The sequence below is a fragment of the Xiphias gladius genome, chromosome 16 (genome assembly GCF_016859285.1).
Source record: "Xiphias gladius isolate SHS-SW01 ecotype Sanya breed wild chromosome 16, ASM1685928v1, whole genome shotgun sequence".
Classification (NCBI taxonomy): domain Eukaryota; kingdom Metazoa; phylum Chordata; class Actinopteri; order Istiophoriformes; family Xiphiidae; genus Xiphias; species Xiphias gladius.
In genome coordinates, this window is record NC_053415.1 from 7,311,592 (window position 1) to 7,371,993 (window position 60,402).

The 60,402-nt window shown below is 38.8% G+C and overlaps 1 protein-coding gene across 2 annotated transcripts; it reads right to left on the reverse strand.

The window, feature by feature from the left end:
• Window positions 1-13,740: 13,740 nt before the first annotated feature.
• pth2ra (parathyroid hormone 2 receptor a) lies at window positions 13,741-53,760 on the reverse strand. 2 transcript variants are annotated; one of them, XM_040149503.1, is made up of 13 exons: window positions 53,147-53,760; window positions 47,929-48,004; window positions 46,981-47,091; window positions 46,273-46,394; window positions 44,225-44,322; window positions 42,127-42,310; window positions 37,207-37,360; window positions 32,919-32,979; window positions 29,549-29,615; window positions 23,474-23,568; window positions 20,715-20,853; window positions 16,324-16,365; window positions 13,741-15,086 (listed from the first exon to the last, which is right to left on the reverse strand). In XM_040149503.1, exons 1-13 carry the CDS (start codon window positions 53,231-53,233, stop codon window positions 14,730-14,732), a joined length of 1,593 nt encoding a protein of 530 aa, XP_040005437.1. In that variant the 5' UTR covers window positions 53,234-53,760; the 3' UTR covers window positions 13,741-14,729. The 2 variants fall into 2 exon arrangements, with proteins under 2 accessions (XP_040005437.1, XP_040005436.1); XM_040149502.1 differs by having other exon boundaries at window positions 13,742-15,086; window positions 47,929-48,034; window positions 53,147-53,759.
• Between the last annotated feature and the right edge of the window lie 6,642 nt (window positions 53,761-60,402).

The window sequence follows — 60,402 nt, forward strand, 5'->3', positions numbered from 1 at the left end:
AAGTCTACTAGTATTAAAAAGCGAGCTTTGGCTTCATGAAAATCTTAAGGATTATATCTTATGTCTTATTTTATGGATCTCTTCATTCTTTCAAAATTCCTTTCATAAGGTTGTCAGATACGTACAGTATGTAAAATATAGATGTAAGTGACATCTGCCTGTTACAGCATGGTTAATATTGTTTAGACACTATATAAGGGTCAACAGCTTTAATTTCACTTTACTTTTGTAGACATTAGGGGGAGCTATTTAAGCCACCAGCTACAGGTAAATGTTCGTAATGGGTCCAATGTGTAATCTGGTGCAGACACACTGAACCCATGTGGCATCCTTACCTGAACAGTCTATTGAGAAAAAAAGGGGTTGAAAAGGAAAAAAAAGCCATTTTGTCACTGTTGTTTGATATACACGGTATTTCCAAAAGTATGTGCACACCACGACATTACAACCATATGTGATTGCTCAACATGTCATTCTAACATCGAGGGTATTAATCTGTTGCTATAACAACCACTCATCCCAGGGATTTTCTCTCTCTCAGCCACAAGGGCACTACTGAGGTGAGGTCAGGCACGGACAGTTATAGTCACACAGTTTATCCGAGAGTCGAAAGATGGGGCTGATTGAGGTCAGGGCTCTGTGCAGTCCAGTCAGGTTCCACCACACAAAACTCTGAAAACCCTACCTTAATGGACCTCGCTTTGTGCCTGGGGCCATCGTCATGCTGAAATCTTTGCCAGATGGAAGCACACTACAAAGAAAAATATACTCGCATGCTGTAGCATACAATAATATATAGTAAGTACTTTTATTGTAATATTGTCCCTAAGAATTCCCTAGACTATATAAAAAATTAAAAAAAAACTCTCTGGATCATTATTCCTTCTTGATTGTTCGTACACATAATAAAAATAGCCGTGTAACAAATGAAAAAAAAATTATTTTTTTGTTTGTTGCAGCTCCTCAAATAGGGCCCCTATGGCTGTGATATGTACCAGACCTTTGTCATCGTGGTTACAATGATAAACATGCAGAATGTACCAGCAACGGCCTTCCAGACCTTCATTGTAATGGTTACAGTAATAAGCTTATGGGGTGGTCACGGTTTGGTTAGGTTTAGAGAAAGATAGGGGTTTGGGTTAAAACAAGTACTTCATTAAGGTTAAAGATGTAGAACAGTCATGATTAAAAGAAACAATGATGACTACAGGTTTCAAATAGGAAACGTTCAACGGTCTCCTGTTTTTTTTTCAACCAATCCATCCACCCTAACATCCTCCTCCTCCAGACTTTATCATCTATAATATTTAGAAGATGTGTCCATATACTTTTGCAGGTAAATGTATTGCTAACCAGATTCTCCCTCTTTTATATTGTTACTTGAGTCAGACTTCTCTGTAATTGAAAGATATCTGCCTCTTGAGATCAGCGAGCATAGGAATTAAAGGTCATAAAAGGTCACATATGTCAGTCACCCAAACTGACAGGGAGAGTAGCTTTGTGTCTCTTTCATATTTGTTTCTGTGGCACAGCAGAGGCAGGAACACTGAGATAGCAATTGGAAGTGGACTGATACCATGAATGCTCCAGAAATTACTCAGTGGACGCCTTCTCTCCGATAATATGTTTGACACCAAGAAAAAGCAGGCAGTGTCCTGTCTCCTTCTGCTATTCCTGGTAAGTATTTTACCCCCTTTCCTCCTCCAACAACTAATCTCCTTTCTGTTCCTCCAAACTATGTCCATCAACACCTTCATTCACTGGAATGGGAAGAGTGTACATGACTGCGTGACTCCTCCTGTTGTAAAGAAAAAACACAATGTGTAGTATCAAAGGCCAGACTAGTGGACTTTTTGATTTTTTTCTCTGAGGCTGTCGAGATTATTGTTTTACACCTCACAAACAACCCTACAAAATACATTTGCCGTATATTCAATTAATTTGATTAGCCAATGTAGTTGCTGCCTGGATTCTGTTCACTGGCATCATTTCTTTCCAATTCAAGAGTTTGTGACATCCTTGAAATGCACAGACGTCACAGGGGCGGATGAGGCAGATGATTTGGTGAAAAGCACGTGACTTTGACACCAACCTTAACCGTAGGCTGCCTTGGTAGGGAATGAAGATGAAGACTAAAGTAATAGGATTAAGTTTCAACAACAGAAAATAATGAAAGTTGTTAGTGTGGATAATTGTGTTGTGAGTCTTAAGTAGAAAATCTTCCACAACAACACTGAGGACTTTATTAACCTTATTAATTATTAAGAGCTCCATGAATCAAATTGCACTTATCTCCATTGTACTAGGGGAGGCACAAGTCTCAGCAACTGCTATGTTGAGATGAGACAAAAGCCTAAAAAAAGTGGAGACTTATTTTGGAAATCGCACAGAGATGCTATACTGGTCACATCACAAGACATTTTTTTTTCCCAAACTGTTGTCATCTTGGTGTGATGGTGCATAAACTGATCTCAGATGAGGTGTAGCAAGTACAGTCCTGGTTGAAATTATTGGCACCCCTGACTTTTAAGTACAGAATTTAGAATATCTTCAGAAATAAATGCAAACTAACCAATTTTATATAATCAAGATATTTTGATAAAAAATCCAAGGTGAACAAAGGAAAATGAAAACAAAACTTGCATAATAGTGAAAAAATACAAACACAAAAGGTACCACAGACATAATTATTGGCAGCATTCACTAACATTTGGTTGCAGAACCTTTGGCAACAATTACAGCCTCTAAACGTTTCTTGTAAACTGAAGCACTGTATCCCCAAAGAGCTCTACTTTGTTTTCATCTTTGCCCATGGAGCCCTACTTGGTTTAGCGTGCGGCGTATGGCACAGGCTGAAACCACCACTCCAGATTGCTCCAGGTCAGCCTGAAGCTCTTCAGATATGTTGCGTGGTGTTTTTTTCCACAATCCGCCTCAACCTTCGCAGACTTCTCTCACTGAGTTTCCTCTTAGCGCCATGTCCTGGAAACATCTTAACAGTTTTATGAATGTGAAACTTGCCTTTGGAATTGTTATGTTTCCTGATAACAGCATTTCTGATGCTCTCAGGCAGCTCTCTTGTCCTCACCATTGTGAAAAAGAAACTGGAAACAATCAGCGCTTTTTAATTCAGTAAAACCAACATTCATTGGTTATTCAGGTCATGTGAACACTGAAAATTAAACACTGGTGAGTCTCAATTGCTTTTTTTAAATTTTGTTTTAGGAACTAATTTAAATTAATCAGAAGGGTACCAGTAATTGTGTCAAGTGTACATTTTTTGTTTATTTTTAATTTCACTACATGAAAGTATTTTTTTGTTTTTGTTCTTCAGTAAGTTAAGGGCATTTTATTAAATATTTTGATTATAAGAAATATATATTTGAATTTATTTCTGAAGATATTCTAAATTCTGTACTTAAAATTCTGGGAGCCAATAATTTCAACCAGAATTGTATGTGTTGCATTTTCAATTGACTTTCCATCTAGTTTTTATTTGTTATTATCCACCTCTTGTAGTACTATGACTTTATACCAAGCTTTAAGTGCTAATGGTTATTTTCTCTCTCTCTGTCTCACCCTCTTGCTCAGCACCAGTCGTTGAGTTCATAGCTGCCTGTTTCGCAGCTTGAGCTTGGTCTTGTTGACTGGATAAATTCTTAATGCATAAAATCTCTGTTGTTCATTTAATCATTTTTAAGTATCAGTGTTGAAATAAAATTGTCTATCGCAGCCTCAAACTGGAAAATTAATGGCATTAACTTGATTTTCCTGTATCAGATAAGGCCTCCTGGAATCAAAGGTGATATGCCATGATCAGCAATCTGCCCCACCAAAATTTTAGTCACATAAACACCACAACTTAGAATGCGGGCTCAAACGTAGTTACACAGTCCCTCTAGAAAGCTCAAATAATCTGTTATGCTCACAAATCTGTCCTCCCTGGTGCACAAATCTAATGGTGCTCTTACCGATACATGCCAGGGCACTTTCAAAGGCTGACTTGCATCAGTATCTGCATCACTAGACAGCATTTAGTGGGTAAGTGGGATCATGTTGGATTTTTTTATTTGATTGGGGGAACTGACCCATTATTGTCTAAAGCAAGCCAGCTGTCCCTGTCCTGATGGCAGACTAAAACTATCATTCGTCATGATTAATGTTGATTTAAGTTGATTTAAGATGTTTATTATTTGTTGCATATTTTTTTTAACCCCAGCATCCCTCACAGGGTCTAAATGTAAGCTCCCAGAGGGGAATATTATTATTGCCACTCTCCACTCTCTGCTCTTCTAAGCTTGGTGCCTCCTTGTGCGGAGTGAGTCAGAGCCTATAGACATCAGAGATCAACGCTGTACATATTCAGCATTCATATAATAATCCACTCCATGTGAGTTAGCCGACTGTAGAAGAGAGGTCACCTCTCAGTGAAACTACCCTGATTAAATACAGGTACAAATAGATAATACAATAATTACTATATGGTTATTTTATGTATGAGCCATTTGTTAACTGACATTCCTTGTAAGTGTAGTGCCCTACAAAAGGCAGAGTGAGGTAACTAGTGAAGCAGTGACGTTGAGAAAAAAAAGGTTTAAAGTTTTCAGGCCGGATGGCAGACTGTAAAACACATAGAACAGTTGTGAAGCTTTATTTTAAATGCCTTTTTAGACTGATTACCTTACACAAAAATCATTTGCATAGAACTCACATAATAAATGCAGACACTGCTCTGGATAATCTTCACAGAATGCAGGAAAGCAGCATCGGCCATCAAAAACTGTTCTTCCAACTTTCTTGTCCATTGTCCATTAACAATTGGTTAACGATTGTTAAACAAAAAAAAAACAAAACAAAAAAAAACAAAGTAAGAAGAAAAATGTATTTGAATTATTTACCGGCCATTGCTTATAGAAATTAAATGTATATCTGTTTTGCTAGGTGTCTGTCTATACTACTGTATTAATATCTACAGTACATTTAAATTAATATAAAACATTTATTAAAAATGCAATACATTTTGGTATGCGATTTAAAGGTAGCTTCTCCAAACCAAATCAGATGAAATTCAATATCAAAACCTATGATGGAACATTGTAACTCTGCTAAATATGTTAGCATTTTACTCTCCAACAAGGTTGCATTTAATTACTGCCAACGGCAAAATGAGTAGTCCATATCATCTACCCTTATTTTCAGCTATGACTGGGACCAGAGAAAGCAAACGGCAGGTGTGTGAGGTGTTCATTATCCCTCTGTGCCAGTCACTGTGGTCATAGATCGAAGGCCACCAGCAAAGTTTTTAAAGTATCTTTAAAGGTCACAGTGGAGCTTAAGGAGTGAAATGCTATTTCAGCTTCTTTGTCTTGATATCTCTTCTGTAAAGTTCATTCTTGCACGTCTTTGAATGTAATATCCAACTGCCTTCATGCTCCACCATCTGTTTCAGTTTTTTTTTTTTTTCCTGTCTCTCGCTTCCACTGTCACAGTATTTGCTGATATTACTGTATAGAATTGAACAGTTACTACACAATGTCGCTATCTCTGCCTCTGTCACATACCTCACAGAACATACATCTCTTGTATTTCCTTTTCTCTGTCTAATCCTGTGTTTGGTCATGTACGTTTCCAGCAGGAGGCAGGGAAATCATCAAAATTAGCTGGAGCAGTTTGAACTGGTTATGTGGGAAAGAAAGGACAATCAACCCAATTGTTGTTTTGAATACAAGTGTGCAGTCTGTTACGGTCTCTGTCGATTTTCATGTCATTCAATGCACAGACACAAACGATGAGGATGAAAGTAAGAAAACAAAAGATTGTGCCATTGCATTTATTTAGGAAGGTATTTGATCTTGCCTTTTCGGCAAAGAAAAGCTCAATTACCAATAATGCATAATGCTTCTTGTAATGCATGTAGTCAGGTTCAGTGATATATGCGTCACTTCCAAAACAGCTTTCCCCAAACACGTGACTGGCTATTTGGCCTAACTGCAGTCGCTGATGCAAGAAAATGACACCTAATGGACTTTGGTGGAAAAAGTAAGTACACCCTCGGCCTCAGAAGCTATTATTTACCCAATTTAGCAGAAATAACTTCTTGTAGGCGTTTTGCATAATTGTGCACAAGTCTCGGCTTGCTGAAAATTTTGGACAACTCTTGCATTCCTTCAGTTGCAAGAAGTTTTCCTGCATGTACAGCCCATTGAAAAAACTGTTACTGTGTCTAAACATCTCTATTTTTGATTGTCTGTCAAAAGCACATTATTCCAAAAGGCCTGGTCTTTGCCTATATGTTCATTGGCAGCTTGAAACCTACACCATTTGTAAATGATTTTTTCCCTTAGAGTGGAATGATTTATTCTAATTAACTTGGCGATCTTTTTGAATCCCTGGCCAGACTAACAGGCATCCACAACCTTCTTTTTTTAAGGCATTAGAGAGCAATTTAGATCTTGGCATGATGACACAACACACTCCAATAGGAGGGGGGAACACCAGACCCTAGAGGTTTAAATGAGACAGGTTCCACCCTACACTGCCTAAGGAGGTTCTTATTGGCACCTAATCTGGAACCCCTGATTCTAATTGTATGGATTTGAAGGGGTGATACATGTAAGAGTGTACTTACTACTTACTATAGACTGTAAATTTTGTGTGTCGCTTGTTTGAGTATATCACCTTTATTAATAGGCACTGTTTCGAATAGGATCAAATATCTGCTTGTTCAACTATGTTGAAAAATCAACAATTTCCATGGGGTGTACCTAATTTTTTCACATGGCTGTAGTCAGTAGGCAAAACCTAATCTAAAAAGACAGTTTCTGATGATATGAACCATTATCACATCTAATGAACTGACTAGACCTGTTGTGCTCTATGTGTAGGTTGAATAACTGTTGATTCTGATAACGTGTATATATATAATGTATATATACATTACTGGACTTACCTAGAAATCACTAGCTTCCTTGCAAATGCACAGGAAAGCCGCTGCTCTTATCTTGAATATTAAGAGTGTATTTGCTGTAATAGCTAGTGCTATCTCAATGTAATTTTCAGTTCAAGGCAAATCTTACTTCTCCAAGGAGAGTAGCCCATTTTTGGCCTGTAATTTCAGGAAGCTGTCAAGAGGTCAGGCTGACATGCTGCATTGTTGACTGATCGATAACAGGCTACAGTCTACTACAGGCTGTTAAAGTTGATCAGAAATAGCATAACAGAGAAGAGTGAACCAGAGCAGAGAAAAAAGGCGTGAAATACCTCTCTCCAGTAAATGTTTTTAGGCTTCTTGCCAGTTGGCCTAGGCCCTGGATAGTTGTAAAAATGGAAATAACCATTTACAAGAAGATCAATGGAGGAACCACAAACAAAACACAACAGGAGGCAGGTGACAAAGGAATTGTCAGATCTGATGTAAAGGAGGCATGAACGATCAGATAATCTAAACCACCTAAGACATGGTCTGAGATACATCAGGCAACAGCTGCTTTTTTTTATGCCTGTCAATAGTGTGATTCTCTTCTTTAGTGATCCACGTACATTATTATTTACTTTGTTAAAAGTATTGTTGACATTAAATCTCTAACCTACTAGTGAGGTTCAACAAGATGACACAGCCCGTGTAGTGTGAGCAGCACGTTAAAAACAGCAGGAGCTTCAGTCCCTTGTCGGTGTCTAACAGGATGCATACAGTCTTGATTGTAGGTCACACGTTTTGGCAGGTCACCAACCCCATCGCAACAGCCAATCACCGTAGTTGCTTGCAAAAAACAGAGGAAAATAGACTTGAAGTGTAAAAATACGCCTTGGTTCGTGGTTACGCGCCTATGGCGCGAGTGAAATGCCAAATGTTATAGAGACTGTGTGAGATGTATTGCTTAAAGCAGGGATGTATCGGTTCCGTCAGACAGGCATGAGATGGACGACTGAAGAATGTGGTAGAGAGAAGCTTTGCTGCAGGGATGCTGCATATTGTCTGTGCAACAACGTTACACTACATGCAAGTCCAAATGTTGGGAGGCCAAAGTGACGCAGTATAAGCAAATCATTTGTGAAGAGCATTTTGAGAAATACATGCTATAAAGTGTTAGTTTTATTGGCAAGGGGCAAAAATATCAACACATTTCTTCTGTTTTCAGTTTAATGACATCTAATGCAAATCATTTTTTATATTGGGAGGGTATGTGTAGAATGTTCCCATTAAAGATATGATCTTGTACGAGTAAAAAAGTGACTAACATGGGTCGCCCCTTAACCCTTGTTGTATTTTCTGCAATTTTGTCTGTGTCACGCTTATGCTGTGACGTTTCTGAAATGCAGGGTAGAAAGTAGGTGAAGGAGTGTAGGACATTCATCACCCAGTACCAAGTGGCATAAAGAAATCAAGCACAAGGCTGTTGTTTGATCTTACAGCAAAAGCCCAGTGAAAGTTCATTAGGAAAGAAAAAAAGCTTTTCAGAGCTTTTCAGTTGTGTAGGTCATCAATAGGGAATGAAATGGCGGCAGGAAAACAGCTTCAGAGTTGACTAAAGAGGTGGAGTGAAAATGATGTATTAAAAGGAAAGCGAGCCACATAATCACTGGTTCATAGCTCCTTTGACCCAGAGTGAAACTCTGACGTCAAAGAGAGGACAGTGGCACAAAGAGGGACGTTTAGCCATGCACCGGTGTGGGTTTGTCTGTCCCACGCTGCACACGACTGCATGAAGACTCGAACTTGAATTTGCGGGCACTCAAGTTGTTGGAGCCTTGGAGCCTGTGGAGAGGAAAATTACTATCCTCCTGGTGATCTTTCCTGGGCAGCTGTTGTCATGGGGAGTTGAAGGTTGCCCGTCCCTGTCTTTCATTCCCCAGGTGATGAAGAGACGCCCCTGCTGTAAATCACTGCAGCTCTACTGCTGGGTCTGAATGACGATGTAGTTTCCTGCCTCTCATGCCTCTTCACAACTGTGACCAACAAACCTTACTGCAGATTAAGAAACGCGTTCCCGTCGCTGCTTCTCAAAAAGCTTTCTGGCGACACAAACAAAAAGAAATGGTGTTGTCTGTTTTTACCTGCACACACCAGCCAGCATCTCACTTCCAAGAAGTTACAACATCTTCAGACACAGTCAGACGCAAACTGACTATCACCTATCCAGGGCAAACGTTAACATTGTAAAACGAGAGCTAAAGACTTTTTGAGTATCTATGTGGGCGAATTCAGTCAAAAAATAAAAAATAAAATCCTTAGATTTGTGTAGAGTTATCATGCACTGCTTTCCTGGTGGCAGATCGCTGGCGATCTGCCATTCATCCTGGACCTCCATCCTGCCATACGTACTGCTTTTGTTCACACAGACTCAAATGAAACTTACCTTTAAAAACCAATAAATCTATAACACAACACTGAAGTACTCAGACACTGTGTAGGTGATGTGTTCTCTCAGTGGGCCAGTCTCCACAAAGAGGAAAGCTTGTGACAGGAGTCTTGAGACTAGTGGTTGCACTACTTATGCACTTGTTTTTTGGGAAATGTGCCTGCAAAACAGCCTCAAGACAAACCAGCGACACTTGCACGCTTGAAACCACCTCAGCGTTGCCACATTTGGCAACTTTGAACACCCCCGTGGCAACTTACTACCACAAATGTAGCAACCTGTTGGACACTGACTACTTTCCAGTCGATCGATAATGCTACAATGCAGAGAGCAGGTCAGAGAGAGCAGCACCGTCATCCAACTGCACAGCAGCCAGGCTTAAATGTTGACTGACGGCAGTGTGTACAGTGTATGTGAAATGATTTATACATTTGTCAGCTGGTTCACGGCTAAATTTTCACTATCATCCCGTTCCCCTTATTTTCTCCACTTGGTGGTTGAATTATTTAAGCTGTAATTATTCTCTATCTTTCATATAGCCGGGATCCTGACTATTTCAAACAGCAACTGTCCCTTTCTGTCCCTCTGTCTCTCTCATTCTTTGCTTTTCTCCCCTCCCTCTATCATGGTGAGCACAATGTTTTTTGCACTTCCCATCTCTAAACTTGTTTATTTTCTTCCTCTTTTTCACATTCATGAATATGGAGTGTTTGTATACAAATGCTTTGCTTCTCAGTGTGTGGGTGCGTCATGTATTTTTACCCACTCTATGTTCTGCGCGTGTCACGTTCAGTCCCAGGGCACAAATGAAAATGTCTCTCAGCGGGAATCAGAAGGGCTCTGTCCCCACATTTAAAGTCCCCTCCCTGCAAAAAAATCACACATCAAAAATCCTGTTAGGCATGTCTAATAACTGCTGTGAATACTTCCTTCAGTGGCGGGTGAATCACCATGGCTGACACATATAGTAAGAACTGAATGGACTTTGTTCCAGCACTGCACACTTCCATCGTTGGTATAATTATACAATATAATATACACTACAGAAAAAATATGGAGTATTATTGTTTCTCATTTTAGTGCCAATAGGCATTTAAATAACATTTGGTTGAGTGCGTGTGATGCTGTCTATATGTAATATTACTTTATTGGTGGAAATTAAGACCTGTCACCGATCAACATGTCATATTTTACATGTAAAACTAATTTTAGGCAAAAATAACTTAATCCTCTTCTTATAAATAAATAGCTGCATTCATAAGCAACAAAATGTACTCTTTTTCAATACAATTGAGCAACGTAATATACTGAGGGGTTTTCAACATCACTCTTTGATCATGGTGGATCAGTGTGCATTCAAAGTCCGGATTCGGAGCACGGAATTCTTTTCAGTTTAGCTGGAATTGATTCATCACTCCATCTGCGCCAAGAGGAGACAAAACATCAGCTAAACTGAAAACAGGGCCATTGGAAAAAAAAACAACAAATTACCAGACAGGGTCCATAAAGGCAGCAATCAGAAGCTTCTGATTGAAGGACTGCACACAATGTGGATATTCAAGCCCAGTGAAGGGCTTGTTTTTTTGTTGAACACCAGCCACACTGCCTTTGAGAATATGCCAATTTTTATACTAATTTTTTTATACTGCCACTTTAGGCTGTTTTGTGAACACAGCTTCCAATATATAGTGTTTGTCTTATTTATACATCGAGCCCAACAAGTCCTCCAACCTAAACGACCATACAGGTCGTTTGTTACTACACTCTGATATGACTTACAGCAGCATGTCCTGAAATAGCGCCCCTATGGCGGGAGGTGTACCAGACCTTCGTCATCATCTTCATTTTCATGGTTACAATAATCAATGCGTGATTAAAAGTTCGGATAACACCATTTACTCAGTCTTACTTCATTCTCTCATCTCTGTATCTCACATATATCAGCTCATTTATTTACACACTCATGATTCATTTTTATCAAAGCAGCAGTAGGAAATGTTTTAGAAATGAAAGTAAAGTTCAGGTGTGGGGGCACAGTGAATTAATTCCTAACACTCTTACATGGTCACAACTGAGCCGTATCCCTCCACCCTCGGGTTCACATCATGTCATAGCAAGACAAGCACAGGTGTAATTGATAACTTTAAAAAAAAAAAAAGTTCATTAGTTCAGCTAGCTCCAGGGTCCTGCTCCTGTGCATGCTGGCTCACTGGCCTGCTTACCGGGACTGCCGTGCCTTCTTGCACAGCTCTTCTTATTTTGAACATCAGCTCTCTGCAATAGTAGACTGTTCATCCTCTTCCTTTGTCGTTTTCTTCCTTCTACTTTGTTTCTGTATGTGACCATTACCACGAGGATGAGGCTCCACCCACCTCAGCAGCATAATTTAGCAGAATAAGCCCACCAGTCAGGCCCAACGTCAGGGGTCAAGGGTCATCATAGAGCATCGCAGGAGTATCAACTGTAACCAAGTAGGGCACGATCACACGTGTTATATGAGGCTGCGGTTTTCATTTTTTATTTGAACAAACTCGGAACAATGTCAGCACACATTTCTCACCCTGTGCATATCCCGGTGCCATTGCCCAGTATAGATTCATGATTAATATGTAAGTCAGGCGTCGTGTCTGTCGGCATGGTTTTAACTTTGATAAAGATGCAGGCTGTATCACATCATTATCTTGACAGTGCAGAATAGTAGTGTTAATTAGCTGTAGCCTTTTGTGAAGCAAAGCTGATGGGAACACAGCAGCCTACTGTAATTACTAATCATCTGCATTACTTACATGTAGGTTCATATCAATGCTGCCAACGCACATACGACCGTAGAATATTTTTTTTCAAGCCGGACACAACACATAATGTGCACATAAGCTTCAGATAAAAAGCAAAACGATTAATGATAACACATAAAATTTTTCGATATAAACCTACAAGCGTATTACCCTTTTGCGTTGAATTGCTATATCACATACTGAAGAGAAGTTACACTGATTTAGTGATAAGTAAACCTGAAGTCGCCGTAGTAACTTAACTACAATTAATGTAAACAAAGAATTTCAGTATTTCCATCAACTTTATCGAGTATCAAATTTTGGCTAAACGATGTAAATCATTGTATCATTTAACCTTAAGGTTTTAGTATAAATGTTTAATAAATTCGCTTGGTTTTCGTTTGTCATCATGGGGTATTGAGTGTAGGTTGATGAGGGATAAAATGAATTTAAATTATTTTAGCATGAGGCTGCAACATAACAAAATGCAAAAAAAGTGAAGGGGTCTGAATATTCTCTGAATGCACTGTATCCTTGACCCTGCTACAATCCCATACAGTGTACAGTAATTGTTATCCAGGTAAAACACTATTTGTCTAGCGCATCCTATCAATTCCCAGCTAGAATATACGTCAACAGGTATTTGTGGAAAAAATTAAACATAAGCAGATAACAGAGAAGAAGGTAGGGAGGATAGATGGGGGAAGAAGGGAAAGAAAGGAGAAAAAGACATAAATATATCACACGGTAAAACAACCAACTGCATTTAGCACATGAACAGACAAGATTAAAAAGAATCCTTTCAAGTCCGTTTTTTAAAGCTTCTGCTGGAGCAGGAGACGCACATGAACAATACAGATTAATTGACAAACATGCATCCACAAAGCCGCTAAAACCCCTAAACAGCCACCAAATGTAGTCCTTCACAGTGAGCACAGTAGTTGATTGTCAAAAATAGAAAAATCATGATTTTTAATGCCGTCTCACTGTCAAATTTGATGTCCCATAAAAACTGTTTGTTCTACTGTGTGATAATTTTGGTGGCTTTACTTACAAGTGGTAAACGTAGCAACAGACGTCAGCAGTTCAAGGTAATACATGTAAAAATTCTCTGTGCACAAGTGTACATCAGTACTTCTGTTGAAAAGTGAACAATTTTTGCATTTCATTTCAACTTGATTTTAAAGTCTCGGAAGTTAGTTAGTTACATTAGGAGTTGTCAGTAGCACCTTTTATCTTGCACGATACTCCACAAAGTGGGCTGACGACCGACAAGCAATCATATTACATTAGTTCACCAAGACACCGCATTTGTCAAAAAAAACTAAAAGGATTCATCATTAGGATGTATTCTCCTCTTACTCGACAGATAATCCCAATTCCAGAGGATGGCAGTAAGACAACAGGATGTTTAGAAACTCCAGTAAATGGCTGAAAATTACATTATGTTCCATATGGCGCTTCGGCCTGTGTGGAGAAAATGACATACAGTAATCTATAGTATGTTCAACTTCACTGAACACTTGAATTTGTTGAACTAGTTGAACACTTGTTCAACAAATCTCCACGTTCCAGGAGATGATTCCTATTCTACAGCTCTCGTGCCTTTGGTGCTGCCACTGTTTTTTTTAACAGCTCTCTCTTATCACCTATATTTTGTGTATATTTCTGTTGCACGTTTCTGTGTGTGCTTTCTTCCTACTGTGGCTTATCACTATCCTCGGGTGTCGTACCTATGTTAAACACAGTCAAGGTAATAGAGGGAAAAGTACACTTTACTGGAAATGCAGAGATAAATCAGACCACCACAGCTACATGTGTATGCAACAGCATATTTTCCAGCCTGTCGAGTGGCCTCCAGGGGACACTGGATAATAGAGGGCACTATGGTGTTGCCCTGCCTGAGAAAAACAGGGTTTAGTCGATAATTTTGCTTCTTTTTGAATTTACAGACACCTGCAGAAGCTTCTGATCTCTGTGTCATGCCTAATCTTCTGAAGGTGATAAGCTATCGTCCTCAGTAAGAGGGTCGGTCCAAGCCAACAGCTGGCTTAAACTACCTACCAACACACCTGCTCATGCTGAAACATGAGGTGGCACCTTGCACCCCCGTCTCCTACAAAAAATATACACATACAAAAAATTTGCATTTGCAATCAAGAACATTGAGCGCCAGTGCAGGCAGTACGGTATAAAGTCAACACCTGCAGCTCAGGCTCACAGACTGTGTCAGACAATCACTCAACATTTATAATTTTTATTTTTTCACCATGACCAGTATGGTTTGTTAAAGCCTCTGTATGTACAATTTGAAAAAAATTCAGAATTTGGTGGTGGCAAGTAGTATCAAGTATCAAGACACTGTGGCTGCTAACTAGCATTCAACTTCATAACTTATTCGGTTTGTACTTTAAGTTCTGTTTTCTAAAAGGAGTTCAAGACATTTTTCCATTTCCTGTACATACACTCAAACATTTTGTTTGCCTTTGATTCCCTCTTCACAGTTCAAGTTACATTAGGCTGTAATGTGTTGGCACAGCTCCACCTGCAAAATTTTCCACAAGTCGCTACAGCCTCTTCTGACATTAGACAGCTGCTACAGTGTTTCCTCCTCATCCTCAGCTGTTGCACTCATATTTAGAGCTGGCAGATTTTCCTTCAGTGAGATATCGTCCACCTGCTTGGGGCCACTGTCCTCAGGTTCTTCAGGTATGGATGGGTCTGAATGACTGATCACGTAACCTGGGAGAGTGGCGTGCATGCTGATCACGGGGGGACCCGTGGTGGAGCGTGTGGGAGGCCCACCCCCAGCCAGGTGGGACTGACTGCTGGTGCTATGGTTGTTGAGGCCAACAACCTCGGATCCGTAACGGTAGCAGCCGCAGACCACTGGGCCCTCCCACTCAAAGGCCAGGTTCCAGCGTGTCCATGTTTTCTTTATCTCTGTCTGGACCTGTGGGGGTGGGAAGGATAAAATTATCCCAGAGTGCAGAATAGGCATCTTATTTTGAGGTATTCATTGAAAATATCTAAGTGATCCTGATTTAATAGAATCATTTTCAAAGGGCAGTTCTTTTCTTCATTTTAGCTTTTTGCAAATGCTGTTCAACCTGGTTCCTTTGTTTTCATTTCTTTCATATCAGTTTAGACTGTTGAACTCGCTTGACTTCATTATGTATGAAACTGCCAATCAGATTTATGTAGGACTACTCATTAATCGAAGGAGTCAGAATGCTGTTCCAGATCGTTCCGGCCCACTTTAACCTCTGAGTACAAGCAAGCAAACACAGAGCAACAAAGGCATCCCACTGGAGTCATGTTTTGGCCATGTTAATCATCTAAGTCTAATAGTCACTCTCCCTTTAGCTCTGTTTTGGTCTCTACCCCCTCCTGAGAAAATTATCATGGTAGATGTTAGTCTTCCCTGGCATGATGTTTATTTTCTGTCCCTGCCACTTAATGCTATGGCAGGAACACTCAGAAACACTCAGCTTTCCAGAGCTTGTTTGCTTGACACAGCCCTCTACAGTTTTGTAATGGCAGGCTTGTGAAAGGGCAAAATTCAGCTATAACCACAATTTGTGAATTGTATGGCTAAAACAGTGCTTTAAAAGCAGTTTACCGAGCTGTGTAGAGCTAGAGGGTAGAGTGTTAATTCTAAGTTTTTTGCTGTGACCCCTCCACATTACATGAGTCATTTGATTGAGTGTTAATAACAAAGTATGCTTTATGGGGCTCTGATTCAACAGAAAATAAAAATACTCTGTTTAATTTTGAGTTGTTTGAAATGCAGTCATGCGGAAAACGTCTTCGAGAATGAGATGAGTGCTCCACAGGATACAATGATGTTCAGAAAAGGCAAGAGAAATGGCAGAAATGACAATTCTGACTGTCAATTGAGAATGCTAAGTACAAAGTGCATGAGACAGTTGAGGGAGACAGAGAGAGAATGACTAATGTCATTACGACATTTCATTTTAGAGGGCGAGAAACAGATGGATGGAAAAAATTACAAATACGTCACCAATGTCAAGTTTTTACTTCATCAGCCAGAACCATGATTATATGAGTAATTTTTTTAGTGGTTATTTCAATGTGAAACCATACTAAAGTTTATTTTACAAAGTTTTTATTTATGGCAGTGTTCGAGCTTATTCTTTGTGATATAAAAAAAAAAAGTATCCACTCACCTCACCATTGCAATAGCAATAGATAATGGACACAAAGAAACCCTGAAAAGAAGAGGTTGACATACAAGTTGTGATCTCAGATTACAGTGGAAGTCAAGTGAGAACAAATATGCAGTAGGTATAGGATGATCACAATCATTTGTCAAGTGTTATTCTTATCTGAGTATAATACAAACACTGTCTTAGCGAATAAAGATGATAGGGATGTTCCAGGTCACTAACTATCCCCTCTTTGCCTCCAATACTTTTTATCTAGTACAAACATCTCTCTGACTGCTTCTGTTTCCGACCTGCTTTGTCCTGTGGTCCTGCTTCCCGTTGAAGGCCAGACTTAGTGTCTTTGTGAAAGTGATGGATTATGAGAAGATGGGAAAATCTGTATCTTTGTACATGTATGTGTGTCTGTGTGCGCATGTGCGTGTTTGAGTGCCTTGTTGCGCATCTTTGCTGGTGAGAGAGACAACCAGGCAGCTGTTGTACTCTGGAAAGAAGAGCAGCTGCCAGAGAATTTCATCCTCACGGTCATTTGATAGGAATGTATTCAGCAAGCAGAGAAAAACAGCCACACTAAGAGCTTCTCTATTACAGTTCAATCCTTCTTTAAGGCCCTGACCGATCCTTTTTTTAAATTTATATTCACATGAAAGGAGTGATGGAAAACAAGTAGTCTTAAAAAAGGTAAGATTTTTGGTGAATTCATCATTCTTGAGAAAGCCTGCAAAGATTCATGATATTGAAGTATGTAGTTAAAAACAGTGAAGTGGTGTACATTTTTAGATGTGTGAAGACCTGTGACTGAAATTGCTGCACACACACGCACACACAAAAAAACTGAAAGCACAAATACCTTGTTGCCGAGGCTGTATTACTAGCATGTGCAGCTGCCTAAAGGCCCCAGAACGCCAGGGTCCCTTAAGTTTCCAGCTTACTGTGCCAATTGGTTGGTGGTAATTTAATAGAAAATGGGCCTCATCCTAGAACATTTCCATTAGAAGTTTTTTCTGTGAGGCTTCCTTGTACCAGTATTCCAAGTCAGATTCACCAAACCTCCTTAATTGGACAGCGTGGTCGTAAATCCCTGGTTTCAGCCTTATGAATGAACGTGTCATTAGACCAGCATGTGCTGTGACAGGCATAACGATGGAGTAAAACTCTTTTCATTTGTTTCTAGTTGGGCTTTAACCTTCAGCTTTTTTTGTAAATACTGTATTTCAAGAACACAACACCTATTGTTTTAACATTAATAAGAAGTTGCCTCCAAGGAATCAAAAATGTATTTTGAATCCTCAGTCTGAGCAGATATGTGCAAATGTGAGTCGCTGCCTTCATAGTAATCGTTTCATGAACCTGCATACGGTAATAATCTCTAGGTGCTTTGCAGGTGTTGGGTAAGAGATGTCAAATAAATAACTGAATACAACGGACTGATGAGGAGGGATCTAGTTCATAAGATCGGCTACGCTGAATGGTGCATATGAATATGTGAAGCAATATAGTGACAGAAATTCCAATCATTGTAACTAATTTTGTTTAATAAATATTATATACTGTTAAGATCTAGGGTATGTTTAATCTGTTATTTTCGTACAGGTGCAAAGCCATTCTCATCAGGCATTTCCCATGTTTTCCAAGCTTCAAACAAATCTGCTCATGCTGAGGTGGGTGGAGTGATATAGAGTAGCTGAAGGTTGTTTTGGCACATCTACTCGACCTGAAATTGTGCTTTTGTTGTGTCCCTGGCCACCATCACAAATGCAAGCACAGAGAGTCATTTTTTGGCTTTAGTTGGCGCACACAGCCCTCTCACAAAAACCCCTTTACATACTTTATATTTGCCTTAAAATTGATGTGATTTTATTGCTTGAGGAAAGAATAAGTTCAATCCTTTTGCTTGATTATATACCTGCAGCTGTCAGATTTCAGCAGGAATTATGTGCATTTCATCTGCAGTCTCTAGTTGAAGGAAATTGTTGTACATAATTATGCATGGGGCACACATTTTGTGTAAACTTATTAATACAGTATATCTTCGATAAATCTCGGTACGTGACCTTTTTGTGGTTTCTACACAGGATACACTATTACAAACCGGAGTCTCTGCCTCTTTAAAAAAACTGCTTCACCGTCAAGTTTCTTACTCTGAAAAAAGATTTTGTCTTTACAAAGTTAAAACCAATATTTGTCATTCTTCCTGTTTGTGAATACATCCCTCTGTCCTCTTTAGTGCTTGTGATGTGTTTGTAACTATGATAAATGTATCCATATGAAGATCCTTTATGAATAATAAATCATTTTTACCAAAAGATGACTGGCGAGAAGATGGCTCTTTTGGTCGGTTTTACCTCAAGCTGTCACTGTGTGACCAACTACTCCTGCTTTGTGAGACAGACCCATTCTCTTTTCTTGCTCCAATGGACGCTTCCAGCATTTTAAGATGACTGAACACCGTCAAAATTCACTGCAACATGAATTTTAATGGCTATTATTTTTGTCCAATCAATTTCATCTTATGACTTAAGACTAAACTGTTATCATGGGCCTAGATGCTCCCTGTGAATAAAAAGTATTCAATGATGCCACTTAATTTTAGATTTTATACTGCAGGCAAATAAATAAATTAAAAGTGAACAGTTTTCAGATGCATACAGTGGCACCCAAAAGTCAGAGACCACTTTCCCATGGACCCCACTGCACATGTTAACAAATGTACTCACTGCGTTAATAAAATGTATTCCAGGAGGCACTGAGTTCCCTAAATTATGTATTTGCTAGAGCAAAATAGTTGTACTGTATATGAGTGTAATTTTTGGGAGAGCAGAATTTTGAGACGTAAAAGTGTATTGGAGGTTAGAGGCTACTACAGTGTAGCAATCACATCATTGGCTCTCTCTTTATACTAATTTGTTTTTGCGGCCTTAAAGTTTCACCTGGGTTTTTTATCTTTTAACATTAAACTGACCACAAAGACACTTTTCCTGATCTTTTGTTCTCAGTTTCAACATTTTATAATTTTTTAAAATTCAAGTACAGTATGTATATGTTGGCTGGTTATTATGCTTCTTTACCATTAAGTTTCCAGTTGTTGATGGAAATGCTGATTAACTTTTGAACACATATTCAGAAAGATTATTAAAAACTGTCACAGCCACATCTGGTTAGCGCAACAGGTAAATCAGTCAAAGTACTTTGTAAATTGATTGATCTTCTAGATGTAATTTGTTTGATATATGCTTTGTATTTTTATGCTTTTGTTTTAATATCTGAAACAGATTACACAATCAGCTGATCATTTCCTTTAGCACCATGGACAGCCAACATTAAGGAGCTTTTAACCACCCTGTCAGTATACTTGCTAATATAGAGTAGGTTACTTTAGGATATGCACTAAAGAGAAATTAAATGTGTCTGTTTAAACCTCTAAAATTGATCATTACTGGGAAAAGCGGCCATGCTGAATTACATATTATCTTAACTAATGGCTGAATGAACAATGTGCAGTTGCCAAGAATTTGAAAACAAGACCCAACAACAACAAAAAAAAGATAAGACATAAGAAGTGCCTGCAATTTCGACAAAAGAGTGTGAGCCAACTGATCTTCTATCCTGGTACTGTAGGATCAGTCAGGAATTTTACATGAAATCAACGCATGCAATCATTTACACAGTATGTGTGACTATTCGTGGCTGAGCTCCTCCAGTATGATTTGATTTGCTCAATCCATTTGAATTTTTCCATGTCAGTAATCATTTCCTGATTTATTCATTCAATTTGGGTCAAACTTACAACTAGTTCATTAGAATATCTCAGTTTGGGGAAGAAATATTAAAATTTGTTCAATCAGTATGCCAAGCTTAAAAACTAACTTGGATTAGATTCGATGTGTTATTTAGGTAATACAGAAGAGCGTTCACTTTCCCATTCACTTGAACTTGTACTTATACTTCTATCTTTGTGAAGACCAGTTTGAGTTTTATACCTTAAGGAGTGAGGACATTTTGGGTAAGTGAGGACATTTTGTCCGGTCCTCACTTTCTGACATCCCTGTTTAAGGGTAAAGACTTTGTTTTAGGGTACAGGTTAGAATCAGGTTAAGGTTAGGGTATGCGTGTGTGTGCGCGCGCGCGCCTGTGTCTGTGTCTGTGTGTGTGTGTGAATGGTGGTGGAGTTGGACAGAATTATTCTACTGGTTTTGAGATAGTATACTTGAATCTGCAAACTTGAGCTTGCACATGCTTGTGTGACTAACTGCTTGATGTACAAGGGCAAACACAGTGAGTTTAGTTTCAGGACAGATTTTCACACAATGTATCAGTGACTGCAATGTTATCAAGATGTTATGTGAAGATGATTTCATCACATATTACATAACTGAAAAGAAAACAGAAGGTACCTGGAATGAATTGAAGAACAGCTCACAGTACATGCGGACCTCCCAGCTCGGTCCCTCAAACGTATAAGGCACCCCTACAAAAATGATGTAGTGGATGCCAAACACTAGCACGAGCACAAGGGTGGACTTTGCCAGTTTCCTGTATAGACACACAAACAAACACACATACAGTACATAAATATGCTGATCAGCCACAACATTAAAACCAGTTACCATTTTAATGTTGTGGCTAAATGGTGTAAACATTGAGTATAATGTATACATACACCAGTGACAAAGTCAAAGATTCCTTATTGGAGAAGCAGCTAGTGTGTTTTTTTCCCCTGCTGTCTGCAGAAAGAATTTAAATATCTACTCTCCCTTGCAGTTCAGATGAGGACTTCAGCTCTCAATTCAGTGTTTTCATGTATATCTGAGGTTTTTGTAGCTTGACGCATCACATTCTGAAAAGGAATGTAAGTAGTCTTGTGTAAAGCCCAGGAAATGGTAACAGCAACATCTCTAAGCAATGAAAATTCACTTGAAGGGCATAACCACCCTCCTCACAGGAGTAATTTGGAAAACCATAACAAAACCAGATCCAAATGCTGCATTTAAAAAAAAAAAACCTGAGAGGAGCACATGTGCATTAATTCAACATATTTCACAGATTAGTTGTAACTAAACTATTCAGTTTTTACTGCACATCCCCACCGTGCCTAATAGACGGAAGGTATCTATTATTAGACCAGTACCCAAAAAGCCAGGGTCCAAAGACTTGAATAACTTCCGCCCTGTAGCCCTAACCTCAGTACTGGCCAAGGCATGGAGAGGTTTGTCAGCAAACATCTCACCTCATCCATAGCACAACAACTAAACCCACTACAGTCTGTTTATAAAATCCGTAGAGGGACTGAGGACGTCACACTCACTATGGTTGCCAGTCACTTACAAAAGACTAACACATATGCATGGATTGCTAGATGCATAGGTGCTAGGATTCAATTTACTATTATCATAAAAAATATGTCAATTAATTCTAGTGAAAACATTATTTAGACCAAGCCTGTTATGCAAAAGAAAAACAAATCATAATACTCCATTATTTATGGTAATGTTGATCTACAGGGCTGAAAAATAATCTACTTGCCCAACCAAACAAGAGGTCAAAGAGCGATCTCCTGCCCCGTCTCCCTGTCTTCGCATTTCTGGTGTAACTGCTAATGTAAAAAATAAAGACTAGGGATCAGCCTAGGTAAAACTGGTAATTTAATGGAATTAAAGATGCAATTTTCAGAAAGTTTTAATGTCCTTTTTTTTAATGTAATCTTTTTACTGTTTGCTTCCTGTCCAAATGTTCTCTACAACTTCTATGACCATCTCAACAATCATATTTGCTTTTTCGGTATGTATGAAACGTCCTGTATTATTATTTTTCTTTTTTTGATGTATTGTATTCCAGTTTACTGCACCTGATCACTATCATCTTTTCTGACTAATAGCCTGCTCATTTACACAAAACAGCCTCACTCGCAGTATTCAAAATGGCATTCTTCTCGGATAATACATTGTAATTATAATCTTTTTATCTGACACATTGATGCCAGCATCAGCAGGGGAGAATAACAGTGATAATTGCATATGTGAAAAGATGCGTGTGTGTTTTTATATAAACATATTATCAATAGTGTGGGGACACAAATCTGGTTACACAGTCACATTGCGAGCACTCAACCCCCATTTTGGGGACAAAACCAAGTCACCGTAAAGCAAAAAATTACATTTTAGGGTTAAGTCTTAGTTTCAGGTTAGAGTGAGGGTTTTGATCTGGAGTAAGGCATGTAGTGCTAATGGATCTGTTTGTGTGTGTGTGTTTACTCATTTGCATGAACTCTGCATGTGTACTGCATTTACAAGTGAGGGCTTGCATAATTTAAATTGACAAAGGGATTGAGCATGAAAAAAGTAAATGTATTATAAGTTAATGAAGCACAACTCGAAAACTACTGTACGCGCAAAAAGGCGGATATGAAAGAGCTTTTTTTAAGTTTAAAGGATAAGGCTGATGATATTCTTCGTTGGTCAGTTTCACAATTATCCCATGAAAAGATGAAAAACCACAATGAACTGATTTGATCTGTGTATCAAAGGTTAGATCTAATCTTTTCCTTTGCATAGGGCTCTGTGGTTGTCCAAAAACTTTTAAAAACACATCAGTAAGCCACAACGTTGCACTGGGTGACATGTTCCTTCATTGATAAAAAGTGTATTTTGAGTCAATCCCATTGTGCTGCCAAAACACTCATTATCTCACTAATTCACTGCTGAAAGTGGTCCCCAATAAATGCTCTATTTACTCTTGTTTGAGTAATGTTTGCTGGAAACTACAGTGACATGCTATTCTAGGAAATTACTGACCCTTTTTTAAATTTGGAACTACTGTATTTTTGGCCAGTTCTTAACAGTTTATCTCTACAGGAGAAACTAATGGGCTTGATCCTGAGAGCCACAGGCAGAATAGGAAAGGCAGAGAGTACTGACAGATGACCTCAGCGTTGTTGATGTTGGTTTGGTGATTTTACTGTGGTTCATACATGGTATCTCTGAGTCCAGGTGAACTATAGGATTTCATATTCGCAGAGAAACCCGACAGCTTAAACATACGGTAAATGCAGATAAATGACAATCACTGTATTGTCAGCACCAGTTTTACAACAAACTCCAACCCTGGACATAAAATGAATGGCTGGTGTTAAAGATACAGTCACTTCAGTACAAACCTGTACTGTTTCCTGGTGTCGTATCTCCCTGCGTTTGTCTCTCGAATTTTAGTGGCCAGCACTCTCACAATGTTCACAAACAAGACAAAGTTGAGCTGAAACAGAGATGGAAAAATCTTTATTTGTGCAATAAATTTCAGTGACAGTGTTACTGTAACTGATATATTAAAAAAAATCTAAGGAAGACACTTTAAAACAATGTGATTTTTTTAACCATGGAATCAAATCTCAATAATCTGGTTGCACAAAAACTTGACTTTGTGAACCGACAAACTGATCAAACATTTCTCACTAGGAAAATAAGGACTATGTTTCCAATTAAAAGAAAAATATGTTCTACTATCGTCTACCATGCAGACTGTAAACCAGAATGACATATTAATAAAAACATTACTGATTTTAGCTTTAAACTGCAATAAATATTAACAAACTCACTGCACCTAACTTTCTAGGAAATCATCTTCTGTACATTTGTTTCAGTATATTCAAGTTTATGTATCACAAGGTAAGATAAAATAAGTATAGAGTGGCTGCAGATTAATTTTGAGGACAAAAATAGTAACAAAAACAAAAAAAGATCCTACATACATGCCCTTTTTGCCAAGTTCTGGAATTTCTTCTCAGAGACTTTAATGAGACTGGGGCAAAGTAATTTGAAAGTTTGAGGTTTATGTTTTTCATCCAAAGACTTGGGCCCTTGAATCTACATCATCTTTTCAATCCTATGTGCCACTTGGATGAGCACATGTGAATTTTAAGTACAGAATTCAAAATATCTTCAGAAATAACGGAATATTAAACTATTTTGTCCAAGGTTACTGAACAAATTTTCATAGACTGAAATAAAAAACAGAGATTAAATGTACGTTTGACACGATTATTGGCCCCTTTTGATGAATTTAAATTAGTTCCTCAAAATAAAAAACAAATAAGACTCATCCCCTTCATTTTCAGTGTTCACATGACCTGAATTAACCATGAAAGATGGTTTTACTGCATAAAAAGGTGATGATTGTTTCCAGTTTCTTTTTCACAATGGCTAAGATAAGAGAGCTGTCTGAGAGCATCAGAAATGCTATTATCAAAAAACACAACAATTCCAAAGGCTACAAGGCAATCGCCAAAGATCTTGAAATCCCTGTTTCAACAGTTTGTAATTTGTTTGTTATCAAGAAGTTTCACAGTCATACAACTGTTAAGATGTTTCCAGGACATGGTGATTAGAAGAAACTCAATGAGAGAAGTCTGCGAAGGTTGATGCGGATTGTGGAAAAAAACACCACGCAACACATCTGAAGAGCTTCAGGCTGACCTGGAGCAATCTGGAGTGGTGGTTTCAGCCTGTGCCATACGCCGCACACTAAACCTTGTAGGGCTACATGGGCAAAGATGAAAACAAAGAGCGCTTTGGGGATACAGTGCTTCACAGTTTGTTTATAGGTGACGAAATGAAGCCCATAAGGAAAAGAGCATCCTACCTACAGTAAAACCTCGTGGAGGTTCTATCTATCTGGGGCTGCTTTGCTGCCTCTGGTACTGGAAGCACTAAATGTATCAGAGGAATGATGATATCAGAAGATTACCAAGGCATTTTAGAGCGAAATGTGTTACCCAGTTACCCAAAGCCCACATCTAGCAGCACAAGAGAATTGAAGGGGAGAAGATGGACTGTTTTAAACTGGCCAGCAATGATTCCTGACCTAAATCCCATTGAAAACCTTTGGAGAGAGCTGAAATCTGCCATTGCAAAAAGGACTCCTGGAAAGTAAAAGAGCTGGGTCGCAAAGCAAAGGAAGAGTGGCAGAAACTACCAGCAGGTAGGTGCAGGAAGCTACAAGAAACGTTTAGAGGCTGTCATGGTTGCCAAAGGTTCTGCAACCAAATACTAGTGAAGTATTTACATTTACTTATTTATTTACTTATTTACGTATTTTTATTTACTTACAAGTTTTTTTTTTTTTTTCCATTTTCTTTTGTTCAGTAACCTTGGACATTTTATGAAAATTATTATACTATGTATTTAAAATTCAGGGGTGACAATAATTTCAACCAGGACTGTACAACATGCCAAGACTAAAAGTAGTCTGTACGCAGATATAATCCAGACACGAAAGAGTGTCTTTGATTTTAAACATTTTAAATAAATCAAGACCTCCTCTGCATCTCCTCCTAATCTTTCCTTCATTATCATAAATAATTACACAAAAATAAAAATCTATCATTCTGACTTTGCTTGGCAGGGAAAAAGAGGAAATGTATCACTTGTAATTAGAATACATATTAATGAAAAGTGCCATCTGAACCTGACAGCCCAGAAACAACTTTGTGTGATGAGAGGAAAAAGCAGAATTTAACAAAAAATATAGGTCATCAAGCACTGTGATGACTATTCCATCATTTGTGTGGAATGATCACATCTTTGTAAATAAGATCAATTCACGCACTTGACACACCAAGCTTATGAGATATCTCTTCTAATAACTATTAATATAACACTATGTGAGAGGTGTTTTACGTGTAATTTAAAACGATATTAATCCATTTCAAATTGCCTCTGTGTATATATGTTTGTACATTTAGTAGAGCAGTAGTAAATGGAATAAGAGATATAATCATCATGACGAATATACATTTTACATTCAAATTTTTCAATAAATCTCAACTTCTTATCTTGAGTAGCTTGAGGTACACACAGACACACAAACAGATAAGGAAGCAGAGCCAAACAAAAAACCAAGCATTTATTTACTGACAAACAGCCTAAACTGCACATACATTGCACTGCTACGTTCACATCTATACTGCTAACTTCTAATCTCTGCTCTGGTGACCAGCCTCACCCCCCCCCCCAAGTACTGAAGAACTTGCACAGAGAACCGTACACTTTGATTAACAGAAAGGAAAAGATGTCACAGGTAACAAAAACACGTACACAGACAGCTCACCTTGAATTTTTCTCCACCTATATTTGAAGGCTATCAAAAGAGCAGCAACACGAATATGCTGTAGGTGCTCAAACATCAAGGATTGATGCACAACCACCATCGATGTTAATATACTGCATCTGTCCAACCACCCCAGTATGGATTTTTAAGTTTTGTGTTGAGTAGCTAATTAAAAACAGCAGGTGTTACTTGCTGGCTTATGATTTAAGTCATAAAACATCCATGATTTTGTGCACTGTAATAAGAAAAAATACATCATTTAATAAAAATCTGAACTGTAAAAGTGGAATTGTAGCTCAGTCATTTTCCATCTGCGCTCAGTCCTTTAATAGGAATCCACTGCTTGCTCCACTGAAGTCAAAATATGTCTTTCGACGAGTCATTTTTGAATAGTTTGATCATTATGTCAGAGCCTTTGTGGTACTAATAGCAAGAAACTGTATGAACAAAAGTCTCTCTATCTTCGCTTTCCTTGATATGCATTTTTATAGCAGGCTCCAATACCAAAAGACAGAGAGAGAGCCTTGTTGTTAATCCTTATCGATTTTCATGATTTGAACTGGCAACAAATGCTGTTGCTGCATGCCCTGAAGCTCATTTGAATTTGTATTACAGGAATATTTACAGAGATGAGAGAATGAGCATGTTCTACAATATTCATCACTAAACACTTTTGATAACATGAAAATACACTATGTGTACTGATATTACATTAAATATTCAAGTCATTTACTTGATGTTTCTATACAGTGCACTTGCTGATGTACACAAACTGTGTTGTCAGAACTAAATCTCTACATTTACAGTATCCAGTTTCAAATTCCCAAAGTTTAAGTACATATATGCATACTTGGTAGAAGGATAACAATGTTCTAATCTTAGGAACCATATCTGCATAATTTATTCCCAGCAACAGACAAGGAAAGTTGGATTCAGCCATTTAGTGAAAAACATCCATGTTCAACCAATTCTGAGGTTACTTTCTTGTTTTAGGCTTAACTGAACTCAGATGGTATTTGCTTCATTTGGTTATGCCCTGGTGTGGTGCCAGTGTTGATTATACAATGAATTTATTCATGAATAATCACAAACAAACAAACAAACACACACACATACAACACACCCATGAATATTTTTAGCTCATCACTACTTGAAGACCTATGTTTGTTTGTCTCAGAGTAAGTGCTGCAAGGATGCTGTTTTTAATTGCTTTTTCTATGGCAGCTAGTGCTATTGGTACACCCACAGTACCATCTTTGAAACTATTTTCACATATTTTTCTATGACTTAGAAATTTGTGGCTATGGTCAATTTGCTTTTATAGCCTTTCAATGTTGTGCACCAGTAATGAAGAATCACAAAATGGTGTTTTGGTGGTGATTTTTTTTTTTCCTACAGTATTTCAATGGGGACACAGGACCAGTGGCTCGAGGCTATTCAGTAATGTAGCAGTGGTTACCTAATCACCTGTGTTAGATATTCCTAGCCCAAAAAATAATATAATCTGTACAGCGGGCAATGTCACATACCGGTACAAATGTGAGATGAACACTTCACAGTGCTATTATATAATGCACACTGGGATGTAATGTGTGTTACACAGCCAGATTTCCCTTGTAATGTGGAGTTAGGGGTGGTGGATTGGCATTTAACAGAATACAGATCTGTTCTCAGGCAATGGCTTATGCGGACTTTTTTAATCATGACATCAGTATTTCCCTACCTTACCTTAATCGAAGAAGTTTAGTCACCATACCCTAATCCTATACTCAACCTACTGTAGCTGACATGCACAGATAGTCAAGGTTTTGCAGAATCATCCAATATTGATGTTGTACTAGTTCATAAGGTTGCTTGCTTGTGCATCTAAGTATGAAGTTGGGCAAGAAAAATAGCTACAGAACTGGAACTTCTTTATAAAGAGTAAAAATAAGTTGCCAAATTCTGTCTAATTCTGTCAGAAGAGAACAGATAATACGGCTTTTTACACCAGGGTTGACACATTTATCTAGATTTTGTCTGGTGGGGGGGGGGGGGGGTCACCGTGCGAGATTTTGAGAACCCCTGATCAGCACTGATCATCAAACAGTTTTCTTCACTCCCACATAACTTCAGTCCCATGTCTGGCTGCGAACTGAAGCTTCACTTGCGCTCTGAAAGTGCACTGTGGCTGAACATAATGTAACTAAACAAGCCCAAGACAGTTTTAAATGCCATCCTCTTACACCCAACACTTGTGAATACATTGTGTTTGGTACTCAAAAAGTAGTTTAATACCCAGCCAAACTAAAGGGCAATATAAAATATAATCCGTGTAAATTTACTACCTACAAAGTATTAAACAATTTTCTGTTACAGGCCGCTGAAGCCTTAATGATCATCGTGAGCACAAGGGGACTTGCACTGCTTCTAACAGTAGAACTACTGACACATTTTCACATCATTTTCATCACTTAATGTTATTTAATAGTGAATTTTGCTCCCTGTTTAATAAGATGCACAAGCACGAATGACAGGACATTAAATTGGGATTCTCACTTAATCCTAATTGCTCACATGCTGTATGTAAAGTGTTTTGCTGGATATTCGTTTATTCATCCATGAAGCTGACATGAATGAACACTGAAGATGCATGGAGACTGTTGGTAAGATTATTATTGTATGGAGTTTTTTAATCTTTTTTCTCGTGTGGGGAAAAAAGTTTTTATATACTGATCTGGTATGAGAGGAATGATCTCTGCAGCACCTTAAAATGAGCTCTATCACGATTTATTACATTTAATACAGTGATTTTAGACCATCAAAAAAGCATCCATTTAATCTCTCTCTCCCTCTCTCTCTCTATGTCTCTGTCTGTATGTGTAACCCTTTACTGCTGCCGCCTTTTAAATGAATCCGACTGGATTAAAATTCAAACTTGTGCCTTGTTAAAAGTGATGCAAAAATGTTACTAGGTCCGACTTAGTAAGTTTGCAGTCGTGGCTTTAATGTAAAAGTGACCAGGGTACTTTTTCACGAGTCTGACCAACTTGTTAAATTGCCATTAGATTAACATAAAGGGGCACATATCTGAACAGGGTCTAAGTTATAACAAATGAGCAAACTCTGTTTTTCATACTGTCCCTCTTACCCCAATGGCTGTCAAGATGGGAACCTGGTAGATCCACTTAATGTTACCAGCACTTAACTCCCAACATCTGCAGTTGACACAAATAGAGAGGAGAGAATGAAGTCAGAGAACTAGGCAAAATATGGGGCAGAGCAAAGAAGAAGATGGCTGTCACCCCTGGGAGGCGCAGAGAAAGACGAGACAGACTGAGCAGTAAGTTGGCACCAAAATAAACAATTAAATTTAGTGTGAAGAAAAGAAGGAGGTTAGAGATTACATTTTGGTTAGAAATTATTCAAGTTGACACAATCTTTTCGGTTTGTCAAATCTCAGAAGACACCAAGAAAAGCAGAGTCAGAGGGTGAACTGTAAAATAGATGTAAACCGAGGAAGGACTAAAAAACTAGCTAAGAAGTAAAACAAGCAGCAGAAGGGGTGACTTCATTTACATACTGCTTACAAAGCCAAAAGCTAAATGGAAAATGCAAAAGGGGAAAAATTTTCATACTGTACACTGTTTTTATTTTAATTTAATTTAATTTAATTTACAACAGGTGGACTCCAATCAAGGTGTAGAAACATGTCAAAGATGAGCAAGACAATTGGGAGGAACCTGAGCTAAATTTCAAGCATCACAGCAAAGGATCTGAATAGTTATGTCAATGTGATATTGCAGTTTTTCCTTTGAAATAAATGTGCAAAAATTTCTTTACACTTTGTCATTATGAGGTATTGAGTGTAGATTGATGAGTGGAAAAAGGAATGTAAACTATTTTAGCATAACAGTGAAGACTACTAAATATTTTCTGAATGCACTGTAAATTATAAATGTGTGTGTGTGTGGAGATCATGTGACCTGTCCAGTATATTTCCTCTCAGCTCTGATACGCTGGTGACCCTGAACAAAAAGGGCAGGTGCAGGAAATAGCTTTTCCTGGAGATTAATTCAATCAGTTTATATTTTCTACGGATAATTGGTTAGAAGAAGCAGTGACATAATTTTCTATAATTAGGGCAATATATATATCAAGGCAGTGACAAAACAGAATATATTTATATATATTCTGCTTTGTCACTGCCTTGATCCATCATAAAGCTAACCTACTGTAATTCTTTCTAACTCCTAATCTGTGTCCTATCCCAACCCCTTTGTCAGCATTTTTCAAGCTCAGGAGCATGTCCTCATGTCTGTTGCTTTGTTTTTACCGGCGCATTTTTACCGGAATAGGGGAATTGTGGTAATCATCTGTAAACAACAGTAAGAGCCCAGCATAAGAGAAATAGTGTGCTGTTGTTCTCCTGGCAGTACAGCAGACCTCAATTCACACTCAGTGACCAAGAAAATAAAAAGTCTGTGTATATGGGAAAACAGAGGCAGTAAAACAGCACTTCAGTGAAAAAATAATCTTTTTGATAGTTGTGTTCAGTTGTACTGTGGTTGCTGACACTGTCAGGGCAGAAATTAGTCTTTTCTATGGTAATTGTTGAAGCAGTGGTTAGAAGCATATATATGTTCGTTAGCTGCGTCATAGCTTTGCACTCTAGTGAATGAAAGGATTACATTTTTTGTTTCTTCTAGCTGACAGCATGGTGCTAAACTCTGAGACCACTTTCCCATGAAACTACCCAGTGACATCTGCTGCTTTTTCAGTGTTGGTAGAGCTGCAGAAGCAATTCCTTCTGCTTTTGTCTCCTTACCTCTGACAGCACACTGTGAGGTAGAAACACCTTGCTGCAGACCTGCATGTGGACAGCAGACATCCTTCCTATAGTAAAACATGGGGGAGGTTCTATCATGTTGTGGGGCTGCTTTGCTGCCTCTGGTACTGGAGGAACTAAATGTATCAAAGGAATGATGAAATCAGAAGGTTAACTGGTGTCAGAAAACCAGGTTTGAGGCAAGGGTCTTTGGTCTTTCAGCCAGACAATACCCCAAAGCCAACATCTAGCAGCACAAAAGAATGGTTGAAAAGGAAAACATGGACTGTTTTAAACTTGCCAGCAATTCGTCCGAAATCCCAATGAAAACCTTTGAAGAGAGCTGAAATCTGCCATTGCAAAAAGGACTCCTGGAAACTTAAAAGAACTTGGACGCACAGAAATGGAAGAGCAGCAGAAACTACCAGCAGACAAGGGCAAGAAGCTTCTGGATGGCTACAAGAAACGTTTAGAGGTTGTCATGGTTGCCAAAGGTTCTGCAACCAAATGTTAGTGAATGCGGCCAATAATTATGTCTGGGGTACATTTTGTGTTTGTATTATTTCACTACTGCTCAAGTTTTGTTTTCATTTTCCTTTGGTCATTTTGATTATACAAAATTGGTTAGTTTGCATTTATTTCTGAAGATATTCTAAATTCTGTACTTAAAAGTCAGGGGTGCCAATAATTTCAACCAGGACTGTACTTGCTACACCTCATCTGAGATCAGTTTATGCATCATCAACCCAACATGACAACAGTTTGAGAAAAAAAAATGTCTTGTGATGTGACCAGTGAAGGGTGCCAATAATTGTGTCTGGGATATATTTTGTTTTTGTATTTTTATTTTCTTTTGTTCATTAATTTGGGGCATTTCATTAAAATACTTTGTTCAAACAAAATTGCTTAATTTGCATTTATTTCTGAAGGTATTATTATTGGATTTTTCATGGTTTGGTCCAGGCTGTTTAGTTCCAGGTAAAGGAAATCTTAATGCTACAGCATACAATGATATTTCAGACAATAGGGTATGGCAACAGTTTTGTAAAGTTCCTTTTCTGCTTCAACGTGAGTATACCCCTGTGCACAAAGCCAGGTCCATATAGAAATGTTTCTCCGAGTATGATGTGGCAGAGCGTGAATGGCCTTAAAAAAGTCCAGACCTCAACCCCATCCAACATCTTTTAGAACGCTAACTGAAGGCCAGGCCTTATTACTGCCAACCTCATTATAGGAATGGGGAAAAAATCTCTGCAGCCAGGCTCCAAAATCTTGTGGAAAGCCTGTTTGCTGAAGAGGGGAAGCAGCAGCAGTTTAATGTTCATGGCTTTGGAATTAGACATAAAACAATCCCATGGGTGTAAAGTATGGTGTCCACATGCTTTGTTTGGATTTCCAAATATTTTTGGCCATAAACGTACCAGACATGACAACTTTTAAATGGAAAATATCCACTTAGAAACATTTATTCCAGATTGCATTGCAAGTCAAATCATGCATGTGTAATTGGATTTCCCTGATTATTCAAATGTCAGCCCAATTAAGCACTAATCAAACCTTTTGTGTCTCTTTTCATGTTTATTTTTGAGCCTATCCTTTGGACTTGTTGACCTTTTTTAAATCTTGGTGTCTTTCAACGTTATTGATGTGAACGAGGACCTGCGAATACACGTCCTGTGACTTTCTCTCTTACCTTGCATCTGCTAGAGTTGTCCTGACAATCGCCCACACTGCCACAAAAACAGCTGGAACACCTGAAATCACACAAAACAAACAATGAGCTGTGCTTTCCCAATAATAACAACAACAACAACAATAATAATACAATAACAACAATAAACTTTATCCTATAGCACCTTTCATTCAAAAAACACAGCTCAAAATGGTTTACAATAGAGAAATGTCATGTACCGAGTGTTTCACATCAAAAATAGACAGAGAATGAACGGGGATAAATTGCCATAATTAAACCCTTGGTCTTGGCCCATTAAAGGCTTGTTATATAAGGAGGAGGACCTTAAAACCAGTTCTAACCCCAATGTTTCTTAGACACATTATCTCTAAGACTGATGTAAAACTTTTATCAAACACTGTGCTTAGATCTAAGAGGACAAGAATTGAAACGTTTTTTTCCATCAGAGATTAGTCTGAGGATGCTGATTATTTAAGTAAGAGCAGTTTAAGTGTTGTGGTATGTTCTTAAGCCTGACTTAAATTTCTCCAGCATATCATTTTCTCTAACATAAGAGTTTTTTGCACTGAAATGATCTTTTCATGTATCTTACTAATAAATGGGGGGTTGGATAGCTGGTCAGTGCATTACTGCCTAGGCTGGGTTTCTTTAGTAAGGGGTTTTACAACAGCTGTTTTGAAGGCATCTGGGAAGATACCAGGTTGAAGAAATGTATTTATAATCTTCAGGACATGACTAGGTATACTGTCAAACACATGCTTAAAAAATGCAGTAGGTACAGGGTCAATACATGAGGTGGAGGAACCATCAAATCAAAGAACCAGACTCTGGATGAGCAATAACTCCCTTAGGGCCTAGATCCACATTACTCAAAATTGTTGTATTCCTCCTGTTAGCTACTTGTTGATGCTGATGGGGGAAAAATAAAAGTTGTCACAGGGACATGATTGTTAACCTCTGCACATTTTTTTTAATCAACAATGGTGCATGTTCTCCAGTAAATTTTTTCGTAGTCCCTTACAGGCATAGCACGCAGTATTTGACACACGTATAAACAGCAACATGCATTGGTTTCTGTGTAATCCCATACACTCCTGGCATATTGACATACACGTTCAGGCATTATAATAGACTTCTGTCTGCGTCCGCGCTCCAGAGAAGCAGCAGTTTCAACTCTTTCATTCCAAAGAACAGCATATCCCAGCTACTGTGTTTGATTATTTCCTCTGTCTGCAGAGATCTTTCTGTGTGTTCCACTGGTTTGAAACGACACAACACTACATGACACAACGCTGTGTGTTGGTCTTTACTGTACACAAACAAACCTGTTCTTCTAGAATGCAGACAATTCAGTATTCACACTCGTCTACTGACACAATGCCTGCTTTCTGGATCAATTTTGAATATGTTAAGACTACATTTATATTCGTTTATCTCTGTTCCTGCAAATATCTACCATGCACTTTAAAGAGTCACAGCATTTGGTACATTTTGGAAATTTTAGGAAAAAACTTTCAAACGGTATTATATATAGAATTGCAACAAAGATTAAAACACTTTCTAGGAAGCAAAGGGTATTGTGAACAAATCCTGTATCTGTAAGATCCAAAATGTTAGAAACTTTCATTTCCCCTCTTCTCCACAAGGAAGCACCAAGTGGTGGGTCAGTATACTTGTGGTAGTACCTCCCACTTTATGAACAGGGGCCAGTGTAAGGACTCCCCCCCCCCCCAGTTTTTGACTGGATCACAAGAGCGGGGCCAGTCCTATAAGCATGAACATCCATGACTGACTGACTGACTGACGGATGAAGCAACACCATCAGTCACCTGAATGCCGTGTGACTTAGTGCTGGAGTTACACCCTCAGTCTGCCAGCCAAGTGTTGGAATTTCCCCACTGCCCCTTTCAAAAATGAATAGGCACAAACAGTTTCTATTGCATCCTCAGGGGGGTGTTTATAGGCTGTGTTTAGCACCTTTGTCACTAGATTTACTGACTTTTCAGATCCCTTTAGTGACTTTTATTTGCAAAAGCACCTAGTGACAAATCTAGGGACTTTTTGAACAAACCTTACATGAAACCGTTGCCAGTATTGGCACAAGCACGAGGTTGGACTGGCCCCCTTCAGTCTCTATGCATCTCATTCAACTGACCACACATTACCGTACACAGACATGAATGAGCTTCTAACTTTATCTCTGTGTGATCATTTTACAAGTAAATATAGCCGAAATCACAGCACAGCTGTTGTCTTTAAGTTATGTGTACAGTGATTTTGTCAGACGACTTTGCGGTTATTAAATCAGGATTTTAGCAGTGCAGAGATGCAGCTTGGAAATGGCTTGGAAATGACTGCTGCATAACACAGTCTTAAGCATGGGCCGCTTTTCAGTCCCTATTTCACACTTCAATTGTTTTACAACAGAAAAACATGTAAACAGCTTTATTGGGAATTCAGCTGTATTAAATTACTGTATGTATGAGCACAGAGTAGGAGAGAAGCGAACAGATAAGGGGTGGTCCAGCCACTTACTAGGTTTTGACCTAGTCTTGTTCTAGTCCTAATCTTGTGCTCATTTTGCTGAGGTCAATATAGGTGCTCGTATGTGTCACTATGTGAATCGGGAAGGAAGAATGCTGCTGCTGAGTGGTGTGTTTGTGAGTATAAGATTACAGAAGTGAAAAAACTGAATGAAACACCTACTGACTAAATCAAAGAATCAGTTCTGTATCTGCATTCTGCCTGTAGGTAAATTTGACCTCCACTGGTCTTTGGCATATAGAACAAAAAAGAAAATCAGCTGGCAGGTCAAGAAACAATCATTTGATTACTTGTTATGTTAGACCATAACAACCCAGAAGTCATCACACAGTTATGCAACTCATACTCTCGGTTCACACATCATAGTTTCATGATGGAGATGCATACTGTAAAGTTCCATTGTTTAATTTTTTAGTCACAAAAACACTGACCTTAAGTGTAATTAACAGGACATTGCCTCCGTCAGGACATTGCCCAATGTATCTAAAATCAGCATGTCTGTTTTCTGATTATCATACGAACTAACAATGGCAGACTCAACATGGAAGCAACAGGCCGTACACAACACAAAGATAATCTGTATTTAAAGACCCATTTAATATCTGGTCTCCAGGTAATTTCTTTTCTTCCAAAATACCAGTAACACTTTGTAGAGACTTTTAATTAATCCTATGCACCAAACATAACAAGAAATTATTAATGACCACAGGGAAATTAAATATGAGGGCAAGAAAGCTGTTGTCACCGCTGTGTTATTCATTTTCCCTAAAATATGGGTTGGTGCAGAAAAAGATTATGCATCGTAGAATATATATTAATGCATTGTACTGTTTGTATATTTAATCATAAACTGACATGGCAATTATAGCTGTATGTCAAGTATAAGCTGTGCAAGCAATTGTAGGATTGTTTTGAATGGATGGTTAATGCCATGTACACACTACATGACTTTCAAGGTTGTTAGATTGCTTCTCTGTTCACACTACACAACTAGTTTTCTTGTAAACGGGAATCCTGATATTGTTGTGGTCTTCACACTGCTGGGCTGATCAGTGACAAGGGCTCACAAATTACAAGATCTTTCACCAGAAGGATTCCCCAACAAGTCTATCTGGTCTCCAAACTACATTTGTTAAGAAAACACACACAAAAAGTGGTTGAAATGACGGAGTACCAAGCACAAGACAGGATTTGTTTTCTTCCAAAATGGATGTCCGCATGAAACAAGCAATCCAAGTTGTTTGTGCTGATTTGCAGCGAAAAACAAAGAAGAAAAAGGAAATAATATGGGTGAGAGAATGGATTTTCTTGTAGCCATGCTTGTAAAAGTTGTTCAACTCCTTCCCTGGGCTTACCCTCAACCCGTGTCTTGCGTTTCAGTTGGCTGTAGCTAATCGCCATGCTCATTGCCAGTCACAACCAGGTCACAACACTTTTTACACTACTGGATTTGGACTCCCCGACAGATCCAGATATTCAGTTTGCTATCTTTCAGGCATCTGCGATTCATTGGCGAGTCTCTTGGATCGCGTCTATGAACAGTTCACAAATATTGATTGAGCGCAGATTTTCCAGTGCTGGGCAAACACTGATTTGCGGCTTTTCTCAGGGCGAGTGTAAAATCTAGGCTAAAATGTATAGTTAGTCTACTACTGCACCGATGAAATGGTGTAGTTGTATACTGCACCATGTCATAGGAGTTACAGTATGTGCGATAAGAGAAATGTGCATTTTTATTGCTTACCCCATCCGATGAGTGTGAAGCACCAAAGGTATTTAGAGTCTGATCGGAAAGCCATGAAGATGAGACTGTGAAGGTAGAGGCCTTCTACAAGGATCCAGTAGTAGTTGGTGGCCAGAAAATAGATGAAGAGCAGCACAGTCACCTTGCAGCCAATCTGAAAAAAAAAAAAAACATTCACACTTTAATCACATCTGATTTTTTACCTGCTATTATGCTGCTTATTTGTTCACCTGTGTTAACGCATTATTGTAATCAGAGTACTTCACACAACATATTCTTACACCACAGGTGCCCCTAAGAGAGTAGATGATCTCATTACAATTTGTAGCACCTTGCTGTGTAAATTTGCACAACAATGAAGAAAGGTTCACTGCAGTGAAACTGAGAACAAAAAGTTCATGATAATGAAAACCATCAAATCTATTCTAATTTAAGTGTGGACATCCACATTTGACCCACACAGTTAACTAACTGACAAGCAGTAGTTTGGGTCACAATGATAATTGAACTCATTTTAGAAATAAAATGAGTTCCTAAATATAGGCAGATAATAAAGCATTGACACCCCTAAGGCATACACGAATGAGATTCTGTGATGTCTTTTATATATTTACAGTTGATGGTGAGGTAAGGAGAGCAGAAAGCCACCCAAACAATAAAATTTAAGCAGTATCGGGGTGTACAAGTAAATGATACAATGACCGTGTAAAATCACGGTCTGTGCCCATTAGATTTAGGTTTGACTACTGCATTATGACCTATGACAGACAACTGGCAGAAAAAGTTCTCCCCTTTACCTTTAGAACCTTTTGATAAAATGCACAGACCGAAAATCCACACATACTGATGACATATTAGAAAAATATCATAAACTCAGTCTTGAGTAGGTACAACAGAATGTACTGTATGATATTATCTCATAGTATATATATAAAATATTTCCTAAAAATAAGTAAATCTATTTTTTGGATGATTTGAGCACCACAAATATACTTTAAAAGCCTTTAATTTTCATTGTAATAAGACAGCAGCAGTGGAAATGGCAAATGAGAGAAAAAAGTGAACAGCACTTCGGAACATATGCCAAATTATCCATTTGAACATGCAATCTTGATAATAGATAAATTACCATTTGCATTTTCTTTTACAGTGTCTCAGAATTAAATTACCCTACTGTATCTTTGGTATTTGTACGTAATATCCTGGAATAATAATAATAATAATAATAATATAATAATAATATGATGGAATCACACAAGAAATCCATGAATACTGAAAGATCCACAGACAAATTATCAATGATCATTACGTGCATATTAATGTGCAAGGCTTAAATCTAGTCATATTTTTTAAATTTCAGGTTGCCTTAGCCTCCATGTCATAACCTATATTCCATAAAGCAATCCATGTCCAAGCATAACTTATTGTCACTATACTGTATATCCACATATTATATGTAATGTTATTAAATACTCACAGTGTTATAGGCAGTGTAAGCCCAATATGTTTTCATGAATTGCAGAACAAACCACACATTCGATTGTTTAAGTCCCCTCCACTTCAATATATGTTTGGATTATTGTTATTTCACTTGGGCGTTTTAGCTTCACTGTGCAGACTGATATATGTGCTGAGTTTGACACTAGAAAGCTGTTTTCACATGTGTCTGCTCACTTTAAATCTGAGCATTTTAACCTAGGTTTTTGTGACATTACAACTACTTTGAAAGCCAATCCTTGTTCAGTATTGATTGTTCAGTATTCCTGGATTTCTGTCTGAACTCAACTAAACAAATGATAATCATTCGAATGCAACATTCAGATCCCCTCAATTCATAAAAAATTAGGTTAACTAAAATGGAAAAAGTCAGTTCAGTGGTGTGTTATTCTGAGAGTGACTTCAATGTAACTGAGTGCAACAGAAAAACATCAGAACTCAGGGCCCTCAATCGTAGTTTTCCTCACTTTCTCTCTCAGACTCATGACTGAGGCTGAGTCACTGACTGTATTAGCTGTTAAAGGAAATAAAACTAAAAGGACAACATTTTTCTAGAAATCATATTGAAAATATACACGTCTCTTATTTTCAATCAGAAAATCCCAGAGGGACATTTGATGTGCTGGTGTATTGTCTCTACAGGCAACTGTTGCCCGTAGAGTTTTAAAAATCAGAGACTTTTTGCCACAAAGCAGCCATGGTTTTAAGATGACAGCTTTATTTTTACTCTCCTTATGCAAACCTGCAGATGCTAAGGCAGTACACAGCCCAAGCATTTTTATAACTTTATTTGTCAGCATGATGGATAGGTGGATCCCTTTCATCTTTTGAATGAAATTAGTGAAAGCATTCTTTACAAAGACAAAAAGCTAATCTTATTATCTTGACGCTATATTGGCAAACATGTCTCAAACAGCCTACTCTCAAGGTAACTAGTATTCTTTAGTTTTTTAGAAAAGACAGAACAATAATCACATGGTTCAGAACCGAAACAAACAACAGCTCCTGTTAACTCTCTTTCGCGCAAGTTTTGTCTTATACAGCAATTACCATCTGATTCTGGATACACACTGGATACACATACACACTGGTAAATGTGAGTATGAAAAGTACATGAGGGTAAAACAGAGTCAGCAGACTGAAGGGCTGACCCCTGGATCCAGCCTCAGGATATCTGCTTATCATGCAAATCTCCCGCCCCACAGTAAACTGAAGGCCAGACACATGTTTGGCCTCGAAAGTTGTTATTATCATCACTGAATTTAAATAGTTATTTTCAGTGGAGATAGTCATCCAATTACTGTACTTGGATTCTTTTTCTCAAATACTTAGTATATCAGTATGTGCCATTTTATGAACACAGTTAACAAAGCTATGCATGCAGTGTTTTTACATAGTTACAACTCTATATGCAATAATTGCATTGACATTGCAAAACACCAGGTGCAGTCAGAATTGAATGATTACAGTGCTAGTTGAAATTATTGGCACTCCTGAATTTTAAGTACAGAATTTAGAATTTTTCAAATATAAATGAAAATTAACAAATTTTCCATAATCAGAAAAATTAAGAACATTTCCAAAGTTATTGAACAACAACAAAAAAATGCTTTCATATCCTGAAAGCTGTAATACAGACATAAAATGTACACTCGACACAATTATTGGGACCCTTTTGAGGGAATTTAAACTAAAAAAAAAAAAAATTAGACTCAGCTGTTCTTAAGCTTCAGTGTTCACATGACCCGAATTAACCAATAAATGTTGGTTTTACTGCATAAGAAGGGGCTGATTGTTTCCATTTTCTTTTTCACAATGGTGAAGACAAGAGAGATGTCTGAGAGCATCAGAAATGCTATTATCAGGAAACATAACAATTCCAAAGGTCTTGAAGATCTTGAAATCCCTGTTTCAACACTTTGTAATTTTTTCAAGAATTTTGAAAGTCATAAAATTGTTAAGAAGCTTCCAGGACATAGTGCTTAGAAGAAACTCAGTGAGAGAAGTCTGCGAAGGTGGATGCGGATTGTGGTGGTTTCAGCCTGTACCATACGCCACACACTAAACCAAGCAGGGCTCCATGGGTGAAGGCCAAGGAGGACACCCCTATTGAAAGAAAGGCACAAAAAGGCAAGACTAATGTTTTTGCAAAAACTTTCATAGATAAACCACAGTCTTTCTGGGATAAGGTACCAAAGTAGAGCTCTTTGGGGATGCAGCTCTTCAGTTTGTTTATTGGAAACAAAATGAAGCCAATAAGGAAAAGAGCACCCTACCTACAGTAAAACCTTCTATCATGCTGTGCTGTGGGGCTGCTTTGCTGCCTCTAGTACTGGAGGCACTGGGTAGGCATAACTAGGTTTGAGGTGAAGGTCTTTGGTCTTTCAGCAGGACAACAACCCAAAGCCCACATCTAGCAGCACAACAGAATGGTTGAAAAGGAAAAGATGGACTGTTTTAAACTTGCCAGCAATGAGTCCCTACCTAAATCCCACTGAAAAATTTTGGAGAGAGTTGATATCTGCCATTGCAAAAAGGACTAAGGGAAACTTAAGAGATTCAACATATAGCCATGGGAGAGTGGCAGAAACTAACAGCAGACAGGGGCAAGAAGCTTCTAGATGGATACAAGAAACGCTCAGAGACTGTCATTGTTGCCAAAGGATCTCTAACCTAGTAATAGTGAAGGCTGCCAATAGTTGTGTCTGGGGTACATTTTGTGTTTGACAAGACCATTGCTGCATGTCATTCCCTTACTCTTTTCTCCAACTCTTCCTGTCTATCTTCACTGTCCCTTTCAAAAGTAAAGGCATAAAAAATTTTGTTAAAGCTCATCAACTAGTCAAGTCTTCAAATATCACTTGACCATGTTGGTTTTATCAGGTAGTTGTGTTCATGTGTATGACTTGAAGTAGATCAATGAAAAATGAATGAAAGCTGTAAATAATGGATACTGGGCTGTTTTTTATCTCATTATATGGATAGATATACCATTAATGTGGTACATTATTTGAGAGATTAAAAAAAAAAAATTCTGTAAAAAATAATACTAATAATAGAAATGAGCCATGAAATAGAAGAAATAAATTCTACAGAACATATTCCAGGTGCTCTCTGTAAAATTAAAATGTTTTTTAATAAGTACTGGGATATATTTAAACCCATTTTACCATCCATTAAAACATCAACAATACAGCCAGGAAGGTATTTGGTTTGAATGGCAGGCTCACAAGTCTAATAACAAATTTTGGGGACTTACAGCCACAGTCATTCTGAAATGTTAAAAATCAAGTTTCTATGGTGACAGCACTCAAAGCACTTACAGTGCCAACTCTACTACTAATTCAGGCCTAAAAGCCAAAAGTATAGTTGTTGGCAACTGCAGTAAGCAAAAAGATTGAAACAAGAAGGCCTGGCACTTACATACTTAGACTTGTCCAATGATGCTATGCTAACTGTTTTTAAGTTGTCCAACAGGGCAGAATCAAAGTCCTGCAATCCAGCACTGGAATAGACGACTTTGTCCTTCACAAAGATACTGGCTGCCCGTAACATGAATGAAACAAACAGGTGCATGTGGATGTAGTTTCTGGTACAGTGAAGACGCCTGCCAAGAAAACAAACAGTAATGATTGTTACAAATCAATAAGTAGCGCACAATAAAAGATATCCACATGACTAGGACATTTGTGTAGGAGTTCAAATCATATAAATCACATTTATTTAAGTTCATGTTAGCCTGAAGGATAAAAGTGATACTGGAGAACAAGTGCAAGACTAGTCATCAGGCACTCCTGAGTAAAGATGAAAGAAAAAAAGCCTTTAGTCTGGGCCTCTAGATGACGTGATCACTGATTGTAACGTTATAGTTCGATTCCAGCCAAAGGCTTCGATTACGTCATCCCTTTCCTCCCCATGTTCTCTTTCTTCTGTCTACTACAAAAGCTAATGAAAAAAAATATATATGTAAGTGACAACCAGCTTTGTACAACAACAACAACAACAACAACAACAACAAACTGTACTGTAGGTCTAACTATGCTCCAGCAGGAGGCAGATAAATCCTCAGTGACCCTGCCTACTATGTTTCTGTCAGAGAGGAGAAACTGTTGATGCAGCCTGCCCTGCAAATCACCATGATGCAGAGATTTTGTTAAGTTTTTCACAACTACAGTAAATTAGTAGGGACCAAGAAGTGGTCAGGGACTTTTTAACCCAACTCAAAATGTTTCTCAGTCACTGCAGAAGGAAAAGTGCAATTGTTTTTCACAGTTGTGTGGTCCCCAAACATTACCAAATATATTCATTCTAAGCAGTACTAGTTTTATTGTTGTTGCTGCTGCTGTTGCTGTAGTTGCTGCTTACAATTACTCTGAAAAATCCTCCCATTCAGTGAGTAGCAACGAAGAGGATGACAGTGTTTGTGGTGTTAATTTACTAGGCTACTTGTTGACTGTGGTTTGCAAAGCTTAATGGACTGTGGTTTTATAAATGAAGCTTCAAATTGGGTAATGCACATTGTTTACAGCGACAGTATCTCCACAAAGACACAACAGAGGTAGACAAGGGTAAGAGCTCTGGGAGGTTGAGAAAGAACTCATATCAAAGATTTCTAAGCTGCTTTAAGAAGTCAGACACACAGCAGATGTAAGACCGTTGTTTGTCAAAAAGCGTAATAATGGCTCTTGATCCTGAAAATGTACTCTATTTGAAGTTTTCCTATTTTAAAAATTCAGCTTCAATCACCTTTGGGACTTTCCAGTCTGGAAAGTTAAGACGTTTTTGACTTACAGTAACTTTCTACTTCCATCTCTCCTAATCAAATCCTGTAGCCAACTCTTATTGTAAAAAATGGCGGTATTCATATTAGGAGACAGTTTCTTCTTATGCGGAGTACCCATCAAGGGAGTACTTATTAACGGTGACAGAGGGTTCACTATGATAGATTACCTTTATGTATGTAGAAGGTGGGAGAAATGCCTTTAAAAAAAATGGCCAACACTGGTGTGGCCCTGTAAAGGTTGAAATAACCAATAACCCTCATATAACCATGTTTTCTTCCCTCCAAAACATACCATATATATTATAACAACACTGTAGCCATATTATTACTGTGACACATGAGCAAATGTGAGTAATCTGCATTCTGTTTTGCAATCTTGTCATCATAAACACAGTACAATGCATTTTCAAAGTAGTTAGAAATGTAGTATGCAATTAGAACATAGCAGGACAGTCAGAATACAAACATGAAAGCTGAAAAGAGGAAGATGGTGCAACTGTTAGTGAAAATTACAAGCCTCAGGGGTTGGAGACTTTTCAACACACAGTGAAGTGCATGGCTGTCAGATATTAAACATTGCTTTGAAGTCCCTTTTCAGGATAGAAGGTAAGATATGAAAATGTAGACAGAGAAGACGACAACTCCTGGTATTATTCCACTGATGTGTGTGTTTCTGTCTGCGCTATAGCTTTTTACAAAGACCTCCCATCACTTTGGTATCAAAACCTCCTCTCTTACCTGAAGTATCCAATGATGAAGATGGCCACTAGCAGAGAGCTGAAGGACACAGAGTAGCCAATGGTATACATGACATACAGCTGCTCAAAGAAGTGTTGCTGTGAACACAGAGAGAAATATTCAAGGTGAAACAGACTTACAAAATATACCCAAGTATCACTCACAGTTGCTTGGCTAAACACGATGCTGCAATGAAAATAAGAAAAACAGACATAACTGATGTTGTAGGGGTGTAATTATTTTATATTTGTTTTATGACAGGAGAAGATGAAGGAATAGCAGGTGCACTGAGTATTAAAGTTGAAACGGATGCTAATGCTGCTATGTAGCCTGTACACAAGAGTGGATCAGTAACCCATTCCCAGATATGTTACTCATTTTGAGTTTTGTCAAAAGATAAATAAAACTGAAACTTTGTAGATTTTCAAAAACACTTACAAACAGGAAAAGACATCAGGAGTTTTAATAAAGCATGTGTTTGTCTGAAATCTAACAGAATCGCAAGGCACCGATGCTAGAGGGCTTTTTGGAGGTGGAGGTCTTCCCCCCTCCAGAATCCCCTGAAGCAGACATTAGTGTGGTGGAGGACCAAGCTGGTCCTAAGCCATGTCAATTCAACCCGTTGGTTCCAGCCCCAGTAATGCCTGAGGCCGGAGCTCTCTGAGCTGAGCATGTAGTTAGAGCAGCACTCTTGATAAAAAATGCTGATTGCAAATGTACATAGCAAATTGTTGCTATCGAGGAACCCGCTGCCATCTGCAACCAATGCCGAGCCATATGAGGGTCTGAAGGGAAAGAGCACAGTCTGGTGGTGCTCCTACAGCCGTCAAAAGCACAAGTCCGAACCTTTGAGACAAAACTGAAAAATACTAAGTAGAGGGTTAGCAAGAAATAACAAACTCCTGTGAATGATGAGTCTCGATCCTTATACTGTATACAGGAAAATGAGCACGGTTTCATATACTCCCGCTCAAGGACGGGTGGTGAGGGAGGTGGGCTCGGTTGACGGTAATTCAACATTAGCCTTGCAAGATTCAGGATGATTCAAAACAGTAAATGGTGCATTGATCCATTTTGAACCATTGAAATACCCATTTTTTATAACATTGGAAAGAAATGTCAATATCAACACCAGCACTGATGTTCCTCATTACAGTACAGTCATATCATTTAGTTTACAGCTCAAAAACATATTTTAAGTGTTTAGTATATCTTTAATGACTATCAACTGCTGTTATATGATAAGTGACCTGCTTTTTTCAGAACCATTTATTTTGTTTCCTTATCAAATGCTTGCTAAGTACTACATTTGAGGAAAAAGAGCATATCTAGGAGGATGGTACCCATGGATCCAAGATAAATCTTAGGTTTAAGGTGATGATGTAAGATAAGAAAAATACAATCCTGCTACAGAAAAATTGTCAATTATTCAGACTTTTGGCTAATGTTATTTTGTTATGATAAAGTGCTGTATAGTTTGACCTATTCTGGCCTATAAAAATTATAAAATTAAAAAAAAAAACTAAGAGGGCAAGATCTTTGAATGAACTGTTGATAACTCATATACATGCAGCTTCTGATGAGGGGTCGAAATTGCTTGACATTTCTTTGAAGCGGTAATAAGCAAAGAGCATGTGAATCTGAACCTCTATTCCAAAAACCAAGTTTAAGCGTTGTGTCCTTACATAAGATGAAGCACACATGGCTGTTTAGCATCTGTTTTCATTTTTCAAAGAACATGCACCATCTTTTCTTAAGCTCTCTTAATATTGACAATTGTTTTGTAAGTTTCATAGCTTATTTGAGCCTTCATACAGCATCACCTAATTTTTAGTATTGTTTTATTTTTGTGCCTGATATTGTATTGTCGCATCTGAAACTTGTAATGCATGCATGCAATGAAACTTGTAAAAGTCACCCTTGAAAAAGAGGCTGATCTCCTCAATGGGATTCACCTGGTTAAATATGGGTTAAAGAAAAAAGAAAAAAATGGATTAGCTTGTTAAGCAAATCAGTTGCTGCTTAGATATTTTTACAGTCATTCTTACTCGCTCTTCCTCATCACTGGTCTGAATGAAGCGCAGACACTCTGAGTAGTTGGTCCATGTTTTGTTCCAATGGTCCACAAACACCCAGGAACCGTTGACATCACACTCTCTGTAAGCATGTCCTGTAAACACATATTTTTAAATGCTTTTGTAATTGACAAGTCAAAAAGTGAAAGGACTATTAGTACATGGAGTTTACATGTGCACTAGTATCAGAGTTTTGAGTCTTATCCTCATTTTGATCATTTTTTCAGGATATGATGTTTACATGGAACATGAGAAATCTGTTTATTCATACCCAGTGTCCAGTTTTCTGATCATCTGTGGGCAGTCATGTGTTGATTTCTCACCATCTCAGCCCCTATGTTCCATACTAACAAAGAATGTTCAGAAACCAGGATATGGTGTTTGCATGCTCGAAACATAACAAGGAATATCGAAAAACCCGATCATAACCAGGATACCGGTGCGTATGTAAACACAGTAAGGGACTCACTCACTGTAATTTCCATCATAGCTCCACTCACCTTTAGCCTGAACAGTGGCCTAATTAGCCAGAATAAGTGAAACACCTTGATTTTATGTGGTAGTAAGATGCAGCCTTGTCTTGCAACTTTTATTTATCTTTCCATTTAAAGTTCCTTGCAGTGTTCTAGTGCTCAGTGTCGGTAATACATCTGCAAAAAAATAAATAAATAAACCAATTACCTATGTGATTGAAGTCATAGATGTAAGGCGGGCAGGGAACCTTGGTAACCAGCCCAGGGGAGCCACGGGGCCAACAAATAAGACCGTCCCATTCTGGAGGGCACACCTCATCTGCAGCAAGAAGGAGAGGAAGTCAGCACACACACTACACTCTGGTAGCTGGTCAGTGGATATTTTTAAGCTTTTTCATTTGATCCATAGCCTATTCACATTTTATTGTAACACCGAATCTGACAAATCATTGTTGGTTAAAGTTAATGAACCTCAGTGTAATTTTAGCCTTAACTCTGGTTGGTTGCAGATAAACCTCTGGTCACAGTTAATTTCTAAATGTCAAGTGGGTTGTTTAACCAATGACATCTAATTAATGTGTTAATCTGAAATGCATTTTTATGTCTCTTGAATCATAAGTCTTCACATTGCCACATTGCCAGCCTTTGCAATTTATTTTAAATAACCCCTGAAATTCCCCTCTAATAAGAAAAATCTGTTAGTGACTCATAGTGATATAGAGTATTGTCTATACATTGAGTGACAAGAAAAACAGAGCCACCTTTACTTAGAAGTGATGCAATACTGTAAATGCAGTGAATAGCACCTAACAGAAAATCTTAATTTTTTGTAGTGACTAGAAAAGAACTGGTATGTAAAACATTTTGTCTGACCCTGTCAGACGATAAAACATTTTTTAGTTGCCACACTAATAAATCCTGAAAATATACTTTCTGTATACTTATTTAATAAATCTAAATAACAGGCACTAAACATTGAGCTACAAAAATCTTTCAACTATTTCTCCTGTTAAGGGTTTCTTGTTTTTTTTTTTCACCTTTTTAGCATACCACTTGGAATTGCTTCCACATGAATATGAAAATTTACAATACCCCACATGTGTAGAACATGTAGCATTTTACAACAATGTAACTCTTTCTGTGCTCCTTTTTGTACCTTTGGACCCTGGGTCAATGTTGGAGAGGTTCTGGTAGCACTGCAGTTTGATTTCGTAAAGGATGTACATCTGCTCCTGTGCAGAGAGAGGACCATCAAACCCTATCTGTGGAGCACAACAAACAAGATCAGATCTTTCACTCCCTGTATGTGTGTAAATCCCCCATTGCCTGAAATTGGCTTTTCAGTAGATTTGGGACACTTTGCTATATTCCAACTGCTGTGGGGCATGCCAACATTAGGAAATGTAGAAAGGAGTGAGAAACAAAATGTTATTGCAAATTTTTCATTTTAATGTTGAAACACAAATATTGTGAAATTCAGCACTGAATATTGATATGATTATTCATATTTTACCAGTACGGAGATGACTATTCATACATTATTCTTTGCTTATCTAATCATTATTGGCTTCCTATCCATTTTACATAAAGTTTTTCTTGTAATATTCAAAGCATTGCTAGGTCTGGCATAAAGCTGAACTTCCGATATTCTGACCTATGTGTAACAAATTTTTTTTCTGCTGTGTAATGAGTATTATAGTCTCAAGGAGCTCTTAGAGTGGTTATACACTCAGCAAGCACTTTATTAGGAGCACCATACTAATACTGGGTACGGCCACCCTTTTTCCCCAAAACAGCCTGAATTTTTCGTGGCATGGATTCCACAAGATGTTGGAAACATTCCTCTGAGATTCTGGTCCATGTTGACATGATTGCATCACATGATTTCTGCAGATTTCTCAGCTACACATTCATGCTGCGGACATATTGTTCTACCACATCCCAAAGGTGCTCTATTGGATTCAGATCTGGTGACTGTGGAGGCCACTGAAGTACACTGAACTCATCGTCATGTTCATGAAAACAGTTTGACACAACTTTTGCTTTGTGACTTGGTGCATTATCATGCTGGAAGTAGCCATTAGAAGATGGTAAATTGTGGCCATAAAGGGATAAACATGCTCAGCAACAAGACTCAGACAGGGTGTGGCATTCAAACCATGATTGATTGGTATTAAGGGGCCCAAAGTGTGCAAAGAAAACATTCCCCACACCATTACACCACCACCAGCAGCCTGGACTTTTGACACAAGGCAGGTTGAGCCCATGGATTCATGCTGAGGACGCAAAATTCTGAACCTACCATCTGCTGCCCCCAGCAGAAACTGTAGTCTTTCTGTCAGCTCCAACCAACCAATCTCACCGTTCTCCTCTGACCTCTCTCATCAATAAGGTGTGTCTGTTCACATCACTGCTGCTCACTGAAATATTTTTGGTTTTTGGCACCGTTCTGAGTAAACTCTAGAGACTGTTGTGCGTGAAAATATCAGGAGATCAGTTTCAGAAACACTCAAACCAGCCCATCTGGTACCAACAGTCATGCCATTGTCAAAGTCACTGAGATCACCCCCCCCGCTTTTTTTTTTTTTCATTTGATGTGAACATTGACTGAAGCTCCTGACCTCTATCTGCAGGATTTTATAAATTACACTTCTAAAACAAGATTGGCTAATTGGTTAATTGCATTGAATAAGCAGGTACACAGGAGTTCCTAATAAAGTGCTGGTGAGTGGAGTCCAGTTGCATTACAAAACAATGAAATTACTTCTTTAGGTAGGTAAATTCTGGGACGGCTAAAACCCACCACACAATTCCTCTGTTGACCCAAGCCCTTGTCGTACTAACAATCTTTTTCACACAACCATCAAGCCAAACACACGTTTTTGGCTTTTAGTGTAACTTTTTAATTATTTGAAGATGTCAACACGTCTCATATGATATATATAAAATCACATATCATATGAGAGTCATTATTATCACTATGCAGTCAGTTAGAGTCACTGGATTTAAAGTGTGAATTGCTATGAAATTGCCTTGAGTGACTGACAGAAGTACATCTTCACAGACAATTTTACCTCATTCTTAATGAAATGAGAAGAACACAATGCTGTCTGTGCTGTTATAAGTGAAAGATTGTGAGGCTAGGTGTCATAAACCCCAATTTAGAAGCACTATTTAGTAACATTTGATATTTGATTTTTAACCTGTTCCGTCATCTTTCCTTGTTTACTTTTTATAGCATGTACTTTAAACTATGTCGCTAAGGCCGTAGTTAAAATCTAAAAACTAGATGAAATTGCTATGAATAACTGCAGTACTCTGCTAGCTTTAAAGAACCTGCTCGAAAAGTGGGTAATAATTGAGGAAAAGTATATTACATGTTCATTTGAACATTTCAAAAATCCAGTAAGAATTTTCAACATTGTTCCTTTGAAAGGAAAGGACCATCTTTAGGGATGTAACACCAGGGCCAATTAGAAGATTTTTGGACAGTAAGTTAAGGGTGAAACTGTATTTGTTCATTCCACATGTTGGCCTCTGTCACTATTAAAGATACCCACCAGACACATTTTTAAGGTTTTAAAATACTCTGCATTCAAATTGTATACAATATGGAAATTTTTTCACAAAGACATTGCTTAAGAAAACCTAAAAGCACATCTCCTCTCCCTCACTGACAATTCTACGATCTTTTCATAGGCACATACGTTAAGATGCCTGCAGGCAAAAACACATATCATTTCAAAGTAGGAGTCAAGGCACTGATTTTACCATGTGCGTTTCATGTCTGTATGTGAGAATCATAAATTTCTGTACCAACTCTTTTTTCTTTGCATCACCAGAAACATAAAATCAACAAATATGTGCATGGTGTCTGCACGGTCAAGAAGGAGCCTTTCCTCTTAGAACACATCTAAGAAGTGAAATCAGGTGAAGAAAACATGTAGAACATTATTACAAAAATCTATGTAAATAAACAAAGTGTCCAGTTCCACTTGACAGCTAACAGCATCCAGCTACAAGTTGCAATGAATGCAAATGTTAGAATGAAAGACTTGCGTAGGGCTTGCACAGAGCAGCTGTTCTAGTTGTGGTCCAAGGATAAACAGTTGTCACAGCGCCAGGCTTCAGAATTAGTTTATTAAGAAAACTGTGAGCACAACACAACTCAGCAAAGGATAGAAAGAAGCTTCCAGCGCTGGGTTGTCATCTAAAACTGTAAAATCTGCTTTGTTATTCTAAAAAGTTTCACCACTTGATAGACTCCACTGATAAGTAAATTTCCTGCGAACATACTCTGAACTGAAACTCAGTCAAATCAGATTCCCACATGTCACTTTGCATAGGAGCACCATTGTTACAATTCAGGCTCACATATGTCATTACCAACTCAGCCAGCCAGGCTGGGTAGGCTTTATCTAGTCTGACTCCAGACTTCTAAATTGTTCCGCAAATCCACACTTTGTTCAATGATTCGACTGGATTTGGTGTTCTACCCCCTGAGCTAGCTAGCTAGTGTGATTGAAACTGATGCAGCTGCACAGGTTTTTGTAAGTCAATTTACAGAGATAACCACTTTTAAATGGGCTAATTTTGTAACCAGTTTGAATAACTGATTGACCGCAGTAACCCCTAGGTTGCCATTAGATTCCAAGGCTTGGGGAAGGGAATTCTGTTTCCCCATCCAAATGTGTTACCCCTTAATTTAACCCCAACCTAACCTTTACCTTCACCCTAACCAGTTATTTCTGCCTACTCATGAGCCTGGGAATGTAATGTTTACCGTAACCCCTACCACAGCAATCATGTCAATTGGAAATGATGTTGCCAGGAGGGATACTACCTCACTCTCTACTGGTTGGTTAAAGTGAAACAAAAGATGAACACAAGTGCAACTGTCTGAACATCAGGCAAAAGCCCAATTCACCTTGGACATTTGAAAATAGCCTTCTAATAATAAATATTGGAAGCATCCCTGTGCCGTAAAACACATTTTTGAATTAAGTGGGTAAGTTTGACATACTAGTGTGGGACTGTGATTCTACAGTGGGATGCTATATTCTCTTTTAAACACTTTTACTGATAAAGATATTTGGGGCTTTTTTTTTTTTTTTTTAAACAGAAAACACAATATTTAAATTTACCATATGGCCAGAGCTTTTTCCAAATGATTTATTATTCTACTATTTGCTATTCATCCTGTCAGTTGCCTTACAGCTGAGTCCTTGCAGTATTTTTTTTTAAGTGTATTCCTTTCATTCATGATTGTATCGGGTTTGGTGCTGAAAGCACTGTCCATGGTGCTGAAAAAGGAGGCAGACTCCTGAATTCAACTAAAAATAGTGACACAGCAACAACCATGTTGCAGATTACACTTCACTCTGAGCCACTCTGACTCTTTAAAAGGTTATTGACTAATTATCCTTCAAGTCTAGTCTCAGATTTTAAATCCATCAAGGATCGCATTTTAATGTTACAGGTGTTTTTATCCTTTTGTTGCAGCTCACCACTGCAATCATTCAAAACAAATCATGTGAAATCTAATTATGTATGAATAAAGTTCTAAAAGTCAGCCAGGGGTGCCGTTTGTTTATAGTCTTTTGAGGGGTTAGCACCAGATATCACATCACTTGTTAATCTAATGAGAAATTCTAGGCTATCACTTGATGCTGGGAAGACTATCAGACATGAAGTGGTCTGAAAAGGATCCAATGCCGGCATAGCGTAAGACAAATTGGCAGACGATAGTTATTAATGCAACTCCTCAATTGAGCTCCTGAAAAATCCAGCTCATGATGACTGCAGACAGACTTTCTGCTGTGCCAGTGTTGCACTTATTCTGGCACGATTGATAAAAAGGTATGTGAGAGACTGAAATGTTGGCCAGATATCAACAGGTTGGGTGTTAGAGAAATGAAGAGAAACTATCAGAAAAGAATACAGTACAAAATATGTGACTCATATGCTATGTTCCCTGGTGATGATCACTTCTCCTGCTTGTTCCTTTTGTATTTAGAGGGCGAACACCTCAGCAACACTGTAAAACTGAGGAAGATACACAGCAGATGGAGAAATACGCTATAACTCCATACAGAAAAAACAGTTCTTTATAGCTTGACTGTTGTTGCATGTTATGCTCATATGCGAAATTTGCCATCTTTTTGGCTGTCGGCGACTCCTCCAAAATTATATGAGACTGATGGGATTTCTTTTAATCTCAATATGCTGACCTAAAGCTTTTATAGCTGGCTCAAGAGGGGATTATCATCATCATCACCATCATGCCCATGCATGACTTTAGTAGCAAAAAGACAGCTGCTGCTCTAAAGTAAAAACAGTTTGCTTAAAGAACAAGCGCATAAGTGTTTCCTCACCTGTGCGTCAGCCGAAGTCCAGCAAAGGAAAAAGTTTATGAGCAATATCCACGGGAGCGAGTGCATAGTTCCTCCGTCTGCCTTCATCTCCGCCGGTGTAAAACTAACACTGTACGTTCATTTGAATTCAGGCAACCTCGCGCGTGAGATAAACATTCCCTCTGTTGGCGGCGCATACATTGGGTAAGAGCTTCACATTATTAGAAAGTTTGACCGCCACGTGGTGGTTCAAAGCTGGGCTATCCAGCGCAGGGTGAGGGGGTGCGGCAGTGGACTTCATCAGACCACGAATTCCACGTGGTTCTGCCACCCCGGCCCTATCCTCGTGCGCCCGCAAAGGTCCTCCCAGGTGAATGCTCGCAAATGAGTTGGCTACCGCCTCATACCGCTGGCTCGAGCGGAGGAGTCTCCGGGCGCGCGCTGGCACAGGAGATTTCCCTTAGTCTGTGATGTGGCACGCGAGGCAGGGAAGTCGGTGTGGGAGGGGGGGGCTTCAAGGTCACGTCATGAAAAGTTTTATCTGTCGCAGATCCCCTGAGCATGTGATCACTCGCTACCACGGAGCTGCACCGGGGCGTCGAGCTGCCTCAACCTGCTTTTTTAACGAGTCGACACCAGGTGGTTTGTGATTAAACATCAGCTCTCCGCTCGCGCGGCAGGCCAACTCGTGGCTCGCGCTGCCGGTGACGGGGGCGGGTAACCCACCGGTTCCCCCGGCGTCCTTCCTTGGCAGCAGCGTTTTTGACACACTGACAGGTTATTTTCTAAGGTATAGCCTACGTTAAACTGAAATGTGTATTTGAGTTATCACGTCAAAACAGGGCGCAAGAGTAGCTACACTGAAAAACCTACGTTGCAAACCAGGAACAGCATCCAATTTGAACTTACTACGTCACCATTACTTGGCAGACATGAATTGTGCATTGTAAATAAAAGCTTCTAAAACTGAGATTAAAGATGAATATGAAGATTGTTATCAGATTTCCTAGCATGTATTTTATCTCTTCGTTTGCTCACAAGGTTACAGGCGCCTATTATTAGCACAAGCTGTGTTAGCCTCCGTTTTTTGTTTTTTTTTACAGCTTACGGTATTTGTTGAACGCTACAATAACTTAAACCTGCACCAAATCATTTTTCGGGCCACTTGGGGGCAGCGGAAACAAGCTTTAAGCACTTTTGTCGCCTCACCGAGTCGCTATGGTGAACTCGTTAGCAAACAGTTGGCTACTAGCGGCTAGCTGCTAGCTGCTTGTATTCCGCAAGACAAAGTAGCCTATATATAGAAAAACCAATGAGCTGACTGACCCGTCACCGCGGAATACAGGGAGGTTGTATCTCAATCCACCACTTTAAATATATTAATAATATAAAATGTGTTTTGACTTTTTGCAACAGTAAAAGTATTTAAATATCAAAGTAAGATTCCTCAGTCACAACCATAGGAGCTGAAGAAAGAGAATCTTTGGATTATTAACATGACCATCTGAGTTCAATAGGCCATCTGATTCAAGTGGTAGTTTGTGTCCACATATTTTGGGTTCAGCGTGTTAAAAACTCATCAAGTTCAAACAGACAGTTTAGGCCGTCTTTCACCTTTACACTGTAAAGTCACCACTGGATTTGTTGTTATGAGAAGCCCCGAGGTTGCTTGCAACAATAGTACTAATCTGTGGTCTTTTTGATTTGCATCAGATAGAAAGTTGACTGTGTGTGAATAACAGCATAACTTGTCATTTTCCTCAGTTTATCAGGAAAACCCCTTCAACCAACAGTTCATCCACTTACCTGCAGAAAAAGAGTTGCAGGGAAAGCAAACAGCGAACATTTTGATGTGTAAACAATCAAATAAATAATGGCTCACTGTTACATTGTCATGACATTTGAATTCAAAGCAGTCATTGTTAATGTCATCAGTAAGAGCTGTGCTTTTCCGACTATAAATCAAAATGTCTGCTGTGAAAACATCTGTCTTATTAAAAAAATGTAAATAAGTAGGTCATTAAAAAAAACCATTACTCTCACTCTACAATGAACCAACAGATCTGCGGATACAAAAGACATTAAAGTGTTCTTCCGCTAAAATAATTCATCAAGTTAGGTATGCATCTGCTCTCATTTAGGTCTATAATTATCCCCAGTTTTTACAGTACGGAAATGTTTTATTCTACTGCGGCCTCAGGTGGAAGAGGACTGCTACAACGTCCTGAAGGAGTAGAGCCTCCGAATAGGGGCCATGATTGTTCAAGGGAGAGTGAATTTCCTTCGCTGATTGAAATGTCACTGATTGAAATGTCATGCCATATATTAACCTGCTGAGGGCCCCGAGGCAAAAGTTTACTGATCACGCCCACACCCTGGTCTCTGTGCATGTTCGCATACCTGGTGCCTCCAAGTTCCCATCAAGAACAGAGCAGACAGCAGACTGCACATACCGTAGCAGGTCATTATTTGCCCTCACATTCAGAAACCAACCAATACTTCGATACTGGACCAACAATGTCAGGCTCCGGGTTTCCTGTCTGTTATTTTGACTGCGGTAATTTGATCAAATACAACTTTATTTATTTGTCAATTACGCACTAAGGAGCACAATACAAAAAAATATAATAAAGATATCACAACTTGATTTCAGCACAGGGCTTCTCTTGAAGACAATAAAGGCCACGACATAAATGCAGGGCCCGTTCAGGTTGATGGCCCTGGAGCAACTGGCTGTTTTTCCCACTTGGTAATCCAACCTGGCATGCACAACAAAAATCATAATGTAAACCTATGATTAGCATTATACAAGGGAAGTACAGTGATTTCAAGTACAATTGTGTAACAAATTTTTATATAAGAATAAAGGTGAATATCCCCCTCCTACGTGAATTCACAGAGTGCTGCGGGACTCAGCCAAGCTTGAAACAAACATATAAACAACTCTACTTTGTTGTTTTAGCCCATGGTTTGTAAAACGCTTTGCAGTCCCACTGTATCTTTACCGTGTTATTTAACTGGAGTGATTGTTAAAGTGGAATAAAAAAGATTTCCGTACTCCGAACCGACAAGTTCCAAATCCTGCGCACAGCATTCATATGGAGTAGTGTTCTGTCCGGTTTGTTCAGGAAAAATGGCAAAGTAGGCAAATTATTATTTTGACATTTTTTCTAGATGATAATTCAGACACACATTTCAATAAAAAAGACACTGAAGTTTATATTCTGCATAATTATTGCAGACACATTAAAGCAGAACACCTTTAATATGTTAATACATAAATACAGCCCTGTAAAACCAAATCTTGTAGTGTGACTGAGGACACTATCAGATGTGAACATTTCTTCCCAGTGAGACATCGGTTTGTTCAACATGGTTGCTATGTTGGTCTCCAGGTGCATCATTTTTATGTGATCCCCATTTAAACGTGAACAAAGCCGCCAACAGTCAAGATAAGTTTTCCTCAATTTTTCACATGATGCTTTCTTCAAGATTAACGCTTCCGCTGAGGACTTCTTCCACCCTGACAAGGACTAAAGACTCGCAGAAACTGACAAGAGCCACACACCCACATATACAGGTATATGTGGGTGTGTGTGTGCGTGTTACACCATATACATATCTGACACCGGTTACACTGGAACATTTTCACATTAGTCCAAAGGCAGGATATGGTAGGCCTGTCTCCCTCTTCCCCGCACAGATCATAGTCGAACTGGTATGAAGACATGATGAAGCGCTTAGCAGTTATGTAGCGATGTTGAAACAGGGAGAAAGATTTGAAGACATGTTGCATTAAATATCGCAATACAATCTTTTAGAAAGATGTTTAGAAAGAAGTTGACGGGAGTCCGACATCTTCTCATGTGTTGCTGACTTTTTCCAGGAGCAAGATATACAACAAAGGCACAAAAACTCTGCTGCTTCTCCTGAGCCTCCCCAGAACAGGAAGTAGACCTCTGTGGCTTGACCTGCTAAACCCTGTGCTGAACATCTAGAGGTGCTGATTCGTGGACCCTCCGGCCCAGCTGCTGACATTCCAGGGTTGCAGACCTCAATCCGCCATTCCACCTTCTGACCTGCTAATGGTCTCACATCAGGCCCCCGACCTTCAGCCCACCACTGCTCCAATGCAACGTGACAGCCCTCTGACCTCTGTCTAATCCTGACATTTTTTCAATCTGTCACCCAGTTTTTCCAAATATAAGCTTTTGAATCACACGTATAGCTGTGAAATAGTTTCTGTTTCTTCCTCTCCTCACAGGTGTAAGAACCGCCGGGTTTGTCTGTACACTTTTACACTGGGACACTGTATCAAGCAGAAACTGTGGGAGCGACTGAATCGTCCCACGTCCCGGTTATGATGTAGATATGGTTGGGAGAACCAGAGCCGAGGAAGCCAGCAAAGAAAAGAGCAAGGAAATACTAATGAAATTCAAGCTTGTAAAATAGTTCAATATGACTCATCTCAAGGAGTCACAACCTTAACAAATCACTTGCTAGGACACAAACAAGCTGTCGAAGTACTACACTCCATCCTCCAACTACATCCAAACCAAACACTCACCTTAAACCAGGGGCTGCTTCATTACAAACCCCTCTCCACCTACAGCCTCCACCAACCACCACCTATAGCCCCTGTCACTCGGCTGAAGCTCCGACCTCTGCCTCCAGCCTCTGCCAGCAGCCTTCACCGCCTAACTGCTGCCCCATGCTCCACCTGCAGCCTCTTTGATGCCACGTTCCACCAGCTCTACTGATTCAAAGTCCTAAAGAAGCTTTTTCCATCTGTGACCTCTGAAAACCTCCACCTGCAGCCACTACCAGCATCTTGCACCTCCACCTCCACCTGAAAATTCAGCCAGACCGCTGCATCCCAAACCTCAATCTACACCCTCTTCCAGGAACATGTATTGTTGTACTTGTACAACAATAGCACAATACTTGATAATGACCAATAATGACTTCAGTCAGCCCGCTTCTCACTGTCAGCACAGACTCCATCTGCAGTGGAGTGTCAAATACTTCCCTGCTAAACCTGAGAATTACACAGATTTACATCAAATCATTTAACAGATAGAAGTTCACCTAAGTTTCACGAATTAAATCAGCAAGTTCCGTGTGTCGACAGGACGTTACTTAGTTATAGTCTAGTCGGGGTCAAAGGTGAGTGCAACCAGGCTTGACAACAACGGTGCTGGTGTGTAAGCAGACGTCCTCATTGCCTGTTATCCCATCCAGCTAAAAAAAAAAAAAAAAAAATGGAGATGGAGAGCATGGACTGCAACATTTCATGGATAGACATGTCAACAATGTGCTTATCTTATTTGGGCATTTTCAAGAAACAGATGGAGCCACACAAACATAACTGTTAACAGGTTCTCTATCCATCAACTGCTGTGTTTTGATCCAACAATTCATCCAATCAACTTGCAATTTCATGGCTTCCCAATGTTAAATTGAGCCATTCCAATACATTTTTTTTTTTACAGCGTATTCCCTTCATTCAGTGTTTTTAGTGGCAGTGGCGCTGAGGGAGCTGTCCATGGTGCTGACGAGGCAGGTTAAGGCAGCAGCCCAATGGAACAAGCATTTGTGAGATGCAAACCTACCTTTGTTTCTTTCAATGTGTCACATGAGTGCTTTAATCATCTTGTAATTTAAGAAGGCATGAGAGTGATTTGCACCTCACTTACTAGCACATATTATTGTCCCGCCTTTTTCCACATTAACTCTGGGTGAAAAACCGTCCGTGTTCATCCCCTCTTTAAAAGGTCTGTAACTATTTATAAAGCTCTCTGTGCATGAGTCTCGGATTATTTTGCCAAGAAAATCAAAAAAGCCTGTAGCAAAATGCACACATGGGCAGAGCCTGCCTGGTGATTCATTGATGAGCAAATTCATTTAGTGTGTGTGCCAGCACATCACGCTGCGTACAGCATCCCATTCAGATGTCAACTGTCGATGGCATGCAGCTGTCAAATTGACATTTGTGTGCCAGCATTAACCAGGCATGTACCGGGTGTACATTAATCCATTTTACAACCTTATGTTGGCATTTTAATAGAGGAGAGGAGAGACAGGGAGAGAGTGGAAACCTTTCTGATTGCATTTTTTGCAGAAAAAGAAAGCAATACTGGGAATGTGCACTATCTCCCATGAAAAACAGCTTCAATACGCTGTGGTTATTGTATGATTTTACAACCAGAAACCAGTACAAGTCCTCACATTAAACCCCCTGTAAAGCCTCTCTGCAGCTCATTTAGTTCAGACGCAAAACTGTGTTGCTTCTCGCTGCCTGCATTCACCAGGCAATTACACGCATCTTTGGAGACGGTTGCGCAGTGTGAAAGGGGCTCTTTGGACATTTACTCTAACGCCAGGGAGAACTGTCATTGCAGTATCATAACACTGCAGTCACAAAGGGTTAAAGCAATTTAAAAGTCAACATAGTAAGGGCTTAGAAAAACAGGAAATGTTCACACTCTGAGAACTTTTATTCATTTAAATCTCAATGTATTTCCATAACTGGCTGCCATTCTCATTTGACCATGAGCAGGCAGAACAACCTGGAAGAAAGACCTTTATTTCACTAAGCTTGTTTTTGTTCTAATCCCTTTTCTGACTATATTGTACCTTGTCTGTCCCATGCTGCCATGACTGTCACTGAGTTGACTGTGTCGGTATATGTAGTCCTTGACTCCCTGTATAGCAGAGGTGCGCTCTTCTCTTCTTCTTCCGCAGCCGCTTCAGTCCAGTGTATTTTCATCAGAGGCTGTCAATTCACACAAGCTAATACCGGACTTGCTTTCACATTAGAGATATATGTAACACAGTACTGATGTTTGACTTTCCAAAGTTGCAAAGAGGGACACACATTTATGAGTCAGCTAGAAACAGAGAAAAGGTTAATGTGGAGTATTCCATGTCAGTGTTAAGTGTATATAAAGCTCACATGGTTATCGTCTTCCTGTTACAGCTGCATACAAACTAATGGTTTCACCTTGTTACATTTAGATCATATGTATACTGTGTCTTTAAGCCATCACTGAAAGTCTGTTGCCTATAATGTAACTGCGTGCTACTGTATTGCCTGTGTTTCACCCAGAGTTGTCACTCTTTTAGCTCAACTTACCTCTCACCTGGGGAAGGCTGCACCAAGAGACAACTTTCTTTGGCAAGTTATGTTTAAAACTGTTTATACAGTAATACAGCAATATACTGTGAGTGCATACCTTGCTTGGAGGCATGACTCATTTCACCCTTGCCCAAACTAC

What these genes read in the sequence shown, in the direction of transcription:
- pth2ra (XM_040149502.1), bottom strand. Translation starts at nt 53,233, where the DNA reads ATGAAGGCAGACGGAGGAACTATGCACTCGCTCCCGTGGATATTGCTC. An exon ending in CATTGACCCAGGGTCCAAAG is followed by an intron (nt 47,092 to 47,928) that starts GTACAAAAAGGA and finishes TTCTTGCTGCAG; the next exon opens with ATGAGGTGTGCCCTCCAGAA. An exon ending in CTTCACACTCATCGGATGGG is followed by an intron (nt 32,980 to 37,206) that starts GTAAGCAATAAA and finishes GTGTGATTTCAG; the next exon opens with GTGTTCCAGCTGTTTTTGTG.